This window comes from Salvia miltiorrhiza, chromosome 8 (genome assembly GCF_028751815.1).
Source record: "Salvia miltiorrhiza cultivar Shanhuang (shh) chromosome 8, IMPLAD_Smil_shh, whole genome shotgun sequence".
NCBI lineage: Eukaryota > Viridiplantae > Streptophyta > Magnoliopsida > Lamiales > Lamiaceae > Salvia > Salvia miltiorrhiza.
This window is the reverse complement of record NC_080394.1, coordinates 22291438-22361869: the sequence shown is the minus strand read 5'-3', so window position 1 is coordinate 22361869 and position 70432 is coordinate 22291438. Positions and strand designations below refer to the sequence as shown.

Sequence of the window (70432 nt, the reverse complement as noted above, 5' to 3'; positions counted from 1 at the left end):
AATAAGATGTGTTTTGTGTAAAGAATACAAAAAATAAAAATTTTAAAATTGCATACTACACGTCTTTTTCAAAAATAAATATAAATGCACATTTTAAAAAAATAAAATACTATGATTAAGAAAACAATAAAATTTGAAGATCATATTATCCTAATTCATTTCATTCATGAATGAAAATTTTCATTTGACAGATCATGCTAAATCATGTAGTTCCGAATTTTAATTTAATCATGTCTTTGATTTCATTATAAGTCAGTTTTTAAATGATAGCGAACAAATTGGGTAGAAATAAATTTTATTCAGTTTTTTTCCCCATTATTTTCGGCAGTTAGTATTAGATTTAGAGTAGTGGATGTATATTTTTCTAATTCCAATTATATCCTTGCAATTGTATTAAATTAAATTTACTTTGCTTTTTATATATATAAAAATTGTTAGTTAGATTAAACATTTCTTACATTTATGATTAATTAAATTGTTGTCTTTCTAAATTTTGTCTAAAATTTTAAACTTAAGAAATTTTATTTTAATTAATTGATTTCACTTTAATTTGTAGTTAAATAAGATAATAAAAAATACGGAAGAAAATATAAAAACATCAGGCAACAAAGGTTGAAAACTGAAATGATTCAAACAAGTCTCAAATTGATTGCATGTTTCAACAATTTGAAATCAAAATTTCAAATCTCATTAAATTTAAACTCACACCAAAACTAACTCTATAAAAGTAGAATTGGAGTCAGATTATAGCAAATTAAAACTCTCATTACACAAAAAGAATTCACCAGCCTTCCACCCCAGAAAAAGACAAAAAATAGTAAACAGGAATCTCTCCACCAAGGAAATGAACAACATTATTCAATTTCTTCTTGATTCAGCTGAAGTCTCAGGCTAACGGAAAAATCTCAATTTGAAGGATCAACAATGCGGCTGAGCTGGTCGTGATTCGTGCTCAGGCTACAGAGCACGAGGATTTTGATGCACTGAATGACAAGCTAATAAATGCACCAACTTGATCTAACAGACTGACTGAAGGACAACATGCTAACCCGTGCCCAGATTCACTCATGCCACCTTAGCTCTTTGGTCAAAAGGCTCAGAGCAAAGTCAGCCCCTAAAGTGTATACTCTCCTTAATATTAAATGTCTCTGAATATGCATTAAATGTGAACAAAATCGATCATCTACCCACCGTGGACAAGCATAATGTGTCCACCACTGATGTGGCAATTTTAATTTGGAAAGAGAATTAACATATCTTACTCTAATTAAAATTATCTTACTCTAATTAAGATTGTCATATCAATGGTGGGCACATTATGTCTGCCCACGGTGGGTAGGTGATCGGTTCTGATAACTTACAATTCATACAAAAGATTCATATAGAGCTTTGAAATAAATAATCTAATTAAAATTATAAGTCATGTTTTGTCAAAAAATTCAACAATCATTAAATCCACAGCAACCATAACATTATCTAGCCGTCGCTCCAAGTCAATATTATTTATAACCTATAAGGGTGCATTCATTCTCTTTAATTGTAATTTTATCATGGAAAAAGAAGGAATAAACAAATTTTTACCCTTTAAATTCTTCCTTTATTTTCCAGAGCTTTGAAATAAATAATCTAATTAAAATTATAAGTCATGTTTTGTCAAAAATTTCAAACCATAACATTATCTAGCTGCCGCTCCAAGTCAATATTATTTATAACCTATAATGGTGTGTTCTCTTTGGTTGTAATTTTATCATGAGAAAAAAAGGAATAAACAAAATTTTACCCTTTAAATTCTTCTTTTCTTTTCTCTCATTTCCTACTTGACCCTTACTCATTCCTCATTTTCACTACAAATGCGGGATAATATTATCCGCTGTTAAATAGGAAATTTCCGTTGTTGCGATCCCGTTACTTAGCAATTTACACGGCTGCAGTCCCGTTGACAATTTACACGGTTGTGATACTGTTACTTGGCAATTTTCGCGGTTGCAATCCTGTTGATTTGTCAACTTTCAGACTTCTCACTCGAAGCTTACTCGTCGACTTCTCCTTACTTCTTCACTTCGTCTTTACAACTTTGTGAGAGGTTACAGAGAGGGGGGGGGAGTATCCAACTAAGTGAACACACCGTTAAAATGAAGAAAATATCTGAAGTTCAATGTGTTCAATGTTAGGCTTATGATGTTTACATTAAAAACACCTAGTTTTGGAACTACAAATGTATTCGCAAGTTATTCACTTGAAATTTCAATGAAGAACTAGTTCCAAATCATGATAGTTTGATGGTTTCTAAGGATGTATCCTGAACCTACACATCAACTTCATGCATGTTTTCCATTACCGCCATCACACGTCTGTTTCTTCCGATGTATATATAGATCGAAGATTCAATCTAGTTGTTGGATATAGCCTTCTTCAAATTTCAATATGTTGTTCTCTTTGAATTCTTCCTGTTGTAGCAATGAATGACTGAATTGAAAGATCTGCACATTTGAACATGATTTTGATGTTCAACAGTCATCTTTATACTTTCTTCTGAAAAATTGCCACATCAATGGTGGGCATATTATGCTTGCCCACAGTGGGTAGGTGATCGGTTCTGTATAAGTTATATCGGAAGTGTTGAGCCACATAATTGAATTTGCTAGTTAGAAATAAGATTAATTACTAAATATTATTTCTTCCGTCCCACTCTAATAGTCCTGTTTTTATTTTCAGGACGTCCCACTAGAATAGTCTTGTTTCTATTTTTTATAATAATTTTACACTATAAACAATGTGGCCTCACACACCTTTACACAAGTTTACATTCAAAAACCAAGTTTCTTAATCTTTGTGTCAAAAATAAACAAGACTATTCTACTGGGACGGAGGGAGTACATCCTTAATATTTATAGTGAAAATAAATAGACATTTAACGTTATGTTTTATGCAATTAGGTTCCTAATATTTATAAATTGGGAAAATAGGTCCTTCTCATTCATAAATTGAGGCAAATAAATCTTTATGCCTAACGACTGTGAATGTTAGGGACCTATTTGCCACTGACTAGGTCAATCTTGATGAATTTTCTTCATTATAGGCATTTTGCTTCAATTTTTCACTACATAAATGAAGATTTAAGCCTTCTTCCCGACTTTCTAACCGAGAGAACATGGGAATCTTATTTCTTGTAGAACTCCCAACTACAACTATATTTAAAGGGTACTCTCCTCCCCAGTTCAATCTTCAATTTATGAAATATGAGCCTATTTGATTTTCAATGTAAGTGTTAGAAGTGTTTTATTCCTTTTAATTTCATATTATATATGTCTTTCTAAATTCTTAATTTATGTCTTCTTAATTTCATACAATGTTTTTAGTAATTTTATAAATAAATTATTGCATTAAACGTAATTTGTGCATTTATTTAAGATAATTTATGTATAAATTATTACATTACCATGTCAAATATATATGATTAGTGATTTGATCTCTCTCTTCATTCAGGGTCATACATGGCATCTCCTACATCATTTTTTAATATTCTCATTTTGTGCATTTCTAATTCATATATTTTTAAAAATATTGAATCTCACATCAATTTTTTTAGTTGTCATCACCGACTGAAGAAGCTATATAAAAATATTGTAATAATATTAAAATATAATTCAATCATCTATCCTACATGACATCCTCATATATTTTCATTAATTATCTAAATTATTTATTTGATCTCTCTATATTATAGACATTTAAATCAAAATTTTGATTAAGAAATTGTACTATAAATTATATGTTAGGAAAATTATACTCCCTCCGTCCCATTACAAATGTCTTATTACTTTTGGACATGAAGATTGAGAAATGTGTAATTAGTAAATAAAGTGGGCTGGTGGAAATTGTTTAAATATTAGGTATAGAGAGATTTATTATGTGTATATGTATCAATCTAAATAAATACTAAAGTTATACTCTTAAATACTACAGTAAAAAACAACTCTTAAAATAAAAACTACAAACCAACAAAAATGTATGAATTTTATGTAGAACACATATGAATTTACTATATAAATGTATAAATTGCGAAAAATATTTTTTTTGCTACCTATAGGATTCGAACTTAGGACCATGAATTCATCCAACAAGGTGATGAATCAACCGTAGATCTTGATGATCTAAGGGCTCAAAATGAATTCTATTTTATACAATAAAATGTGTTTTTATTATAGACCTCCCCTATATGTGTGTGTGTGTGTGTGTGTGTAAGAAGCAAAAATATCTCTAACTTTTACATTGAAAGTCAAAGGGGTTTTGGCAAATAAAATTAGGAACTATTTTGTAATTGTAATTTTAACGTGACTTTTGGAGTTTGGCAAATTAAATCACTACCTTTTCAATTTTTACAATTTTGTCTCTCCCATTTTTTCCAATCGTCGGAGTGCTGAAATGGAGCTTACATGGATTAGTAAAGACGACGTCTTTTTTGTGAGGCCTAAACGATGTCGTTTCGTACAATTTTAATTAAAAATTCCTCAAATTAAAAGAGAATGTATCATATATTTGCACCCTAATTTTCAATATTCAACAAATTTACTGCAAACAATGTCGTAATATGAATATTACGTGGCGAACTAATACATGTAAACTCTAATTCAATAATCTGGTGATCGGAAAAATTGGGGGAAGGAAATTATAAAAATTATAAAGGTGGTAATTTAATTCGCTACACTTAAAAAGCCACATTAAAATTATAATTTCAAAATAGTTCGTGATTTTATTTGCCAAAACCTTAAAATCAAATAGAACCCCAACGTTCACAAATTCAGACAAATAGGTCCCTAACGTTCACAATCATTAGACAAAAAAATTTATTTGCCCCAATTTGTAAATGTTAGGGACTTATTTTCCCCAATTTATGAACGTTAAGAATTTAATTGTATAAAATATAAATTAGAGAGCTATTTATTTTTTATTATAAATATTAAAAGTATATTTATTATTTAACCCTTAAAAATATAAAAGAATGTAATAGTGAGCATAATTGTTTCAAAAGAATAACAGTTTCATTCCGTTCGAGGTAAATAGTGGCACATTTTTTAGATTTTAATATGCGAAAGAATAACTTAATTAAAAATTCAGAAGATTAACTTAATCCAATAATTGAAAAACAAGACGAATACTACAAAAATACACAAAGCTGTGTAGCTCAATAAATTGTTAGAGATACAATGCTTGGAGGCCTATTACAATGAGACAGAAAAGTAGAAGATCAGAATTACAACGAACTAAACTATATTGAGATTACAAAAATGAAAAACCCGTAGAAAAGTGTAGCCGAGTCGAGGAGGATCCTCTATCCGCAAAACGAGATACGTCCCGGTAGTGCTCTCGATTTGGCGTGTCGTCTCCAAAGATAAAACGGCTTCGTCTCGTGGGTAGCAGCACCGCGGACCAACGAACTCCGGCGAACTGAAACGAGGCGATAACAGAACTCTGACGATGAGTGCAGTGAGTATGCGTGGATGCAGAGTGCTTGTATGCTCTATGTTCTGTATGTTGGATGCATGGAGGCTATCCTTATAGGCACAGACCACATCAATAGGGGAAGCCTGCAGTCTTAATAACCATTGATGGAATTCAAGTGTTGCTGGAGAGTTGTTACTCTTGTAACATCGCTGTTTGAAATCTGTTGGGTAACTCCCTCCCGTCCCATTATGACGGGAGTTACAGAGGTGTAGAAAGCTTCTAGGTGGGAGACCAACGGGTCCTCCCGTCGAGTCGAGCCTCGTGTGCACGTGTAGGCCCAAACGGATTGGGCCTCGTTCTTTGGACCGAAAAATCGTTGGTCCAAAAAAATAAGGTCCGTTGGGAGCTAAAGGTAGGCCCAAAGGCCAGTTCAAAGACCAATTGCCAAGATCCAAATCCACGGCCACGCGTCGAATGTCGGGTGACGGGGCCGGGCAGGCGGCGGCGCGCGCGTGGGCTTTACAACAAATGATAGTAATTATGAGATACAAGAGGGAAAGGAAAAAAAAAGATTAATGTGAAGTACATGTTAAGAGCATCTCCAATGCATGGTGTCTTAGGGGGTGTCTTAGATGGTGGTTCCCACCTAAGACACACCCCTCTCCAATGCATTGAGTCTTAGAGAGTGTCTTAGATCCTCATTTCCACAAAATACATATTTCTACACTTCTATTTTTAAATTCTCAATTTCATTAAAATTAAAATTAAACATTACAATAATTAAAATAAAATTAAGACATAATTAAAAAATTACATAATTTTAATAATAAAAAATTATAATAATTAAAATTAACAATAAATATTACTAATTTAAATACAATACAATGAATTAAATAACAATAATTAAAAATTGGGCTAAAAATTAAAAAGAATTAAAAAAGTCAAATCAATTTTACCTACCCACCCACCGCCCCACTCTTTCTTCTTCTTCCCCCATCTCTCCCCAGACTCCCCTCTGTAAATTTTTCGTTTTTTTTTTTTTAATTCTTCTTCCCCCATTTCTCATCTCTTCTTGTAATTTTTCGTTTTTAATTTTCGCGCGTCTCCCACACGCGACCATCCTTTCTCTTCTTCGCCCTGGGTCGCCCACTCGACACGGCCTTGCACCTGGCCGGCACTCCAACGCTGCTCGCCTCCCAGCACCCCGGATCGACACTCCCTTCGACCCCCCGACTGGAGATGCTCTAATGGTGCTCACAGGAAATGTGCATCATTCCTCCTTTTATATGCAAATCACATTCACTTATTTTCTTCACACAAACTAAACCACTTAATTCGCCAACAAAATTGTCAATTATCACTAAATCAAAACTAAACTACTAGATATTTTGCACTTCTTAATAAACCTTTTTCTCTCTCTTCTTAGATTGCTTCTTACAAACATCTAAATATTTTACTCCACCTCACAAAAATATAAACATTTCTATTTTTGTACATTACAATCCCTTTACTTTTTTTTTTTTTTTTTTTTTTTGGTCGATCAAAGTCATGTTAGATGTTAGTAGTTAGTTCCCCATCCACTCCAAGAACCACCTTATCTCTCCATTCACCAAACTCCAACCTTATATCTCCAATCACCAATTCGTTCCCAAGAGGGATCGAACCCGGGTCACTTCACTTAAGTGAGGACCCGGTGGCCAGTGGGCTAAGCCCCCTGGTTCCTTTACTTTTTTATTTATATTTTTCATAAAATGTGATCCCCAGTTTCCACTTACAATATATTTTTATTTAATATTTTTAAAATTCGTATATAATTTATTAATGTTCATGTAAGATCTTGTGTGTTTTATAATTTGGTCCCCTCCATTTATTTTCTATTAGTGCTTTGCTTTCTGAAAAAGTTGTCATGAAATTGACACGCCTTTCACGATATCTTGATATCTTTAACAATAAATTGTGCGCCCCCACTTCCCAAACTGTCTCTGAAAAACAATCTAACAGAAATAAATTTGTAGTTATTGTAAATTTGGTTTGCTTAAATATAACTGGTGCTTCTATTTATGATTCAATATGTAATGAAAAAAATCCTATCCTAAAGATCTGCATCTCTATCGTTATTTGTAAACACAACCGACCTAAAAGTATTTTTCATTATTGTGTTTTATTCTAATACCTCCGACTGCTAACAGTATCATCAAATTTACACTACATAAAAATCAAAATCTGATTTATTTCTTTATCTCTTTGAAGTCGAAGGAGAAAAGGAATAAATCAAACTTTTTCAATTTCTATGTGAAATATCTCGCACAAAATCCATCTTTCGAACCTCTGTCAAACATATCTATATTACTATATATATAGATAGCGAAATGGTGACATAACTTTGTACAATTCCCCTTCACACAAAAGAGACATCGGCAGACAACGTTTCCCATATTCTAATCTACAAAACTCCCCAAAGAATTGAGAAATCTTTAAATAATATTAAGAGCAAAAATCTAACAATCAGATACTGTATATGAATTAAATTCATGCACCACTTATTTTTGTCACTTAGGCTCAACTTTGGCTTGAATTGTGTAACCACTATAATCGAAAGCATCAACATAGGGGTGCCTACGCGCACCTTTGACACTCCCAAATTCTGTTGCAGATGATGAAGCTGATGTTGAGTTTGTGTTAACCCCATCACTCTGCAGTATCAACTCCAAGGCCTTGACCACCTCGGTCATCGCCGGCCGGTCCGATGCGGACTCCTCCACGCACTGCACTGCCAACTCCACGAACCTAGGAAAACCTAGCAGGGGTGCTGCTGTGTTTCTTAAGGCAGGATCCATCATGTCCCTCAATCCATAGTGTGCCTCATCACTCTTGTCTATGGCTACTCTCACCTCTCTCACAATGTACTTCCCCTTCTCGATGGGCTGCCTCGCGGTTATGAGTTCGAGCATCACCACACCAAAGCTGTAGACATCGCTCTTTTCTGTCAGCTGTTGCGTCATGTAGTATTCAGGATCTAGGTATCCCTGCAAAAACAGTTGTTTATGCTGGCTTTCCAATAGAGACAGGGACAGATGCAGAAGAATAGTCTTATCATACTTCTTTTTTTTACTTTTTTTATGCACGAGACTTGGATTATTGTCTTGTTAATTGAATAAAATAACTTATTAGAATTCACTTGATTAACTTAGTTGAGCCAAGTTGAGCTCGAGTTCACCACTGCTCAGCTCGATTACGCCCCTACTTACCAGAGTGCCTTTCACTTGAGTTGAAACATGCCCTTTCGAGCTGTCTGAAACGAGTTTCGACAAGCCGAAATCTGCAACCTTAGCTGTGAGATTGTCATCCAGTAAGATGTTGGTAGACTTGACATCCCTGTGGATTATGGGAGGGTTGGCTAGATCATGTAGGTAAGCTAGCCCTCTAGCTGATCCGAGCGCAACCCTTAGGCGTCTCTTCCAGTCTAGGTAAACTCCGCTCCTGCCTGTGCATCACACACACGCACATTAACCTAATCTCAGCATTGTCCGAACCTATACCATTTTCTAAGACATAAGTTATTTTTTTTTATAAATCCTAGTTTTGTACCTGACAAACTTTCCCTGAGTGTTCCATTAGACATGAATTCATACACCAGCATCTGGTGTCCTTGTTCAAAGCAGAATCCCACAAGGCCTAGCAGGTTCTTGTGATGGACTCTTGAAAGCAGCTCAATTTCAGTTTTGAATTCGAGCCCGCCTTGGTTAGAACCGTTTTGAGCCTTTTTTATGGCCACAACCTGCCCACTGGAGAGCACTCCTCTGTAGACCTGGATAGAAACATAGACAGGTTAAGTTTACAGAGAAACGGGGTTTTCCCAGAGCACACAGATACAAAAAATTGGCTTTGTCTAGGACCTTTCCGTAGCCTCCAGACCCGATCTGGTTGCTATCAGAGAAGTTGCTGGTGCATTTCTTGAGCTCGTCGTATGAGAACCATCTTGCTCCTTTTAGCTGTGGCGCTCCTCCACTGTCTTTGCCACTTGAAGCCCAAGAAGCTGGAGGGAAAGGAATCAAGAAAGTGAGAACCATAACTGAACTGGATAATATGCATATGCTTATAGCGCATTGACAATCTGCATAAGCAAATTACCAAATGGTTTGCTCAATGATATAGCTTGCTCTGCACGATGTTTCTGTCTGAGAGCATAGACGCCTAATCCTGCTAGTATCAGCACCAGAAAGGAGCATCCGGTTGCTACACCAGCAACCATGCCTCTGCTGATGTGAGATCCCTCATGTTCGTCTGAGGTCATGAAAAAACATTGTTTTAGAGCGTACACTTAATGAAATGAAACCAAAAATTCGGTTTCCCTACCTCCAAAAACATAAGGTGCAGCTATGAAATAGTACGGCCCAAACTCTTTAGGCGGCTTGTACGTCTGATTTGTGAGCGAAAATCCAATCCTCTGAACTTGTGATCTGTTGAAGTACTTTGCATCGGAGGGGAAGAGCCCGAGCTGCACCTGCAGGTAGTCATCAACGTTGAAGAACGCATTCTGCAGAGAAACTGAGCCCGGGTTTAGGCCTAGTTTGACCCATAGGCTCATTTCCAGAGTGTGGAACAAGCTTGCATTCGACAGATCTCTGAAGAAGGGTGCGCGGAAGTATAGTGTCCCTTCATAAGGGTAAGCACAGTCGCAGCTCTGTGGGTTGAGCTTTTGATCGGAGGTGCATATCTGGCTCCCGCAGTTGGCGAGGCTCGTGGAGTAAGGCTTGGCGGACTGCTGAATCTGGCAGTAAACCGTGTTTTCTAAGGAGGCCGTGCACACGGGATTCCCTATCAACCTGCAGGAAGTAGGTGTCTTTGAAACCATGAGGCCTAAAAAATTAGTGAGGAAGATTCTCTTACAATAATGTGCTTTTATATTCGGAGCCAATTGTTACTGATGATATGTCATTGTTCTCCAAATCGATGAGCTGAAGCTGCTGGCTGACGTTGCCGCTCATGTCTAGCTTGGCTCCAAATGCATTGTTCCTCAACTTCCTGTGTCAAGAAATTTGCAGAATTATGTTCATAAAATCAAGCAGATATTTTGTCATGTTTGTGGTTGGTTTTAGACTCACACTTGCTGTATCTGAGGTAAACTGAAGACTTCTTGTGGAACAGATCCTTCCAGAGGTCCATATTCAATCATCCTGTGCAGCAAAACACACAGTCACAACACGAAACCTCGTCTCTTAAGGCAAAAGACCAATGCTTTAAAGACTGTATTTTCGTGTTTTCAAGAACTCACAAAGTAGTTAGAGAAGGCAAACTAGAGAACCAGTCAGGTGCTGCTGTTTGCTTGAAAGAGTTGTTGCTCATATCCCTGCCAAACAACAAGGAAAAACAAACTCAGATTCACATTGTCTAGGGAGAGAGATGGAGAGAGAGAGAGAGAGCAGCTGTTTTACACATAGTTGAGGGTGTCCATCCCTGTTAGATTAGGCAAAGCTCCAGACAACATGTTATGAGCCAAATTCCTGCAATAAAACTCAGACTAGTGAGACCAAACCACCACCCACTCTCGCAATAATGCTTCGATTTTTTGAATGGAAGGACGAAGAAAACACCCACAATTCTATCATGTTTGTGAGGTTGTTGAGGTTTGGTGGCACACTCCCTTTCAAGAAATTCCGATCAAGACGACTGGAGTAAAAAGAAAAGTTATGAGAGAGATAGCCAGATAGGCACAGAGTAATTGCATTGCAGCAGAAGATGAAAGTTGGTGTTTGAATACTCACAGAACCTCGAGTGTTTCCACTAGTCCTATTGTAGATGGAATGCTCCCATCCAGTTGATTCCCATCAAACAGTCTGACAGTAATTCGCCATTATCAGACGAGAAAAAAAAAACAGCAAAAATAGATTCACTCAGTTCATCACTTACACATGGATCAAAGACATGTCAGAGTTGAATAGTTGGCTGGGAATCTCTCCCGAGAGCTGGTTCTTATTGAAATGGCTGCACAAACACAGCATCAGAGAAGAGTCTAACACGAAATACGAGCTGCATTGATGGAAAAAACCTAGTGAAACTCACAAGTGCTTCGCCTTTTTAAGCTGGTCGAGGCCTGGACCATAGGCTGAAGAAACTGGGATTTCGCCTCTCAGCTGGTTTTCAGCTAAGTCCAACCAATACAGCTTCGACAGATTGCCTAGAGAAGGCGGTATCTCCCCGGTTAAGTTGTTCGAGTTCAGGGCTCTGTGATTGTAAAAAGTTGATGCAAGAGTTAGACTGTCCTAATCAATATCCATCACAAGAAGGGGGAGAAAAAAAGATTGTGAAAAAGGAATTCTTACAGAAATGTTAGCTCAGACAGGTTTCCTAGTTCACTTGGAATGGTGTTGGTGAAGCTGCATCCAGCCAGAATCCTGCACAACATATACATCAATGCATAAGACACAAAATTGAGACAAACATAAAATAATGTTGTGAGGATTTCATGAGTTTTTTGCATTAGATCATACAATATGGTTAGCTTCTGCAGGTCCCCCAAACGAGGAGAAATCGAGCCTCTCAGGCCGGGGTTGAACGATAGATCTCTGCAACAACAAAACATTCAAAATCTTAGGCCAAAGCAACAATTACTCGGATCTCGATTAACTAAATGAGTCAAGCTTCATACTACTTAGCTCGTTAAGTGAACTGATTTCAAAGTATGAGATTATTAACTTGGTGCCACTTATTCTTTTATACTTAAATATCTGATTAACGTTAGTCGTAATATTAAAAGGAATTTAGTATATTTTTCAGAACTAAGTAATTGTTTAAATGAATACTACTTATTTAAGTTGGCAAGCCTCAAAGTGTCTAGACACTACTCGAGTCGTAAACGGAAATCTTGAAATGTAGAGAAGAACTGACACAGAAATGAGGTCGGTGAGGCCACCAATGTCACCGCTCATAGTGCCAGTCAATCCCATTGTCGATAAGCCTCTGCACAATTGAAAAATATCAGAAATACTATGAAATTACAAAGAGGATAATCGAATGAGAGTTTGGGTATGCTTACAGCGAGGTGACCCTGGAGTTGTTACAGGCAACTCCTTCCCAAGCAGCGCAAGGATCGTCGGATTTGTCCCAGCTGCGCGGTGTGCCGCCCCATTGATCTTTCAGCGATCGAAGCACCGCCGCTGCATTTCATCGAACACGTTACGTGCATGTTTTTCATAAACAACACACATAAGCAGTTGATCGTGGGGAAATTACCATCTTGAGGATTGGTGAGAGAATGAACGACGCATATCGAGGCGGCGAGCAACAGGAGCAGCCGGCGCATGGCTGGAGGAATTATCTCTCCTCCCAAAAATGGAGAAAAATGTTACTACTGCATGTTGTGATTGAACGCCTCGTCGTCTTAAAACGAGGTTATGAATCCTAGAGAGATGCTTCATCCGTCCTAGAAGACTAGTAATCATTGCTCAGAACCGAATCCAACCACTCCCACTCTTGTCTTGCTAGTAGTGCTCTGCACAGAACATGAGAGAGAGAGAGGGTGGAGTAAAGTGAAAAAAAGAGAGAATTGTGACAGAGCATGAGTAGTTTAGCTGGTTTTAATGATTAAGATTGTCGTAGAAGACAATCCAACTAAACTAATTCTGTCTCTAACTAAAAAGGGGGCTTAATCGTAAATTAATGCGCCTCTTTCATTTTGGCCAGTTTAAGGTGATCAACATTTTAATATATGGATCATCTACAATATTTGTCAACAGTTTAAGTTTAAATGCTTATTTAGTTATATTTTAAAAATTATATCGAAACTACAAATTGAATCAAGATACATGATTTTAATAGTGATTATTATCCCAAAAAACAAAATGGAAATTATGAAATTTGTTTGGCCACCTCCACTTCCACCAATATGGAATTCATGATTGAATTGCTTGGCACTCTATAATCATGACAATATCAACTCGGACAAACCCATTATCAGTGTAAGTTTGATTATTGTAGAATTTGCAATTACTATTCAAAAGTGCAAGCCGGTTCAAACCGAAGAGCTTAAAAAGATAAATCTGGTTGAGCCGAGTTGGTTTGGAAACTCGAGGCTTATAAAAGTATTGCATAACTCAATTCGGTTGAAAATAAAGTGTTTCAGTGTGCTCGAGGGTTGAAGGCATGAGATGAGAAATTCAGACCAGCTTGATGACGTCCAAAAATAATCTACATCTATATCACTAGCCGTTGATAATCCTTAGCCGCCGAAAAATTATCCCCGCGACTAATGACGGCGACTAAGAGTTATCGACGGCTAGTTAAGCCATAAGCTTCAAAAAAAAAAAAAATCACAATATACATAAGTTTGTATTTTTTCGCCTTCGTATTAATATTTTTTTATAATACAAATGTGTCCTATTTTTTAAAATTTTCAAACCTACAATATATTAGGATTTCAAAGTGACGTGAGTTAGCAATAAATGTCTCTTTCTCAGATTTTGTATAATTTTCAACTAACAATCTTACACTTTTCTTACACAAGTACAATTGTGTAATAACTTTTACAAAAAATAATGCAAGCTCATCAACATCACTTTACGTTTGGGTAGATTGAGTATATTTATTATATGAGTGGATAGTTTTGATAAATAAGTTATAAATGTGGGTACTTTCGCCCATTAACACATAATGAAAAAGTGAAAAATAAATTATAAAAATAATAATTAATATATCCGAATTGAATGGAATAAACCCTGGTTAATTGTTAGAATAATAGGGTATACTCTTAGCTAGGATGATTGTCATTATGTAAACAGAGTTCTTGATATTATTTCAGTTACTAATATCAACGGATGTACCAGTTTGACAAAAGACGATAGATTCCTTATCTATATGTGAGTTTTTAGGAGATATACAACATCAAAATTATCTTTGTGAGTTTTCAGAAGCTTTTTGACGTTTAATCTCTTGTTTGTTTGTTCTTTTTAGACTTACAAGATGTATCTATTGTATAATCAAATAAGCAACTCGCACGCAGGCGGGACCTCTATACCACACAAAGATGGAAAAATAATCGCATGCAAGTGGAATCACTACCCACACGAAGGTGGAAAAACCAATCACACGTAGGCGAGATTGAACCTCAAGACCTCTCACAAAGGAGAGTCTTTAATATGCTAAGATTGTGAATAGGTTAATTTGTGCTTATTTTGAAGAGGATAGATGTGTTTGTACTTATCTTCAAGGAGTTGATATCATTCACACTAGAAAAGGTATTAACTTGGGCTACAAGAGAAGATCCATAGGCTTGAAGTTTATTTAAGAAGACACACTTCGTTCACAAATATGGGGGAGTTTGTGCTAAATTGATCTCGCATGTTGAGAATTCTTTTATTCCTGCTTGGTGTGCCCCGGAGTTGCTGCTAGCGGTATTGTTTTTGGTACTAGTTCTTTTCTTTGTTCTAGCAGAAGAGTGGTTGTGAGGTAAACACTATTGAGCATACTTTGTAAAATAATTGTATACTCTTATTTATTTGATTCTTGTTTATCAAGAGATTATATGGTGAATATGTTGAGTTCACGCCTAGGGAGTAAGTCGTAGATTTTTTTTTTTGAAGAAGAAGAAGATTGAGTCGTAGTCTTATTTTCAAATGTCCATTGCGGGTGAAGTTTGGGAAAAGTATAGGGGTGTAGTAAGAGGAAGTCTTATTGTGTAAATCTATTTGTATCTTAACTTCAGTTAGTGGAATGTTTTTTCTGGGCGAGGTCTTCCAGATGTAGGTGGTTCACTGAACTGAATTACCAAGTTATTGTGTTGATTTACTGCTTTAATGTTTTTGTTTACATGAATGTTCCTCCTCAGCGTAGAACATGTTATGATACACGCCTCACCACATGTTCCACGGATTAGTCAATCTTTCATTTGATATCAGAGTATATGTACACTGAAATTGTAATTGAGGAGAAAAATATAAATGAAAAATGAAAAAATTGAAAGTTGAACACAATGTAGGACACCAAGTGTGGCACATTGAATCTCAATGCTTATTTTTGACATTTCTATACATAAATATAAATTTGGGTTAATTGTTGCTAAAACTATGAAGATTGGTCTAATTTTGATTAGTCATGTGATCTTTGAAATTTGAACTAAAATACATGATGTTTTGATTTTCTCCCAACAAACTATTCCGGCCAAATCAAAGTTGAGGTGGCGGTTATGTGTACTATTATTGCTAGTGTATCTTAATTACTGATGGTGTGACAAAAACTAATTAGAACATCAATTATGGTGCTACCCCATAGCGGTGTCATATCAACATCTCCCCTTATTTCAAACTACCTCACAATTTCTCCATTAGGATACTACTTCACATTTATATTAATTATTCTTTTTATTTATATTTAATTTCAAAATAATTAATACTCCCTCCGTCCCTGAAATAAGTTCCTCTTTTTCCTTTTTGGGACGTACCCCAAATAAGTTCCTCTTTCTTTCTTTCCATTTTTGGACAACTACCCCACCGCTAATAATACTTTATTTATTCTTACTTTTCACTTTTTCACCACTCCGAATACTAATTATAACACTTTTTCACCTTTTCACCACTCCCAATACTAATTATAACATATTTTTCTCCACTATCAATACACTTTACTACTTTTCCTTAAAACTTGTGCCGTCCCTAAAGAGGAACTTATTTTGAGGACGGAGGGAGTATAATTATTCCAATATTTTTAAATAAAAATAACACGATTAATAAAAATTTTAATTCAATCGCTGATAATATTGAAAAGGAAATTGCTAGAGCATACAACTAAATTTGAAATAATAAAAATACACAATTTGTTAATTTAAATATGAAACCAAAACACACATAAAACTTAAATAAATCACTAATCACATCTGAATCGTGCCCACACATGCTCAACTAAGTCGGATCGAAATTGGTGATGTGTTTTCTTGTTATGTACTCTAGCACCTCTCATGAGATACTCGTTGAATACTCTCACCAAACTGTGATTTATTTTTCCTTCAATGTTGTTGCTCACCGCGCTCATTTCGTCTTCAACCCATTCGCTTGTAATTTTTTCTCATTCTCAATTATCATATTATGTAAAATAATGCAAACAAATATAATATTGTGATCTTTTCTTTGTACCAGGAGCGACTTAAACCTCTAAGCATTGCGCAACGAGCTTGGAGAACCCAAATGCTCATTCCACATCATTTTCTTGCAGCCTCTTGCATTAATTTCCTTAAACTTCTTTCTATTTGGATATTGATGACACCACTAGCCTTTACGAAAATTGCTCATTCAGGATATCTATTGTCTCTTAGATAGTGATCACTAAATTATTAGCAACAAATTACCGCAACTAACACGGTGCAATTGTAGCACAAATTGGTAACCAAGTATCGTATCCACAGGGATTGACACAACGAAATCACTCTAGCTATCTCCTAAACAGACTAAAACAGTAGACAGGCGAACGAAAGTAGAGATTGATTGACTTGAACTAAAACGCAAATATAACACAAATAAAAAATAAAAGTACGTAGGAGAAAATCAAATATTAAAAGCAACTGATCCTAGGGTAGTAAATTCATTAATTAAATCTATGCAATAAATCTATTAATCCTATGTACCAATTTAATCCAGTTATGATGAGAGATCACTTAATTAATCAATCACTCTCGCTAGAGCAGCAACGATCGTAGATTAGTAAATTATCTATCTCCGTTAGGTCTCAAGAAAATCTACTAACTCCCAAAAGTTCCCAAGAATAGCTCCCTATGATCCACCTATCTCCGCTAGGTCTCAAGGTTAAAATCATATCATACATTCCTGAATCCACTAAACAGTTATCTCCGCTAGGTCTCAAACCGAATAGCTAAACATGCAAACTATTGATCAGATAATTCACAAGAAATTAAGCACCAGGAATTATGAATCATAAACTGGAAGGCACAAAAGTATTAACAAATAAATCACATAAATTCAATCAACTATTTACAAACCCTAGAATCAGCTAAAGGAAACTAGCCAGACATGCTTAAATAAAACATAAACATAATTAAATAGAATGCAATTGTAAAAACTGAATTATATAAAAACCGAATGAAAAACGATTGTAGCGCTTGAATCTTCAATCTTGATCCAAGCCTTGAAAACTAGAAAACAATAAAAATCTAAAGCTAAAAACTAAAGTATGAATGCTTGGGTTTGGGGGGTTGGTGCTCTCCTCGAATAGGTCAAAAGAGAACCTATTTATAGATTTCAGATTTCCTTCGGATCACCATAGAAGTTGCCATGCAAAGTGGAATTCTAAAGGTAATAGAATCGTGTGAAATAAGGCAACTCTCCAGCTGGATGTGCGCTTCTGGAAAATACTCCCACTCGTGCTAAATTCGCAGTTCTCGCCAGAGGAATGGATGTCACCAGAGTAACGGGTCACGCCAGAGGATTAGATGATTTCTCTGACCTCGCCAGAGAAATGGTTTGCCAGCGGAATGATGATCTCTCTGGCATTCGCCAGAGGAATGGGTGATATCTCTGGTACTTCGTCAGCGGAATGGGTCACCAGCGGAATGTCTTCCGCTCTGGTCTTCTTCAGCTCTGGCCTTCCTCCGCTCTGGCTTTCTTCAGAGGAATGGTGACTCCTCTGAAATTGAGGACTTGACTTCTCTGACTAGCGACTTCTCTGACATGTTGATTTCTCTGGCGAAGTGATTTCTCTGGCGATTCCTCTGCACTGGAGACTTGATTCCTCTGACTCCAGTGCAATGGTGATTTCTCTGCTCTGGAGATGTCGGTTCCTCTGGAAAACCTCAGATTCATCCAAATTCATCCAAAACTGCATTCTTCCATCTCGAGAGCCTAAATCTCCTGCAAAGCATAAAATACACCATAAACGCACCAAATTCCAGAAGATTATCTTTAAACACGCACGTATAAACCCTCAAAAATAGAGTAAATTAAGCATAAATCAACTCCCCCACACTTAGCCTTTTGCTTGTCCTCAAGCAAAATCTATATGAATCCTAGGAAGAAATTGATTTCAACAATGTAAATTTCCAATCAAACATTCACAAAGTCAATTCAAAACTTTACAGTCAACACACATCTCTCGATCATGTGAGTAACTCAAAGTTTAAGAAGCAACAAAATAGTAATGCAAGTAATTCGATCAGACCCAATTCTCCGCTAGAAGTGAATTCCCTAATGTGATCGCCTTTATAATCAATATCATCAATTTTTCACACTTTGTGTGCTTAGAATTTTCGACAGTTAAGCCATAATTCATGAAATAAAACCATTTGGATGTAATCCAAAGTCTTTTCACGTGGTTTCCCATGCTCATAGTTAGACTAGAGGAGCAGAGACTCAGAGCTATCACATTTCAGAACAGGCCAGATGTTTCAGAGCTGGCAATTTTTAAAGTTGGCAATTCGTCCAACATTTTCACATATAAGATACGATCGTAGGCAATCACAATGACAACACTCCTTCTAGCATCTACCGGACAAATCACGTTTTACTAACTTACAAAAGTGTTGCAACAAAACTCATAATTCTTTGCACAATCAAGAAACATATATTAAAAGTAAAATAAGAATAACCACCAAACAAACACAAACCCGAAATGCACATTGAAAACCATCTTCTCTTCCACAAATTCATAAAAATTAGCGAGATTCGAGACCAAAAACTAAGCATAGAAAAATCAATTTCGCCCAATTTTGAAAAATATAAGCTCCAAAACACCCCCCCACACTTAAAGCATGCCATGTCCTCAGGGCATAAAAGAAATATGAAGAGTGTAGAAAACGTCCCTGATTATCGGCATTGAAAAACTGAACCATCGTGAGAGGCGGTGAAAAGGTTTGTGAACTTGGGCAGAGTAGAGAGTGGCGGCGCTGGGTAGGGCAGCGAAGAGTGCGGCTCCTCTGGACAGGAAGACCTCCAGAAATCTGGCAGAGAAACACCTGTTCCTCTGGCGGTGGTAAAGCGCGAGTTCTCGCGACTTCCAAGCTCAACACCGCACTAAAAACCCAAACAAAACAAAGAAACAAAGAGAAACAAAACGAAACAAAAAGAAAGAAAAACAAAACAAAGAAAAAAAACAGTTGGGTTACCTCCCAACAAGTGCTTAATTTAACGTCTAGAGCTCGACGATACCTCAAAAACTCATGGAGGTCGGAAACAGCACTCTAACCATTGGAAAGCTTTTCTACTCTTGGGTGCTTTCTCCACCAAAACACTTCTCTTGGCTCGAACATCCTCCACAAGCATTGCCCCCTTCTCATTCTTGTTCCGAAAAATCAGGAATTTCACTTTCTTCTTCTTGGGGGTATTGGTTTTCAAAGAGCCCCCATCATGCTCCAAAAATAAACACTTCTCAAAAGTCAGAACTTCTTTTGGTTTTGGAGTTTTTTTCTTGGCTTCATACTTGGGCAGCTCATTCTTCCCAACCTCTTCATCCTCCGGATTTGCTAGAAAACTGTCAGCCAAATTAATCACTTCATTCTGGGGAACTTCCTTTGGTGGAGGTTTCTTGAAAATCACAGTTTCCCCATAGGCTCCCAATGTCATCTTTTCATCATTGACGCGGAAAGTCAGATCTCCCTCTTGCACGTCTATCAATGCACGGCCCGTAGCTAGAAACGGCCGCCCCAAGATCAATGGAGTATTCTTGTCCTCCGGCATGTCCAAGACTACGAAATCTGCAGGAAAAATAAACTGCTCCACCTGCACTAGGACATCCTCCACAATTCCCTTGGGATATGTGATGGAACGATCTGCCATCTGCAATGCAATAGAGGTAGGCTTGATATCTCCAATCTCCAATCGTTGGAAAATAGATAGAGGCATTAAATTGATGCTAGCCCCTAAATCACATAAAGCACGGGAGAAATTCTGTCCTCCAATCACACAAGCGATGGTAAAGCTACCGGGATCTTTCTGCTTCAACGGCAGTTTTTGCTGTAGTACCGCGCTGCACTCCTCTAATAAATTGATCGTCTCATATTTCTCCAACTTTTTCTTGTTGGAGACGGCATCCTTGAGGAACTTAGCATACCCTGGCATATCTCTCAGCGCATCAAGTAAAGGAATGTTGATGTGAAGCTTTGAAAACATCTCCATGAACTTGGCTAACTTCTGGTCCATCTTCGGCTTTGCCAGGCTATTCAGGAAGGGTGCTACAGGCTTGTACTCTGGCCTGGGAAATGTAGGAGTAGGAATAGGCTTCTTAACAGTAGAGGTATTCGACGATGCCTTAGAAGTAGGCGGCGAATCGCACACAATCGTCTCCAGGTCATCCTCCTCCATAATCTCTACAGTTTTCTCCTTTCCATTCTTGCCGTCCCGCTGCTTAGTATGATCCCGCTGCTCTGCAGAGGAATGGTGATTCCTCTGCTCAGTATGATCCCGCTGCTCTTCATCCTCAGCTGAATTATCAACCACCCGTATGGAATGACATTGCTGATTCTGCTGAGGCTGTTGATGTTGGCTCTTCAGATTGAACTGAGTGTTGCTAGGAAACTTTCCTGGTGTGTGTTGCGCAGCTGCTTGGTTGGCCATCTGACCAACTTGCGTCTCCAATATCTGCACTTGCTTGGAAAGTGCTGAGAAATTATTTTCTATGTTAGAAATTTTATTTCCCACATTTGTCTCCATTCCAGTCATCTTCATGAGCATCTGCTTCATCATGTCCTCCATTGAATCTTTCTTTGGCTCATTGATGACTCCCCCACTAGAAACAGAAAATCCTGGTGGAGGTTGCACAACATTGTTGGGATCGCTATAGGCTAGATTCGGGTGTGGGCGCCCTCCTGGCTGATATTGCTGCTGAAACTGCTGCCCTCTGTTGTACATTCCTGGCTGTACCTTCTGAAAATTTCCATAGTTTTTGCCATTGACAAAATTTACGTCTTCTATGCATGTGGGTTCTCTCGCAGCTTGCTCCTGATTTCCAATGGTCAAAGCATTAATTTTAGTAGTCAGCTTTGCTAGCTGCGTAGCAATCGCTGCCTGCTGTGTAACCATCGTTGGCATAGGATCAGAGCTGGAAGCAATTGCCACCCTTTTCAATTGTACTCTCTCTGATGGCCATTGAAAACTCGTAGCAGCCATACTCTCAATGATGCTCCACGCCTCGGAACTGCCTTTCTGAAGCAGGGAACCTCCTGCAGCTGTGTCCAAATGCATTCTTGTACGCTCTCCACAAGCATTGTAGAACATGATAATGAGCGTGCCTTCATCAAATCCGTGGCTCGGACACTTTCTCAACTTCTCTTGATACCTCTTCCATGTCTCTGCCAGCTTTTCTCCCTCAAACTGTTGGAACTGCACAATGTCCATCTTTAATTTCAGGGTCAGACCAGGAGGATGGAACTTGCGTAGGAAAGCTTGGGCTACATTTTCCCATGTAGTAGTTGCACTCAAATTCAATGTATGATACCATGACTTCGCTTTATCCCGCAGTGAGAAAGGGAAAAGACGAAGACGGATAATATCATCAGATACTCCATTCATCTTTACAGTGCTGCAAAGCTCTAGAAATTGCGCCAGATGCGCATTAGGATCCTCTATAGCGTGTCCTCCATACTGGTTCTGCTGGACCATCGTGATCAAACCAGTCTTTAGCTCAAAATTATTGGCATTAATACGGGGAGGTTCTTGATACTCATACTGAGGAACGAACATCTCTGCAATCGGAGGCTGATTCTGAGCTTCTCTAGCAGCTTGAGCGTCCAACAGTTGTTGCAGCTGCTCCTGTAGAGCACGAATCTGTTTATTAGTAGCCATCGTATGCAGTGCCTGAAAAAAAAACGAGAATTAGAAAAATAAAAATAAAAAGAAACAGTAAACGCCTGAAGTACTACTAAGTCCTATCGGAAATATTAAAGTAACTTCTAATCAGTCCCCGGCAACGGCGCCAAAAAGTTGATCACTAAATTATTAGCAACAAATTACCGCAACTAACACGGTGCAATTGTAGCACAAATTGGTAACCAAGTATCGTATCCACAGGGATTGACACAACGAAATCACTCTAGCTATCTCCTAAACAGACTAAAACAGTAGACAGGCGAACGAAAGTAGAGATTGATTGACTTGAACTAAAACGCAAATATAACACAAATAAAAAATAAAAGTATGTAGGAGAAAATCAAATATTAAAAGCAACTGATCCTGGGGTAGTAAATTCATTAATTAAATCTATGCAATAAATCTATTAATCCTATGTACCAATTTAATCCAGTTATGATGAGAGATCACTTAATTAATCAATCACTCTCGCTAGAGCAACAACGATCGTAGATTAGTAAATTATCTATCTCCGTTAGGTCTCAAGAAAATCTACTAACTCCCAAAAGTTCCCAAGAATAGCTCCCTATGATCCACCTATCTCCGCTAGGTCTCAAGGTTAAAATCATATCATACATTCCTGAATCCACTAAACAGTTATCTCCGCTAGGTCTCAAACCGAATAGCTAAACATGCAAACTATTGATCAGATAATTCACAAGAAATTAAGCACCAGGAATTATGAATCATAAACTGGAAGGCACAAAAGTATTAACAAATAAATCACATAAATTCAATCAACTATTTACAAACCCTAGAATCAGCTAAAGGAAACTAGCCAGACATGCTTAAATAAAACATAAACATAATTAAATAGAATGCAATTGTAAAAACTGAATTATATAAAAACCGAATGAAAAATGATTGTAGCGCTTGAATCTTCAATCTTGATCCAAGCCTTGAAAACTAGAAAACAATAAAAATCTAAAGCTAAAAACTAAAGTATGAATGCTTGGGTTCGGGGGGTTGGTGCTCTCCTCGAATAGGTCAAAAGAGAACCTATTTATAGATTTCAGATTTCCTTCGGATCACCATAGAAGTTGCCATGCAAAGTAGAATTCTAAAGGTAATAGAATCGTGTGAAATAAGGCAACTCTCCAGCTGGATGTGCGCTTCTGGAAAATACTCCCACTCGTGCTAAATTCGCAGTTCTCGCCAGAGGAATGGATGTCACCAGAGTAACGGGTCACGCCAGAGGATTAGATGATTTCTCTGACCTCGCCAGAGAAATGGTTTGCCAGCGGAATGATGATCTCTCTGGCATTCGCGAGAGGAATGGGTGATATCTCTGGTACTTCGTCAGCGGAATGGGTCACCAGCGGAATGTCTTCCGCTCTGGTCTTCTTCAGCTCTGGCCTTCCTCCGCTCTGGCTTTCTTCAGAGGAATGGTGACTCCTCTGAAATTGAGGACTTGACTTCTCTGACTAGCGACTTCTCTGACATGTTGATTTCTCTGGTGAAGTGATTTCTCTGGCGATTCCTCTGCACTGGAGACTTGATTCCTCTGACTCCAGTGCAATGGTGATTTCTCTGCTCTGGAGATGTCGGTTCCTCTGGAAAACGCCAGATTCATCCAAATTCATCAAAAACTGCATTCTTCCATCTCGAGAGCCTAAATCTCATGCAAAGCATAAAATACACCATAAACGCACCAAATTCCAGAAGATTATCTTTAAACACGCACGTATAAACCCTCAAAAATAGAGTAAAATAAGCATAAATCAGATAGTATTCATGAGAATATTGCGCGCCATTTACTGTGAATGGGATGCAAGATTTTTGTCCTTGTAGAACGTCGTTGAATAAGGGAGACTGATTAAACACATTGATATCATTGTTTGACCCTACAACTCTAAAAATAATCATGTCAGGTCCACAAATCTTGAGTCATAACCACCACAAACATCATTGTTGGGACTCCATGATCGTCGTTGGTGAATTGACCTTTCCATTCTACCAAACAATTTTTTCATGTCCAATGCATACAATCAAGACACCCGAGCATTTTAGAAAATTCAGCCTCTACTCATGTATTTCCATCAACCACTGTTAAATCATCAACGGTCGACATTGTCATGTAGTATGTGCTTAAAACTTAAATCACACCTCGGAGAAAGCGGCGCAAGCATTTATACCATGTTGTTTCAAAAATACGTAAGTACTCAACATAGTGATCGGCTGGGCCATCACCATATGCCAATTGTCTAATCGTATTCGTGTATTTTCGTAGTGGCGTGAAACCTTTCTTCCTTGTTGCATCGGCTCTCTGTTGAAACCGTAAGTTGTGGGCTTCTAAGGTATTCATTACGTGAGTGAATAACTATTACCACATCTGAAAATGTTGCCTAAATATATTGGAACTCATGTTGGACTATCATCGAAATAATCCCTCATGAGCCGTTGGCACCCATCCCGATCCTGTTGCACATATATTTTTTAGGGACATGTTTGTTGCGACAATGCTCAAAGCAAACGTTGATGGATGTTGTCATCCTCCATAAATTAATACATGTAGTCCATCATTGCAGTTTTAGTTTGTTGACGATCAGTACAAGATGAAAACATCACTGAAATTTCGTGAATGAAGAAAGAAATTGGATATTAAAAAATAATTTATAGTTGATCATGAGAAATGCAGTATCTTAGCTGATATATTTATAATATTTGAAAAAAGATCGTTTGATAATGCAACGACTATATTTGAAAACTGATCGTTGGATGATGCAATGACTATATTTTAAAAAAATGATCGTTTGAGAATGCAAGGGGTATATTTGAAAAAAATACTTATCTAATAACTACAAATTAACAATAATTTTTTTATTGAAAGATAAATTGGTACAACACATAACATAATTGAATAATTAAAAAAAAAAATAGGATACAACTGACAATATACAACCTTAAATTAAATTAGAGAAATGACTAATTTCAAGAATATCCATCTTTCAATATTTCTAGTATCTCTTCGCAAATCTTCTGGGTCCACTTTTTTCTGCAGCCTATCATGTTTGATGTGTCATTCATTATTATTACTCCCTCCGTCCGCCAAGATTATGGCAATTTGCTTGGGCACGAGATTTAATAAAATTGGTGATGATTTTGATGTAGTGGAGAAAGGGTACCACCACTTTATGAGATGAGTGGTTGAGATTGAATTTTGAGTGGTTTTTTTGTAAATAAAGAGTGTTAGTAAGGATAAAATATTAAAGAGGATGGTGGGACCATTGCCATAAAAGGAAAGTGACATAATCTTGGCGGACACCCGATATAGTAATTGTGACATAATCTTGACGGACGGAGGGAGTATAAACTTTCTTATGTGTATTTCAGACTCCTTTATACATATGTATGCGGTTGCATTGACTTCATATTATTTGGAGGCCTTTATTACGCAACGAGTTCATCTTCCTTTTTTCTTTTCCATTTGCCTTCCTTTTCATTGCCAATTGGACGACTCGTGATAGAATCTTTAACGTTGGAAGATGATGTGCAAACTCTTTCTTCTAATTTATTTATGTTATTTTTAATTACAACACACATATATAGTGTGCAGGGGTAAAATACCTCTGAACCGTCTGAAACTTGTTTCAATTAAGAAATTTGAGAAATATTGTTAATTTTTCAAGAAATTTGAGAAATATTGTCAATTTTTTCAAGAAATTTGAGAAATTTAGCAAGATGCACATTTTGTACGGTTTCTTTGTTAATTCAATGAGAGCTACTAACCTCTCTTTCATGTCCTTTATGAAGCATTTATTTCTCTAACTACAATTCAACTTCATGATATTCGAAGAAATAGAGAGAGAGAGAGAGAGAGAGAAAGAGAGATGGATATTGCTGTTGTTGAGATGAATATTGGAAGAGAGAGATATATTAGAAGAAAGAGAGATATTGTTTAATTTGTTTATTTGGTGGGACCATAAAGGATATTTCAGTCATTTCAAAATTTTTACCTATAAAACTACCCTTTTTATTATGTAGTCTATATACGAACCCAACTATCTCAAAGTGACTCTTTATGAGAATTGTCACATAAACTTCTATTGCAGATATTTTGCAATGTGTGATGTTGTGTTTTTGTTGCAATAATTTATTAAATATAGTATTTTATTTGTCATTCATTGTATATCAAATGTGATATACTCTTTCCATCCATCAAAAGTATGACATTTTGGTTGCACATAAATTTTAAAAAATGAACATAAGTTCCAATAAAGGGTCTCACCATATAGAAGTGCGTGGTTGATGCTAGGGCTGGCAAATCGTGCGGGTCGGATCATTATCGGGTTGACCTGATATCAACCTGACCTGATATGGCCAAATCCGAACACGACCTGTTAAGGGAATGCCAGAACCCGACACGAACCTAACACGATTTACCTAAACCCGAACCCGACACGAACCCGATAACAACACGATTCAAAGCGTGTTGACACGACACGATAGCGACACGATCTGATTATAACCTGATAACAACACGAATTTGGAGCTCATCTGATAACAACCTGATCTGATTTGCCCAAGTTCATTCACATCAATAATAATAATAAAAAATACAAGTAAATATTTAATAAAGACTAAACTAAAATGTAGAAAGAAATCATGAATAAAAAATTAAAAATAAATATTTAATAAAATTTTAATTCTAACGGGTTACCTGAACCCGACCCGAACCCGACACTAACCCGACACGAAATTATCAGGTCCTTATTAGGTCGACCCGATAAGGACCCGAACCTTATCGTGCGTGTCACTAACCCATTAATTTCGTGCGGTTTCGTATCGTGCTTTCGTGTCGTGTCGAAAATTGGCAGCCCTAGTTGACGCTAAACTAAGGGGGGTGTATTCGTTGTTGATTTCCACAGAATTTAAAAAGTCCATGGAATTTAAATTCCATGGAATTCACATAGATTACAGACGACTTTCAAAGAATCCGTGGTTGGATTTCACCTCGATTTTGACTGATTTTCGAAGACTTTACGGGATAATTTTGGAATTGAATTCCATGAAACCAGCGCTCGCGGAGTCCCAGCACCGCTGGAAACCCAACGAGCGCTGGAAACCCAGCGACCGCGGCAACCCAGCGGCCGCTGGAGTAGGCTTCTGCGGCCACAATCATCCCTCAACTTGCTGGTGCTTTTGTTTACAGAGAGAAGTACATTAACAGCATACACTCTCCACAATCATCCCTCGCACTATGCGTCTTGGAATTTGGAAACATATTACCTTGTGCCCAAGCCCTTCAACTATCTTCAACATTTGCTTTTCTGTATACTGCAAGCCCGAATGCCTCATCTTACATTCTCCAAATGTAAGATCTTGACATCAGCAAAGAAAAGAAGCATAGCATAAAGAATAATCAAAGATCCAAGCAATAATACTTGACTACAAATGAAATTACATCACTCAGTTTGCATTTCTAAGAGCCACACATCCTTAGAATCTGCATCCAGCAACAATCTTTTGCTAAAAATGTTCAATTTAATCAAAACAAAGCTCAGACATAGCTTGTCTGATAGTTTCACAAACAATTACCTCCATTGCTAGCCCATAGCTTGCTCCATTAGGTCTGAGACCATTCCTTCTCAACTGTTGAAAGACCCACGATACTCCCTTCCATTGGCAAGTCGGAACACAAGCATTTAAAACCTAGGGATCAGCCAGTTCAGCTACACAGTTATATACATAGAATCTCTTAGAAAGTGACAAACTCTCTTACAGCATTAAATATAACAATGTCTGGTTGAAGTTCAGGACTCCAATTTTTGCGCCTCATATTTTTGATGTTTTTTGGTTTCTCCTTCATGGATTCAATAACATTCAGCAGCTCTTTCAGTAAACCAGCTTGGCCCAGTATAACAGAAAAACAATGAAATGCTGCCATATCTGGATATATATGTGCATCTCCCTACAAAACAGCTCATGATTAATCTTCCATCAACACAGATTTCTATTGCAATCCAAACAGGAAGAAAAAAAAGAAGCAAGAAAACTAGTACACGCATCAGATTAAAGACTCGAAGAGCTTCACGAGGCTTCCTGGCTCTGCCTAGCACTGTCAATAACTTTGTATACACGAACCTAAAATTTCAATCAAACACAACAAATCAAAATTAAAGAAACTGCAGCAAGCAAGCACTTGGAGGGAAGCAAAGGCGAGATGCGAACCTGCTCTTGAAATGCTTGTGCTCCTTGGAGCTGTACAGCCACTCTACAACAGAGCAGGCGTGTCTCCATTGCCCCTTGTGCCCAAGCCCTTCAACTATCTTCAACATTTACTTTTCTGTATACTGCAAGCCCGAGTGCCTCATCGTCCTCGTAAACTTCCAATCCTTCACACTCAGCTCAGTTGCACTCAGTCTACCAAACACAAACTCATTCTAGTTCACAATCAGAAGTTTATTTTTTTATTCTTAAAAAAATTTAGGGTCGCAATTGAACCAACTGAAACGAGCAAAAAGCAGAGGAAGAGAAGCAGAAATCCAATACCTGTCAATGAGAAGCTTGATTGCTTCGGCTTCAGTCCGCTTCCGCGGCGCCCAATTCCTCTCCTGAAGCAATCCTTGTTCAACCTCAACATCGTCATCCAAGAGCCATGATAACCGGTCCCTCTCACACTCGATTATGTCACTCAGCTCCCTCAAATGCTCGGGATTCAGGTGAGCCCCGTCGTGCTCTGCGCCCTCTCCGACGAGCTCTCGCAATCGGAGCCGGTCCAACCTCTCCCACGGGCGGCCCACCAGCTTCGCGGTTTGTTCATTTCTGGTGATGGTGTTTAACGTAACCAACACCTAAATCTATGAAGGGAAAACATAAAATTCTACCTAGTCGAGAAGGCTGGAAAGAGTAAAAATAGCTGATCGGAAACCTTGCACGAGAAAGAAAACAACTATTGTATTCGAAAATATGAGAGAGCGTAAAATCACAGTACACGAGCTCGGGCCCTATTTATAGATTTACAAGCGGAGGGGTAAAATAGTAAAAACATCTTCGGTGCATGCATCTTGCGTGGTGGAAGGGTACGCTGGTAATTTCGATAATACGCGGGAGACCTTCCCGCGCGTTTATTGGCTCCTCTGATGGAAATGTCTTCTCTGGCGAAGGCGTCTTCTCTGGTGATGTTGACATCTCTGGCATGAAGGACTCCTCTGGTATACACGTCTTCTCTGGCAAGGGCGTCTCCTCTGGCGGTAATGACTTCTCTGGCATGAAGGACTCCTCTGACGTGGATGACTTCTCTGATGGAGTTGACTTCTCTGATGACGATGACTTCCCTGACGATGGTGACTTCTCTGGCGAGTGTATCTCCTCTGCTATATTCGTCCCGCCAATGGGGTCGATTTCTCTGATTCGTATTCCTTCCCTACTCTGCACGTATTACTCCTCATCAACCACTCCCCCCTCTGGTCTGGTTGAACCGGGTATTCTTCATGTTCAACCAGTGGGGTACTGTGAAAGCCCAAACTATGCTGTTTTCTTTGATCCCTGCAAATCATGAAGCCATAAGTACTCTAATTTCATAAGAAAGTAAAGATAAACCCTGTAAATTGCCCTCTGGTATTTTTATTATTCCCACCCTCCCTGGTCTGGCTAGTTCACTCTGGAGTATTGCCACTAGCCAGAGGACTCGCCCGCGTGGATGACGTCACCTGCATTAAATGCCTGCCCGATCTACAGTACTTTTCTCGTACCCCGAGGTTACTTTTTAACCTTTGCGTCCTTTCGTTTCTCCGTAGAAATCCTCATCCGTCGATTATTTCCCGTGTGCCACGCGTCGTTCATCCCGTATGCTGGTGGTTACCCGCGTACAATATTACTTAGTCGATTCGAACTCCCACTTTTCACTATTCTTCTTCTCCAAGCTTTCCGAACGATTTTTCTGCATTTTCCGGCGATTCCCTCACTGTTCCGGCATCCTCCCGCGACCCTTCCGCTCCAGGTTTTACCGTCCATCTTTCTCTGGCCTAGGTAACTCGCGCATCCTCTTCACTGCAATTTTGTGTTTAATCGTAGCGTAGTGGTATAACTGTTGGTGCTCTGATTGAGCGTGTTAGAAACCCTAGGATTGGCATTTCCCATCATGGCCTGCACCTCCACCCCTCAACCCTCTCGCTCGCCTTCTCCTTCTGCCCGAGACCCTTCATCTTCCTCCCCCTCGCAGCAAGATCTCGAAAATCTTCCTTCCCCCTCTGTTTCTAACGAATCTCAAACTGCGCCCTCTCCCCCTCCACCTAAGAAAAAGGGGAAAAAGACCCCCCAACCCCCCAAAAGTGTTCCTCCATCCCGTCTTAGTGTCGCGGAGGTGGAAAAATTGAGAAGCAAATGTAGGCGTCCTGATGGTTTAAAGTTCGAGGCCTTCTCTAAGGGTTCAACGCCTCCCGAGAACCTTCACCATCCCAAGATGATAGTTGTTTGGAAAGCCCAGATAGATGCTGGTTTAAGGCTCCCTCCTCCTACCTTGCTGGTCGATGTTTGTAATTATTTTCACATCCCTTTCTTCCAAGTCGCCCCTTCTGCTATCCGAAGGCTATATGCCTTCCATGTTTTGTGCCGGGCTCACGGTGTTGGGGACACCGCAAAACTGTTCTGTCAGACCCAGACCCTTCGCATGCAGGGCAGTCCCCTGTATAGCTTTGCAGCTCATCCAAAACATCCTACTACCTTTCTCTCCTCTTTGAATTCTTTCGATAAGGGCTTCCTGAAGCATTATTGTTATGTGCGCACCCTTTTCGGCACCTGGCGCGATTATCATGCTTTGGAGCTGGAATGGCATAAGCTTCGCACTACTTATAAACCAGCTTCTCCCGAGGTCCCTTCTACCCGTGACCAGAGTATTATAACCCACCTTAACGCTATGAACAAGGCCCAGCCCCTAGACTGTAGGTACCTTGCTGAGAATAATTCATCTCTGGCATACAATGGTCTATTTCCCCTGTACCCAGAGAAATCAATAGGTAAAAAATATACATTAAAAAACATATTAGCTTTTGTTACCCTGATTTTAATGTTGTGAAATTTTGGTTTGCAGATATGTCTTGGAGGCGCAAGTGTGGGGACAACTTGCCCGACATTCCCTCTCTTGCTGGCAGCGGGGAACGTGGCACAGGTGGTTCTGCTTCCGGGACAAATCCCTCGGAGCAGCCTATTCCTCCTGTAGTTGAAATCCCAGAGGGGAATGTGGAAGCCTCGCGTCCATTTGACGCGGAGGAAGTTGATGCGGGAGCCCTTGTTCATAGGGGTAGACGCTCCAGCGCTGGTGATGCCGCTGGCACCTGTGAAGAAGATATCCAAATCGTGGATATTACTGATGAGGTTCCTTCGCCCGATTCAGCTCCCGGTGCCCCCCTTGCTGAGCTTTCGAAGAAAAGGAAGAGGGGCTCCCTAATCTCTGTAGGTGAGAAGGAGAAACAGGAGGGCCTGAAAAAGGCCGGCAAATCTTCAGAGCCAGCGAGGAAGTCTGCTGGTGGTGTAAAGATTCTCCCCTCTGCTGGGGACAAGGGCAAGGGGCCAGCTAAGAAGTCAGCTGGTGGTTCTAAGGTTCTCCCCTCGACCGGTGGAAAGGGTAAGGGCAAAGCTGTGGTGCCCTCGGCTGATGAACCAGAGGATCTTGTTCCTGGGCCGATTTCGAGTTTATCGGGGCAGGAATTGATTGATGCCTTGATAGCTCGTGTCCACTCAAAGGACCAAGAGAAAATGGAGAAGCTGTCCCGACCGGCTTTAGCTACTCAGCTCTGCCGGTTGGCTCTTCAGGTATCCTGCATCTTATACTCTTTGTTAAAAATTTTAAATTACTAACCTTTTATTGTTTTGTTGGAACCCATTTTATTTTCTTGCAGGTGGAGTCGGGGATGTGGGGGGCTGTTAAATGCATCCATGACTACGAGGTGGCAGAGAAAGAGAGAGAGAAGGAACAAGCGGACGTTGCCAAGCGTGACGATGCTGTCGCTGGGGTGGTGGAACGCCTGAGTAAAGCTGAAGCGGAGATTATTGATTTGAAGGCCCGGCTAGCTCAAATAGAAGTAGAGAAGTCCTCTCTGGTTTCTGAATTGACCAGAGCAACTAAAGAAAGCCATGCGAGCCTTGCCAGGTTCAAGGCAGAGTATGAGCAGGCCTACAAAGGAGCCCGGCGCGACTGGAAAAAGACATCTGCTGAAGCTCAGAATCGCGCTTATATCCTGGGGGTACGAGATCAGCGCCTGGAGTATTTCCTGTCTCCGCAAGGTCAACACTTCCTGGGGGTGATGCTGGAGGGCACTCTGGAGGCTTTCAAAAAGACTCCCGAATACCTGGAGGATTTCGGACCCCTTTTTGCTTACGTGATAGAGCGTACTGCTACAAAGGCATTGGAGATGGCGGGAGCCACCCCAGAGCAACTTGCTACCCTGAACCTGCAAGCCTTGATGGACAACCTCAAGGATGAGGAGATAAATAAGCTAATGGGAATCCCTGCAAATTCTCCAGGGAAGCCAGAGTGGTGGTATCCAGTGCTGGAGAAAGCCATTCCCTATTTTACTCTTGGGATTGGATCTGACTCGTTGCCCTCTGCTCCCATGTATATGCCTGCTTTCTCCGCTTCCCTGGTGCGCTTTGTGAATCGGCTGCGGGATCCCTCTGGCCAGGTCACCCGGACGTTTTCTCAGTTCGGCATGGAGCCTCCCCTACCCTCTGACTTGACATCTTCTGCCTTCACCGACTCCGCCTCTTCCTCTGTTGCGGTGGATCAGCTGTTTGACCTGTACAGAGATGAGAATCTGTATGTGCAGGAGGCTGCGAAGCTGTTGGATCTGGGAGCTCGTCTTCCGAAAGTGAAGAAAGCTGGCATGCTGCCAGTATTTGCAGGGGGAGCCTCTGCTAGCCAGCCCTCCGCAAGTGGTGTCCCTCTTCTGGTCTCCTCTGCCTCTGTCCCTGCTTCCTTTACCTCCCCTGCGGATGCCCCCGTCCCTCCTGCCTAATTTGATGACAAATTTTGTAATTTCGCTAGTTTGTATAAATTGGATACTTACTTCTTGTTTTGGGGTGTATAGCTCTGCCTCACTGGCATATTTAAGTGAAGTTTTTTCCTTGCTTGTGCTGCTTTTCTCCCTTCATTCTTTACGTTGTTCTTACTGCTCGTTGATGTTTGAGTTTATATTCCCGTCTTTCCCCTGCTGTTTTGAATTGACTTGTTACGCTTGTTGTTGATGCTTCTCTGATCCCCTCCCTTGGGATTTCTTTTGATTTCTGCTATAAGGATTCCGTTGACTCTTCTAGCGAGAATTGTGATGACTCCTCTGGCGAGGATTGTGATGACTCCTCTGTCGAGGATTGTGATGACTCATCTGTCGAGGATTGTGATGACTCCTCTGTCGAGGATTGTGATGACTCCTCTGTCGAGGATGGTGATGACTCCTCTGGCGAGGGTGGTGATGACTCCTCTGGCGAGGGTTGTGATGACTCCTCTGGCGAGGATAGTGATGACTCCTCTGGCGAGGATAGTGATGACTCCTCTGGCGAGGATGGTGATGACTCCTCTGGCGAGGATAGTGATGACTCCTCTGGCGAGGATTTGGTTGATTCTTCTGGAAAGGATTTTACCGCCTCCTCTGCCGAGGATTTGGTTGATTCCTCTTGAAAGGATTTTACCGCCTCCTCTGCCGAGGATTTGGTTGATTTCTTTGTTGGCGATTTCGTGCTTCCCATCCAAGCTGCTTCCCATCCGTGCTGCTTCCCATCCAAGCTGCTTCCCATTCAAGCTTGAGCACTCTGCGCGGAGCATGGAAGACCTGGGGGGTGCAACCAACTTTCGCGGCTTACGATTAAATAGTAACCCTCTGCGTGGAGCATGGAAGGCCCGGGTGGCACGACCAACTTTCACGGCTTACGATTAAATAGTAACCCTCTGCGTGGAGCATGGAAGGCCCGGATGGCACGACCAACTTTCACGGCTTACGATTAAATAGTAACCCCCTGCACGGAGCATGGAAAACCCGGGGGGTGCGACCAGCTTTCGTGACTTACGGTTAAGGACAACCTCTGCGCGGAGCATGGAGGACCCGGGGGGCGTAACCAACTTTCGCGGCTTACGATTATGTGCCACCTCTGCGCGGAGCATGGAAGGCCCGGATGGCACGACCAACTTTCGCGGCTTACGATTGAAAGAACACCATGCACGGAGCGTGGAAAACCCGGGGGGTGCGACCAGCTTTCGTGGCTTACGGTTAAAGCAACCTCTGCGCGGAGCATGGAAAACCCGGGGGGTGCAACCAACTTTCGCGGCTTATGATTAAGTGCTATCTCTGCGCGGAGCATGGAGGGCCCGGGTGGCACAACCAACTTTCGCGGCTTACGATTGACAGGAACACCCTGCACGGAGCATGGAAAACCCGGGGGGTGTGACCAACTTTCGTGGCTTACGGTTAAAGCAACCTCTGCGCGGAGCATGGAAAACCCGGGGGGTGCAACCAACTTTCGCGGCTTACGATTAAGTGCTATCTCTGCACGGAGCATGGAAGGCCCGAATGGCACGACCAACTTTCGCGGCTTACGATTGACAGGAACACCCTGCACGGAGCATGGAAAACCCGGGGGGTGTGACCAACTTTCGTGGCTTACGGTTAAAGCAACCTCTGCGCGGAGCATGGAAAACCCGGGGGGTGCAACCAACTTTCGCGGCTTACGATTAAGTGCTATCTCTGCGCGGAGCATGGAAGGCCCGAATGGCACGACCAACTTTCGCGGCTTACGATTGACAGGAACACCCTGCACGGAGCATGGAAAACCCGGGGGGTGTGACCAACTTTCGTGGCTTACGGTTAAAGCAACCTCTGCGCGGAGCATGGAAAACCCGGGGGGTGCAACCAACTTTCGCGGCTTACGATTAAGTGCTATCTCTGCGCGGAGCATGGAAGGCCCGAATGGCACGACCAACTTTCGCGGCTTACGATTGTCAGGAACCTCTGCGCGGAGCATGGAGGGCCCGGATGGCACAACCAACTTTCGCGGCTTACGATTGTCAGGGACCTCTGCGCGGAGCATGGAGGGCCCGGATGGCACAACCAACTTTCGAGACTTACGATTGTCAGGGACATTCTCTGTTCTGGTTGGGTGTAACACCTCTGCTCTGGTGAAGCATGATCCCTCTGTTTTTCCCTTGGCTTGCTGAGAAGCAATTTTTGAATTTAAAAATTGGGACCTACGGGTATACACCCTACTCCCCCCTCTGGTGACATGTGCAATACTCCGTTATGAACATGTTGGCCCAAATACTTCTTACTCCCTTCTCCGGCCCATGCCTTCGCATAAGCCCATTACCTCTTGCCCCCTTTCTCAGGCCCAACACCGTCTCTATATATATCCCTCCATCCTTCATGACCTAGTTCATAGTCCCTTATTTTATTTCCGCCGCCCTAAGCTGCTCTCCTCTCAAACCCTAGATCTCCCGTCTTTTTGGCTCAAAATGCCTTCTTATCTTGGTTGTAATGCCCTCAGTCGGGGGAGCGAGTCCTTTTGAGAAAGTACGCCGGCGCCCGTTGGTGACTGAAAAAACAGGACTCCCCCCCGCCTGAGGGTTTTATCTCCAAGATTCTTAGAGAAAGCTCCCTCGTTATCCTTTTCCGACCTCCTCTCAAACCCTAGATCTGTTATTCCTTTTCTCCTACTTCCCTTATTTTTCCCATCTTGGTTGTAAAGCACTCAGGTAAGGGAAGTTCCCCTCTGAACACTCACATCCCTAAAGGCTCCGCCTTTTACTCTGTATTTCTGGTGCAGATCTCTAACTTTGTGGTTGTGATGAGCGGGCTTCCCTTGCTTGAGAGCGTTATTGCCGTGTTTCCCGGATCTGGCCGTCGTTTCTCCAGATCTGAGCGTTGATTCCCCGGATCTGGACATTGGTTTGTTCCTTTTCTGTATTCCTTCTCTGTAGCATTTTGACTTGTTATTTTTCTGGATATTCTGCAGGCATGTGGTGGAGCTGAAGTAGATCTGAGAGATGAGCATGTCCCGGCGGCGAAAGAGAACTCGAAGTGTTGGGTCGTGGAAGAAGAGACGTCCATCCCTGATACTTGCTTTCCCTTTGACCTGCTAAGAAGCAGTTTTTGTATTTGTTTCTCCCTTGTCCTGCTAAGAAGCAGTTTGCATTTTGAATTTAAAAATTGGGGACTACGGGTATACACCCTACTCCCCCCTCTGGTGACATGTGCAGTGCTCTGCACGAACATGTTAAGTAGCATATGTAATGTAAGAAAACAAGAATTGAAATAAACAAACACAACACCAGGGAATTCCCTAGAACCACATATCTGTTTTATTGATATTATGGCCCCGGACCTCGTTAAAACCCCTGTGGGGAAAAAGAGTATCCGGTCTACAAGTGATTACTCCTGCTAAGAAGCAGTTATACATAGAACTTTTTTAGTGTGTTTATATTCCATGGTCTGGGTAGAGCTCTGCCGTCTGAATCTGACAATATGTACGCACCGCCTCCCAAGACCTCTGTGACGATGTATGGCCCTTCACAATTGGCCTCGAACTTGCCCACCGCCTTTAACGCATCAGCTCGCTTGAGAACCAAATCGCCCTTTGACAATTTCCTCACTCTGACCCGTTTGTCATATCCCGCTTTGATGATGCCTTTGTATTTGGCCGCTCTGATGCGGGCTTCCTCCCGCTGTGCTTCCACCAAGTCCAGCTCTGCTCGGCGGAGCTCTTCATTGTGTTCAGTGTTATACGCGGTAATCCGGTATGATTCTAGTCGTGCCTCTGCTGGTATCACCGCGTTGGATCCATACACCAGCGTGAATGGTGCCTCCCCTGTCGCCGTTTTTGGACTGGTTCGGTGAGCCCAGAGAACGGTGTCCAGCTCTTCTACCCACTTCCCTCTGCTCTGAGTTAGCCTCTTCTTGATTCCTTCACATATGGTCCTGTTAGCTAATTCCACTTGTCCATTTGCCTGTGGATGAGCCACTGAGACAAACCGCTGTGTAATATCCATTCGATCACAGAAATCCGCGATCCTCTGCCCTGTAAATTGAGTCCCATTATCAGACACTATGATTCGCGGCACTCCGAATCTGCAACAGATATTCCTCCAGATGAAGCGTTCCACAGTAACTTCATCAATCTTGCTCACAGCCTCAGCTTCGACCCATTTAGAAAAATAATCTACTACCACAATGAGAAAGCATTTCCCGCCAGGTGCTGTAGGCAACTTCCCAACTATATCAATGCCCCATTTGTCAAACGGACAAGCAGCGTACATTACACCCATGGGCTCCCCTGGTATGTTGATTCTCCCGGCATGCCTCTGACAAGCTTCACACTTGCGGACGAACTCTCTGGCTTCCTGGTTGATATGAGGCCAATAGAACCCGGCCCGGATAATTTTGCGCACAAGATCCCGAAATCCCGTATGCCCACCACAGCAACCTGCATGAATTTCTTGCAAAGCAAAATTAGCTTCCTCTGGAGATAAACATTTTAGCAAAGGTTGAGTGAAAGATCGTTTGAAGAGTTGATCGTTGATTAGACAGTAATTCTCATAACGGGCCCTCTGGTTGGACTCTCTGCTTAGCCGCTCCCCTGTCTTTAGGAAGTGTATGATCGGAGCCCGCCAATCATCCCTGATCTCTACCGAGAACACCTGCGAAGTCTCCATCTCTCGGGTATCACATAGTAGAATAATCTCATCACTCCAAGTTTGCTCCACCGCGCTAGCCATTCGCGCCAGTAGATCCGCTTTTGTATTCTCCTCCCGTGAAATCTGCTCGAGCTTGAATTCCATGAACTTTTCTTTCATTCCGTTAATTTTGGTGTGGTACGCTTTCATCCTCTGATCTTTGATATTGTATCCTCCTGAGAACTGTTGAGCTACCAGTTGAGAATCTGTCCTGATGATGACACACTCGGCCTTAAGCTCTGACAAGATATGTGCCCCTCTGACCACTGCCTCATATTCTGCCTCATTGTTAGATAACCGGCAGGTGAATTTAATAGCGAACTGATATGTTCCGTATCCTGGCGAAGTGATATGTACCCCAATTCCGCACCCCTCTTTTGTCACTGACCCATCCACACAAGCCACCCAGAACTCTGGTATGGGACGACGAGTTGTTTCTTGTATGAAGCCTGCCAATGCCTGCGCCTTGATCGCCGTTCGTGGCTCGTACTCTACATCATATTCCCCTAGTTCCACAGCCCATTTAACCATTCTTCCCGACAAATCCGCGCGCCCCAAAACTTGTTTAAAAGGTAAAGACGTGCGTACCACCACTCGATGTGAAAGGAAATAAGGCCTCAGTTTTCTTGCCGTGATCATGACCGCCAGAGCAGCCTTTTCGATCTCTGTGTAGTTGAGCTCAGGGCCCTGAATAATTCTGCTGACAAAATAGATGGGTCTCTGATGACTTCCCTCCTCTCTGATTAGCACAGAGCTGATTGACTCCTCCCCCATAGCTATGTATAGATACAACGTTTCTCCCGGAACTGGCTTGGTCAGAGTTGGGAGTTTTGCTAGGTATACTTTAAGATCCTCAAACGCCGCTCGGCATTCCTCTGTCCATAGAAACTTGGTTCCCTTCCTCAACACTTTGAAAAACGGCATGCTTCGCTCTGCCGATCGCGATATAAACCTGCTCAAAGCAGTGATACGCCCATTCAGAGTCTGCACCTCCTTGATTCCTCTGGGCGGTGTCATTTCTAAAATAGCTTTGACCTTGTCGGCGTTGACCTCAATCCCTGCTGGCGTGACCTTATACCCCAAGAATTTCCCTGTTGTGACCCCAAAAGTGCACTTGGCTGGGTTCAACATGAGTCTGTGATCTCTGACTACTGTGAAGATCTCTTCCAGATCAGATACATGGTCCTCTGCCCTGTTACTCCGTACGAGCATATCGTCTACGTATACTGAGATATTCTTAGCAAGTTGTTCTTTGAAAATTTTCTCCATCATTCGCTGATACGTGGCTCCTGCATTCTTCAGACCAAACGGCATACTCTTCCACCCATATACTCCACAACAGACGGCAAAGGCCGTTTTGGCGATGTCTCCCCTGTTCATTTTTACCTGATGATACCCTTGGTACGCATCCATCATGGATAATAAGGCACATCCTGAAGTGGAGTCCACCAATTGATCAATCCGCGGCAGAGGATAGTGGTCCTTCGGGCAAGCAGCGTTTAAATCTCTGAAATCCACACACATCCTCCAGGTGTTTGTTTTCTTAGGTACCATTACCGCGTTTGAAATCCACTCCGGATATTGCACCTCCACAATATGCCCAGCTTTCAATAGTTCATAGACCTGCTCTCTGATGGCAGCGTCCTTTTCAGCCCCAAAATTCCTTGTCCGTTGCTTTACCGGCTTGACCTTAGGGTCCACGTTGAGGCAATGCTCTGCCAACCCTCTATCGATTCCCTTCAAATCTGCGGTGCTGAAAGCGAACACATCCGCATTTCGCCGAAGACAACCAATGAGCTCCTCTCTGACCTGATCGCTCATGGCCGATCCGATTTTAGTCTGGAAACCCTCTTTCCCTGGAAATAACTCTATCATATTGCAAACATCACTAGTGGACACCAGCGCGGTTTTCTCTGTGGAGTCTCTGTCTTTTAATAAATCTGCCAACTCTTGGCGCTCCTCTGCTGGGGCATGCACCTCGCCCACTTTCCCCTTCTTCCGGGCGTTCGACCCCTCTGTCCATCTTTCCCTTTTCTGCCCCGCGGACTGTGTGAGCATTTGTACGTGGCATGCTTTTGATGTCGTTTGATCGCCACAAACATCTCCCACTCTTCCTCCCTCGATTGGAAACTTCATTTTTAGGTGAAACAAAGAGATAACCGCCCTGAACGCCGTCAAGGCGGGACGGCCGAGTATGACATTGTACGAGGGTTTAGGCATATCTACCACTAAGAACCGTACCATCCTTATTTTGTTGCCTGCAGCTGTATTGCCGAGAATCAATGGCAGCTCTACATACCCCAGAGGCATGACCATCTCTCCTCCAAACCCAAACAGAGGAGCATTTGTCGGCTCAACATGAGCGTTAATTCCCATATTTTGGAGACATTCCTTATACAAGATGTTTACAGCGCTGCCCGAATCCACGAAAATACGGTGAATAATGCAGCCGGCAATGTCCGCCGTGATGACCAGCGCATCATCATGCGGATACATTAGTGTGCGTATATCCTCTGCTCCAAAAGTGATTGCCGGCTCCTCTGCCGCGCTGGTGACTTCCATGACCCTTTTAGGATAATACCCTGTTTTAACTGCTCTGACGACTTGTTTTTTAGCCCTATTTGATGTGGGCATCTCGTTCTCCCCACAAATCATGTGAACTTCCCTTCTATACGGGGGGGGGGAGGAAGAGCTTGTCTGTCTGCCCCCTCTCTGCGATTATCCTGGTTGTCATCAAGCCTGCGATCTCTGTTGTTGTTCCCCTGTTCTCGCCGCTGATCCCGGTTATTTCTTTGATCCCTCTGATCTCGCTGATCTCTCTGATCCCTCTGATCTCGCTGATCTCTCTGATCAGTCCTCCTCTGACCTTCATTTTCCCTATCAATGAGATGGTCGAGATATCCCTGACGCACCAGTAACTCCAATTGGTGCTTAAGGTGCCCACAATATTTCGTGTAATGCCCGAAGGAATTGTGATATTCACACAACTTATTGTTAGGCCCTTCCTGCGGCGGCCCAGTCCGGTAGGTCCCCGGTGCCCTAAAGAACGGCTGATCCTTTATCAGATGAAAAATTTCTTCTTGTGGTTTAATCAAGGGCGTGTATTCGGTAAACCGCGTTACTTCATTCACTGTGCGCTGTTGATTAGATGGCATTCCTCCCTGGGGTGGGAGTACCCTGGGAGGCAACCCTCTGAATGGGGCCCTATCTTGCTGTCTCTGTCTTTCGGGTGCTTCCTCAGCTTTCTTGACTCTGTGTTTCTCATTTTCCACCTTCCTCGCCATTTTGGCATCCTCCAACTGTAGATAACCCGGCAGCCTTGCCATGATGTCATCAAAATCCCTTGCCGGTCGAATTTGTAATTCGTCAAAAAAGATCCCTGGCCTGAGTCCTCTGACATAGGCGCAGTTTTTAATTTGCGATTCTGCCTCTGGCACCTCCAGAGCGGCAAGGTTAAACCTCGCTGTGTACTCCCGTAGCGTTTCTCCCTGCTCCTGCTTAATATCCATCAGCGAAAGGGCTGACTTCCCTACCCTTCGTGAACTCGCGAACTGCCGCAAAAAACGAGTCTGTAATTCTTCGAAAAAGTGAATGGAATTTGGGGGCAGCGTTCCAAACCATAACTGAGCTGGTCCAGTAAGAGTAGTGGAGAAGATTCGGCACTTAATGCCCTCCGTGTACATGTGCAGCGTAACCAACCCTTCAAACCGATTGAGGTGTACCTCCGGATCGGTAGTGCCATCGTAATCCAGTGAGATGGGCTTGTAACTTCTAGGTAAGGTATCTGCCAAGATATCGTCCGAGAAAGGACTGCGGTTGTTGATCGGGTGGAGCCTTGATGTCTTAGCTCTCTTGTCCCCCTTATGCCTCCCCTGCTCCCTTCTGTCTCTGGGCGCATCACGAGCGTGGCGCTTATGGACTCTGTATTCATGTCTGCCAGAGGAATACTCCAGCTCCCTCTCCTCTGACCTCTCTGTGTAGTGCGATTTTTTCGATCGATGGGACTTCTCCACCCGATGCGATTTTCCTGACCTTTGTTCCCTATCCTCCCTTCGGGATTTCTCCCTAAGTGATTCCTCCAGATCCTGGAGTTGATGTTTCAGCTGAGACACTTGGTTTTTTAACCGAGCCTTCTCCCTCGGTCTCTCTTCCTCCAACCAGGGGAGCTACAGTAGGAACCATAGACAACATGGGAGTTCCTAGTGCCTGACGCACAGCGGAGTAGTGAAGCAGCGCCATCATCTGTTCCATTGACCCAAACATAAGCTGTCCCGCTCCAGGCGCGGGAGTTAAGCATGGCATATCAGATCCTGGAGTCACCAGAGCAGATCTCTGGAGGCTTGCATTCAACCCTGTCAACGGAGTGGCGGAGATAGCCTGAAACCCTGGTGGGGCAGTGAAGGTAGCATTGCCCTGTAGGCCGGTGAACAATGAAGGAGGCACCTCAGTTTGCGGTGAGCATCTGATGATCCCATGGTACCTACACGTAAGCAAAGTGAGAAAAGTCCCAAGGACAAAAGAACAAACCCTCCGTTACCGATGGGAGTCCCAATATAAGAAATCCAATAAAGAATCCCGAGCACCGGTACAAAGACCGTTAAAAAGTTCCGAGTAATTCTACACTCTGGAAAATAAACCCAGAGTATAGATTGAGAAAAACAGAGCCCTCAGTAAAATCCAGCAGACGCGAGATACCCAGAGATAAGTACAAACAGAGCAACCACCAGAAGACATGTTAGCACGATTCATTAAACATGATAACAAAAAGAATTATGTAAAATACTACCATAATACGAAGATTAAACAAGGAAAACATGGAGAACATGAATAATAGTTTCCCATAAGTGAAGATCGTCCACAAAACAACAATACGAATTTCATCGCAACAAAGACAAAGTGCTAATTATCATATTATTGAGGTAAAGCCCTCGCATCAACGACAATAAATACCCTTGAAATCGAAGATGAGCCACAAAAATCCACATATCCATAGCAAAAAACCCCAATATATCAGGAACAGAGCATAACTTCCCAATTCAACCATCGAAATCGAAGATTAGCCACGAAAATCATGAGAAACACCCCTAAATACCCTTCCTTAAACGAAAATCATCTGTAAACTCACGGCACAGAACCAACATACCAGAAACAGATTATCACCCCGATTCAACGATACAAAGCGAGGATTAATCACCAAAACATAGGAAGTAACGGTAATTATCAATCGCAAACACAGGATACCCACGGATTAACAACGCGAACCCGAGCATAACAGAAGCAAAGTACTAATCGGCGTATTATCGATGCGAACCCATGAATTAACAGTAATAACCACACGCTTCACCGAAAACAAGATAAAACACGAAGATCGCCCACAATTATCGCATTAACACGCAAAACAACCACATACAAGCAACATAAACCCAAAATATCGGGGATCCGTAAGGAAACGTCGAACACAATCGTAACAGAGCACCCAAATACAATTTCCTCATGCAAAACATTAGATCGGTGAGGAAAACCTCAATTCTACAAGAGAACCCCTTATTCGCAGATAACTACCCCAAACAAGCGGTAAATAAACGTAAATTTCCCCTGATTCATGTTTTACGCCCGTCACCACCTTTCCCCATGCACCCAAAACACAAATCAACACAGAGCTCAGCAGATTAACCACATATTAAACCAGAAAACGCAATTAAACGATTAAACACAGCTGGATATCCGGATTATCGGACCAATCGGTGCCAACGCCCGCAAATCCGATTGAATTCACAGATCTGCGTACGCCGGCGACCGTAATCTCACGTCTTAATTCAGTAGCCTTCCCACAGACGGCGCCAGTTGGTGTTTAACGTAACCAACACCTAAATCTATGAAGGGAAAACATAAAATTCTACCTAGTCGAGAAGGCTGGAAAGAGTAAAAATAGCTGATCGGAAACCTTGCACGAGAAAGAAAACAACTATTGTATTCGAAAATATGAGAGAGCGTAAAATCACAGTACACGAGCTCGGGCCCTATTTATAGATTTACAAGCGGAGGGGTAAAATAGTAAAAACATCTTCGGTGCATGCGTCTTGCGTGGTGGAAGGGTACGCTGGTAATTTCGATAATACGCGGGAGACCTTCCCGCGCGTTTATTGGCTCCTCTGATGGAAATGTCTTCTCTGGCGAAGGCGTCTTCTCTGGTGATGTTGACATCTCTGGCATGAAGGACTCCTCTGGTAAACACGTCTTCTCTGGCAAGGGCGTCTCCTCTGGCGGTAATGACTTCTCTGGCATGAAGGACTCCTCTGACGTGGATGACTTCTCTGATGGAGTTGACTTCTCTGATGACGATGACTTCCCTGACGATGGTGACTTCTCTGGCGAGTGTATCTCCTCTGCTATATTTGTCCCGCCAATGGGGTCGATTTCTCTGATTCGTATTCCTTCCCTACTCTGCACGTATTACTCCTCATCAGGTGAATTTCTTGTACTCGGACTTGATAGTTTGGAAATGGGATTCTTCCAAAACTACGATAGTTGTTTCAGTTTAGAGCTTTCCTGATAAACTTGTATGAATTTCCTGTTGACATCAGAAGAGTAGTTGTGCTTCCATGGGTTTTGTAGCCAAACTTGATGTTCGAATGGTTGATTCTGCATAATAGAGAAGAAGATTATTGAGAAAACTTGTGCTTCTCAACGATTGCTGAGTTCCAGCGCTCGCTGGCTTCTTGGCCGCGGGCACTGGAACTCATCGCTCGCTTAAAACTTCATGGATTTCAATTCTCGTGGTTCTTGGCCGGATTTCGTCGTGTGTATTTTTTGGATGAAATCCATGAAAGTCATTCCGGATTTTAAGTTAATGGAATAACAAATACACCTAGATTTGTATGGATTTTAAAAAGTCTTGAACGAATACACTCAGATTTATATGGACTTTTAAAAGTCTTAAACGAATACACCCAGATTTCTGCAGACTTTTAAAAGTCTTGAACGAATACACCCAGACTTTTAAAATCCATAAAAATCCATCAAATTCCACAACGAATACACCCCCCTAAGTACGGGTCGAGGGTGATTTTTTTTTTAAATAATGGGTATTTCTAAGGGTGTGGTAGGGTCATGTCCTAAAAAAGAAAGTGGTACCTTTTGATGGATGCAAAAATGGCGAAAGTGTCATACTTTTGGGGAACAAATGGAGTATATAAATTTGTTTTAGTTTAGTAAATTTAGTTTCAAGAATGTTATTGACTCTGGCTTATCTGAGATGGTCATTCAAGTTTGAGCTCCCCTAACTATATCTTATGCAATAATGACCAAAGAAAGTCAACGACAATCAATTTTGTTAGTTTTTTCTTGGCAAGATAAGTTTTAACACATTACCACTTGCATGTTGCTAGGGGTGGTAATTTGGTGTCGGTTAACTGGTTATAACCGTAACCGAACAGGAAAACCGGTTATTAATCGGTTAATCGATAACCGATTTTCACTGGATCGGTTCGATTATCGGTTATTAGCTTTTAAATATACCAGTTATTTATTCGGTTTAATCAGTAACCAACCGGTTAAGTCGAATTAACCAGTGTTTGTAAGTAAGTAATTTGAAATACATGTTTTATTATTTAATTTTATTACAAGGAAAAAGGCAATATACCATATTTCCCTATAACAACGTGAACGAGGTATAGTAAGGAAATAAAAAAGTGTGGTATTTTCCTTTGTTTGGACTCTCACTTGTACCAAATAATAGTCACTCGATGGCCAAGTACCAGATTTGCAGTTACACGTCTTACTAATCTCCTTCCTCACTAGTATTATGTTTCAGTATTTCTGCCATTTTTAATACATCAATATACAAGTTTTCTTTTCCATTCTCACTAGCTAGAAGGAATTCTTCAACAGCTAAAAGCCTAAAATCAAACGAACTAATAGAGATAACCTCATATTCCATACTAGTGAAATCGAAAGGCTTCCTAACCTACAAAGTTTTTGTGATTAGGCGGTTGCTATTTCATTGATCGAAATAGTATAAACCAGGTTAGTAGAGGACAAAGTTAATATCTTCCTTTGCGTAGCCTCAAATGAATAGGAAAGATAGGTCCACACAAGATTCATAGACTTTTCTTAATTGATGTTCGAATTTAACAAATTCAGTGATTCATTCAATAGTAATAAAATATATTCCTTCTCGAACATAAGTATGTTCATCCCTAGCTAAGTTCTTAATCACTCCAAGTGGAAACTATAAATATAATCAAAATCACCCAACATCAAGAATTAACCGGTGTTTCAGACTGATCTGCTCTGCCATGCAATTAACTGGTTGATCGGTCAATCGTTTGATTTTCGGTTAGCATTTCGTTGTTAACCGGAACTCCGGTTCCGGTTAACCAAAAAATTGGTTCAGTTATAACTGAACTGGACCGATTACCACCCCTACATGTTGGTATATCAAGAGTATGAGACTGCAACTCACTGAAAAGTTTAGTTTTTCTTTTCGATGAATTGTTGATAATTTAATTTTTAACTTATAGATTTTGTTTAATATTTATTTAGTAAAAATATCACTTTAACTTTGATGATTGTCATACATTGCATTAATTAGTGTACTAGTAAAATTGATACTTGAGTTTTAATGATATCAAAATAATTTTTTTGGCAATTGTAAACACAACTTTTATATTTAAACTAACAAATACGAAATTGTCTGCAACTTTAATATTTGTTCATCAAATATATTTTTGCGGGTTGCTATATCTATTTGATCATTTGATTCTTTTTTTTAAGTTGATTCACAAACGAGCTTTGAGTAGTCATTTATATTTTTGGTCTTCTTGGACTTGGTCTTCGAGCTTTATGATATTGATGTAGAGGGCCTTCACATTGTTTCTAGATCCGACGTTGGGTTTGACTTGAGCTCTGGACTTAACTTAAGCTTTGAGCTTTAATTTTAGATCGAATGTTAGACTTGATTTGAGCTTTGGGCTTGACTTAAGCCTTAAGCTTTATAAAGTTTATGTGGAATGCATTTGCATTGTTTCTGGATCGAATGTTGGGCTTCATTTGAGATTCGGGTTTAACTTGAACCTTGGGCTTTATAATGGTGATGCAAAAGGCGTTCACCTTATTTCTAAATTGAACGTTGAACTTGGTTTGAGCTTTGGGCTACTTCCACGAAGAATGCCTTAAACCTCGATGGGTCAACTTAAATAGTAGAGATAATTTCGTTATAGAGAAATTCTCTTCTAATTCTCAAACTCTTCAATTATAATTTGGTGTGTTTTGAACCTGAAGCAGGCCCTTATTTATGTAGGGAGAGCCAAACTTTGAGCTCGATCTTATATATTCTTGGGCGTCGGAGTGACTTGACGCAATTTCATTAGCTCTTGAAGATTGATACCTATGAATATCAAGATTTGACTTGCTGCCAAACAAAATTGATCTATATCTTTGAGATATGACAGTTCTTTATTAATAATGTATCTTACTTAAGGGTGTCAATTCGAGTTGCGGGTATCAGGTTTTCCCGATTGGCACCTGATACCTGATACTTGCACATCTATCAAGTATACGAAACTCGATAAAATTGGGTTGCGGGGCGGGATCGGGTATGTGGTCTGCCAATTTTTCAGGTATCGGATATACCTAATAGGTTTGCGGGTATACCTGAATACTCACAAGTGTTATTTTTATATTACAAAATATTTTTATTAATAATAGGGATTTAGGGGTCTCAAAATTTCAAACCAAGATAAAGAAAAAAACCCTAAAGGCTGAAACAATGAAACGCTAACACATAAGACACCAGAACTTGTCCCAACGTCCGTCACCCTCAGCTGCCCTACGGCTACACTTGCCCTTACCCTAGCTAGTCGTTGTAGCCCTCGTCGTCGTCGGTGGCTTCGCCGTTAGGCAGCACTACAACAGTTCAAACTTTGCCTTGACCTCTCGCACCCACTCTCAGCATCTCGTTGTGTTCCCATCGGCAGTCGACCACGAAGCAGAACCAGCCACCTCTTCTGACCAGGTATCGTAGCCATAGCTTAAGAATTCGAAAAAAGATAATTGAGATTTGAGATGGTTATTGATTTAGTCTTTTAGAATTAGAGAATTGAGATGGTTATTGATTTCAAGTATTATAATTGAGAAAACTATGAACAAGTTACGGTGGATGCAGATCAATGAATAGAAAGAATATTTGTTTTTTTATTCGTTAAACAAGAAACATCGTAATGTGTGAACAATGATTTGCTATTTTTTTTATTGACGGGTCTTTCGGGTATCTGAATATCCAGGTCGGGTACCCTCATCGGGTATTGGGATACTCGAGATGAAATTGTTGGAGGGGTTCAAGTATGATTTTGAGAGGATTTTTGGGGTCGGGTACCCACATATTTTGGATAGGGTACCCGATCTGACCCGTTTTGGTGTGCGATTTAACACATAAAAAATTTGATGCACCATAGCTTCCTTAGGCGGAGGACTGTCGGGCTAGTTTGGAGGCATATCGTGCAGTGAAACCCACTTACACGGTCGAAGATTTGATGGGCATGAGGTTGAGGAAAAGGAAATAGTTTTCGCCTAGGAGAGGTAGATACAGATGTGATGTTAATGCTCACGAAGGCGTATGGTGTTGGTGCCGTGGGGCAAGATCATCTTGGCCAAATTCATTTGGTTGCGGCGAAAGCTTCATCGCCAACCTCAAGCTCCTTACTAATGGAGATCATGGTGGTAATTGTTGGGATCATGTGGTGTATAGAATATAAGCTGGAACCCATTGATATATACACTAACTCTATGTTAGCAGCCCGTGTGATGGTGTATCCAGCGGAGGAGGGACAGTTCTTACCAGCGAATATTCTAGACATTCTTCAAGTGGCTCGTTCGTCTATTCTTACTAGTGTTAATCATGTTTATAAAGAAGCGAATAGAATATCACTTAGTTTAGCGCAATTTTCGCGCTCATATCGGCAACCAATTTGTTAGATTGTCGATTTTTCTTGTTGGATTTGCGAGATTTCTTCGAAGGATATCTCCTCATATATTGGTTCTTATTTCGTTTCAAAAAAAAAAAGAACAACCGATATAAAATTATAGATTCTCTAGAGGTCCACAAAAGAATAACTACCACACAAAAAAAATTTGTATAGATTAAACCAGTTAGAGCATCCGCAGCGGCCGGTGCTGAGGAGGGATCGACCCGGGGCGAGAGAGGAGGCCGCGCACTGGAGAATCGGCCAAGTGCGAGGCCGAGGCGAAGCCTAGCGCCGGGTTGAAGAGGAGGCGTGTGTGGCGCGTCCGCGCGCCTTTTTAAAAAAAAATCTAAATTCGTTAATTTTTTCAAAAAATGACCGTTTAAATTTTTGTTTTTGTTTTTTTTTTTAAATGGACCGTTGGAGGCAACGGCCGAATTTCAGTTTTTTTCCTTTTTTTTTATTTCCCTTTTATCTATATATATCACCACTCTTTTTCATTCATTTCACATCTCCACATCAAAAAATCATCTCCACATCAAAACAATTTCTAAAAAATGACTTGAAGGAGCACATTTGGTCTCGTTTTGGTCCGATTGAGTCCTAGAAAATTAGTGTAATTTTTATTTTTTTTATTGTATTTAAATTATGTCTTTAAATTATTGTAATGTTTAATTTTATTTTTAATGAAATTAGAAATTTAAAAATAAAAGTGTAGAAATATGAATTTTGTGGAAATGGGGATTTAAGCACCCACCTAAGACACAATGCATTGGAGAGGGGCGTGTCTTAGGTGGGGCCCACTCCTAAGACACCCCTCTAAGACACCACCATTGTGGATGCTCTTATTACATTTAAGTAGGTTAATTTAATTGGGTCCTAAAAGGCCCAATCTAATAATTAGGCCCAAAGAATAATGTGACCCGCCAAAATCGACCCGATTCGATCCAAATTTTGTTTTATTTTTATTTGTCCTTTTTATTTTCCCCGACCATGATCTGTATAATTTTTGGTTTCTGCTGATCACGCTCTATCTCTCTCCTCTCCTCTCTCTCTAGATTTCGATCTCTGCAACCATTTGACCTGAATACGCAGTGTTCATCCTCCGAAATGCCAACAGATCAAGGCGACCTCACCACCGAACAGGTACGCCAGTTTGCTGGCACATAAAATTGATGTGAAGCAAGAGTTTGTGAGATTTTGTTTCCTATTGCGTCTTATTTTCCTGTTTTAGTGCTGATACTATGATCCGGATGAGTAGTTTGTTGTTTTAGAGGGGAAAGATTGATTTTTTGGGTGGCGGTTTTGGAACTGGGGAGGTGAACTATTTGATTCTGAGTTGTGATGTTCTGTTCGTTTTGTTGTGAAGGTTTTGAGGAGGGATATTCCATGGGAGACTTACATGACTACTAAGCTGATATCAGGGACTGGGCTTCAGCTGCTGCGGCGTTACGATAAGAAACCCGAGAATTACAAAGCTCAATTGCTTGATGATGTAAATGTCCAATCGCTGCATTCTTTATTTTGTTGGAGTTTTTTGAGTTATTGCACTGAAGAACGTAGATGTTACATATTGTTACTTATAGTTTTATGCTTAAATTTTAAAAATTATGTACCTTCACTGGATTTCGAGATTTCCTGGCTGTCTACTCTACTTTTTTTTTTTACGATTTGTGCTTATTATTCTAAAAACTATGCTTGTTATTCTCGATTTCCTCACTCAGTTGACTCTACTGTTTAAGAAATCTATTAGCTGCATTGCTGAATGTGATGTCTGTTGTTGTATATTTTTAGTGCTTGGTAGCATATTTCATGTGGTAGTGCATTCAGATGCCTTGCTATAGTTGCAAAAAAGTATATAATGTTGGATTCTGTTGAAGGATTTCACTAAAGTGGTCAATTGTTTCAGGATGGTCCGGCCTACATACGTGTTTTCGTTAGCATTTTGCGTGACATATTCAAGGAAGAAACTGTAGAGTATGTTTTAGCTCTGTTTGATGAAATGCTTTCAGGTAAGTGACAAAATGTAGGGCTATCTGCCTAAAGTTTACCCCGCCTGCAGCCTGCCTAACATTTACCATTACAAGTAGCTGACTCTTCTTGTTGTGTTGTTATTTTGCATGGCAGCAAACCCCAAAAGAGCAAGGTTATTTCATGATAAATCTCTGACTGAGGAAGACACATACGAGCCTTTCCTTAGGTAATGGCTTGGAGTTGCTAAATTTTTTGCTAGTCATATACTCATATTCGTGTAGGCTTCTCAGAGGAAGCTGATCACTATGCAACCAACAGTCTTGCCCACTCATGATTAACTTGTAATATAGTACTCCCTCCGTCCCGCACCAAATGTCTCCTTTCTTTTGGGCACGGAGATTAAGAAATATGTATAAAGTAGATAAAGTGGGTTGGTGGAAATTGTTTAAATATTAAGTATAGAGAGAGAGTGTATTGCCAAAAAAGGAAATGAGACATTTGGAGTGGGACAACCCAAAATAGAAAATGAGACATTTGGAGTGGGAAGGAGGGAGTATAAAATAAGGGAACTTTGTAAATATCAGAGAGTACCATCTGATGCTGAAACTTAAGTAGAGCTGTATGTTCCAATATCATATACCCGAAGTATTCTCTGAGTACTGTCTGAATATAGATCTCCTTTCTTTTGCAAGATTGCTTTGGAAAGGCAGCTGGTTTACTCAGGAGAAAAGCTGTAAGATACTGTCTTTGATAGTAAGGTGCGAAACACTTCCATCTCCTGAAATATGGCTGGGTTATTTTTCTTCTATATAATGTTCCTACCTTTCTTTAATTCCAGTGGGCGGTCAAAATCTCAGGGGGCGTCTAAGTCAAAGAAGGATATCACTACTGTAGATGATGTTTTGAAGGGACTGGTGGAGTGGTTGTGTGCACAGGTTCATATTTCCATCCATTTTGTCATTTGGTTTCTTCTAGGATAACTAAATAACTAAGTTCTTGTAAGCTTAGTCTGTTTCCAGGACAGAAGTTCCTCTGACAATAGGAATTTGTAATTTTTTATACTATGAGCTTTCTTGTCAAGGCTGCAGAGAGACAAATATAATAGTCCTATAGAGGATAAAATACTAATTAGTGAAATCTTTCTTTATCTAAATTTTAAATAAAGGAAATCATTTCTTTCTTGTCGAGGCTGCCAATTTCTTTCTTGCGATAAAGAAAACACGGGGTCATTGTCACTATCTATTTAGCAGCACTTGTACTTATACTTGTCTATTTGTACAGCTGAAGAAGCCATCTCATCCTAGCCGTGGCATCCCCACGGCTATTAACTGCCTTGCGACTTTGCTGAAAGAACCTCTAGTGCGATCTTCATTTGTTCAAGCAGGTGGAGTGAAGTTTCTCATTCCTCTAATTATTCCAGCTTCCAGTCAACAATCCATCCAGGTAATTCCAAATTCAAGATAACAGCAGGAAACCATCTACTTTGTAAATCCAAATTACACCAGTTCTGAATCTCAACATATATGCTGTATCCATTCAAAGTTTACTTTTGTCTTGTAATTGTAATATATATCGTTTATCAGTCTAGCTTGATAACTTTTAACTTTCGAAACAGCTCCTATATGAAACCTGCCTTTGTGTATGGCTCCTCTCGTACTATGAGCCTGCAATTGAGCACTTGGCCACGTCTAGGTCCTTGCCACGGTTAATTGATGTTGTTAAAGGGACCACCAAGGAAAAAGTAAGTTCCTTCTTTCTTGTATATGATGAGATAAACTCGTTTTACTTTAAGATGTTTTCCAATTTCTACTGTAGTTATATCAATGCTTGCATTCACCCTTAATTTTGACCCATTACTTTTTGCATCTGCAGTTTACATATTGATGTGCTTCACCTGTAGCTTCTAAAGCCTTGACTCCTTTTGAGAATTTGTTTCTATCTACTTATGTAGGTTGTAAGGGTAGTCATCCTGACACTTAAGAATTTGATAAACAAAGGAACATTTGCAGCTGAGATGGTGGACTTGGAAGTTCCACAACTGCTCCAGAATCTAAAAGCACAGGCATGGAGTGATGAGGTTAGAGGATATTTTCACTGGATTCCTTATACTTAGAACGATTGTGGAAACACTGATATGGTTTATTTGAACATGGTAATTTTGTGTTTGAGTCAATATCAATAATAAGTATATGACTTATGTGCTAATCATAAATAAGATTGCAACAACATAGTTGCATTTCCTTGTAATAATACGTGCTTCATTCAAGACTTATCTAGTGTACAGTTGTAAGAATGTTTGCTCTGATTACGTGCGTTGTGGTAGATCATACGGGGCTTCACCCAGTTACTAGCAGTCTAGCACCTTCTGTCCAATTCTCCTTTCTGGTTGAATGAGTTCCCCCAATCTCATCATGGGTTCCATATATGTCAATGCTCCAGTAGTCATTCTTCTTATTTACAGGATCTACTGGAGGCTATGAATCAGCTGGAAGAAGGATTGAGAGATAACATCAAGAGGCTAAGTTCTTATGATAAATTTTATCAGGAAGTTATCCTCGGACGACTTGATTGGGCGCCTATGCATAAAGATCCTATTTTCTGGAAGGAGAACATTACACACTTTGAAGAACATGATTTCAAGGTTATTACATTTTCATCTTAGTGAAAAAAAGGAAATTTCATGTTATTGCCTAGTGTCTAGGTTGGATGTGTGGAAGTTTTCTGGATCTTCTAAATGTAGAAGTTTCTAGTGACGGGTGAAAAAATACTTTGTCACAATGAAAGTTTTTTCCAGAAGAAGATGATAAACTGTCAATTTTAGTAGAATGGAATGATTCCTCTCACAAATCTTTCATTCCTATTTTAGCAGAAACCTTGTAACGGAGAAGTTTTTTGTGAAAAGTATCATAAACATCTTTCTGCGCGAAACTGACAGTTTGATCCGTTGCTGCAGGTACTTAGAATCCTTTTGACAATCTTGGACACATCATCTGATCCTAGAACACTTGCTGTTGCTTGTTACGATCTGTCTCAGTTCATTCAGTACCATCCTGCTGGGCGTATCATCGTGACAGACCTGAAAGCAAAGGATCGTGTGATGAAGCTGATGAACCACGAGAATGCGGAGGTTACCAAAAATGCCCTACTCTGCATCCAAAGGTTACTTCTAGGTGCCAAATATGCAAGTTTTTTGCAGGCTTAAATATTGTTAATAGTCGTTTTGTGTCAGGCTTATATATATTTATGAGAACTTTTTGAACAAGAGACGGCTTAATTTGTGTGTATTATTTATTTATTTTTGTTGTTGTTGCTGCTGCTGTACTTGGGCTGCCCTGTTCATTGGGTGTTGGTAGCTATAAATATGTGAACAATTTCTTGTATTCTCTCACATCCATCCAATAAGTTACAGTATTTGTCTAAATACTGTTGGTATGTAATCACCACACCCTGTTATGTTATCTTTGTGCTCTAGTTGAAATTTACGTAGTTCTTTTGATTTATGTTATGTAAGGTGAAACGCTGAAGGTAATTTTGTATCAGTAAGTTGGTTTGAAGGAATGGAGTTATTACTAATTTAGGATTAGTTTTGCTCATAACAATTATTTAATTAAATTAATAAAAATATAGAAATAATTTATATTTTTTAAAGTTGAATGTTTTTAATATTATACAACTATAGTAAAATAGTAAAATTTTCATAATTTAAAAGATAAAATTCATAATTTTTTAATTTATATTTATAAAATAGATCTTACCAACTATAAGGGTTCAAATAAAAGATTTATTATAGTTGTATGTAAGTCAGTGACCAATATCTTAATAATAAATTTTTACCAACAATCATTTTAAGTTGGTTCAAATGTCCATTAAAATATTCATATACTTTATTCATCCCATTAAAAGTGGTCTGTATTCCATTTTGGATCGTCTCATTATAAGTGGCACGTCGAAAAGTTTTGAGCCATTTATAGTGGGACGGAGGGAGTATTTCTTTATTTCAGGTTTATACTAAGAAACATTTTCTAACGCATTTATTTCAGATTTCTACTAAGTAAGAAACATTTTCTAAAACATTTTTTATACATGTTAGCAAGAAAGATTTTTCCAGAATTTTTATTTTTTGATGCAAATTATACCTCTCAAACTTTTTTCAAATTACTTCATTCGTCCCAATTATTCAAGTTGGCTGGTTGAATTTTGCACAAGGGTTAAGAAAATCATTGAAAAATAAAATTATACAAGTAACTTCCTAATATGTCCACATTTATTATTTGATGGTACATTAATGATAGAGTTAATCAAAGAAAATTAAATAGAGATAAATCCGTAAATGATTTAAAAATGCATTACCTTTTATGAAAATCGGCCTATATTTTGGGACATTCGAAAAAGAAAAATAAATCTATTTAATTGAGACGAATAAAGTATATTTCATCAACGCGGATGATGACAATACAGATGAGAAGAAGTTGGATAATTGTTTTGAGCACACTAAAACATTTTTAGCATATAAAATAGGATCTATTTTCAGCTCTTAGATCATCAAGATCTACGGATGATTAATCAGCTTGTTGGATAAATTCATGGTCCCGAGTTGAATCCCATAGGTAGCAAAAAAATTATTTTTCGCAATTCATACATTTACACAACGAATTCATACGTGTTTTACACAGAATTCAAACATTTTAGGTAGTTCGTATTTTATATGTTACGGGGTGTTTATACCGTAGCCCTCTCCTATATATATATACCGTGTGGGGGCCCGGGGGCAGGAGAAGGAAAAATCCATCGCAGTAGAAACTCTATTTACAAAATAACTTTCATAAGTAAAATTTCATAATTTTGAATCTGGATCATTATACATACACATATCTTTTATGTATAAGGGTTTTTTTGGGAAGTACATTAGGATATGATAATGATAATTTTTTAAGTCAAGATATATATGGTAAATAATGAGAGATTAGTATTATATGTTTATCTTTGATAGAAAGAAATGGTGAAATAGAAACTGATCTCTTTTATTTCCAGACTTTTCTCTTACGTATTTAAGATTTATCATGCCTATCAAATATGCATTGGATAGGAATTAAAGAAAAAAAAAATAGAGAGGGAGAGAGAGAAAATAGTACTACCTCAGTCACATTACAAATGTCTCATTATTTTTAGATACGGAAATTAAAAAATATGTAATTACTAGATAAATTAAGTTGGTGGAGTCTAAGGGGTGAGCATTCGTGCGGTTCGGGTCAAAACCGAACCGTACCGAAAAAAATCGAACCCAAACCGTCCATAAAATTTGAAACCAAACCAAACCGTTTAGATGGCCGAATCCGAATCGAACCATAAATTTTCGATTATGTTTGGTTCGATTTGGCATAAACAGTTTTATTTTATTTATTTATTTAAAAATATATATTTAATAATTTATTAATAATATTTAATTCTAGATGATACAAATATAATCTAATATGTGTAAAGTACTAAAGTGTAAAACCCTAAAACATGAATTTAATTTTTTAATTATTTAATAATTATTTATTTTATGTATATATATTTAATAATTTATTAATAATATTTAATTCGGGCGGGTTTGGGTTGAAAACCGCACCGTTTTTTCAAACCGGAACTCGAACCGAAATGGTTCGATTTTTTTAATTTCAAACCGAACCGAACTGTTTCATACATAAAAATCGAACCAAATCGCTATTTTCAGTTCGATTTGGCGGTTCCAGTGCTCAGCCCTAGGTGGAGAGAGAGAGAAAAAAAACCAATTATGTTTCCATTATTATTTAAAGTTTTGAGCATGTTGCTAATCGAACCGCGAGGATCATTATTATTTTCTCCAGCCCACTTCAATTGACTTTTGACACCGATTATTTAGAAGGGTATAATTATAGTGTATACATTTATATTTATAATAATACTCCATTCGTCCCATAAGAGCATCTCCAGTGGGAGGCGCTATAAAGTGGTCCCCACCTTAGCGCCTCCCCTCCACAGTGCGTTGGCTCTATAAGAGGCGCTAAAATCTTCATTTACATTTAATCCTATTTTTACTCTACTATTCTAAAATTAAACATTTTATTAAAATTAAAAATTCAATATTACATTAGCTAAAATAAAATATAGGATTTTAAAATTAAAAACATTACAACAATTAAAAATTAGGTGAAAAAAGGGTTTTAAAAGAAAAAAAAAGAAAAATTAAAATCAAAAAACAAAATTTTAAAAACCTACTCACCTAACCCAGCCGCCATTTCTTTTCTTCCCCTCTTCCTTCCCCCAACCCACCGACTCTTCCATTTCTCCTCCTCTTTCCCCATTTTTCTCCTGCAATTGCTCTCATCTCCTCTCTCTTTCTCCTGCAAAACACTATCTATTTTTTCAAAAAAATTTGTGCGCGTTGAACGAACGTGTCTCCCTTTTCTCCCCAAAGTGCCCGACACTACGGAAACGACTCGGGTCGTGCCCGCGCGGCACACCAATTGCTCGGCCCCATTCGGCCCTCCAGCCTTGCGCTGGAGATGTTCTAATAAATGTCCTATTTTTCTTTTTGAATTGTCACACAACAAGTGTCCTTTTTTTAAAATAAAAAAGTGGGCTCCACCACTTTTTACATTTTTAACTTTTAATCATCTTCACTTTAATTTTATTCATCTCACAAAATAAAAATGGGCTCCATCACTTTTTATTTTTTTTACTCCCTCCATCCCACTAGAATAATCTTGTTTCTTTTCGGCACGAAGATTAAAAAACTTATTTTTTTAATGTAAAAGTGTGAAAGGTGTTTGAGGCCACATTGTAAAATCATTATCAAAAATAGAAATATAACTATTCTAATCGACGTCCCGAAAAAGTAAACATGATTATTAGAGTGGGACGGATCAAAAAAAAAATTAGAGTGGGACGGATGGAGTACTTTTTAATCATACTCACCTAAATTTTTGTGCCGAAACAAACTAGGACACTAAAAAAAAATAGGATAAAGTAATTACGGGATAATCTAAAAAAAATACATGCCAAGTCAAAAAAGAAATATAGGTAGTCAAATAGGATAGAGGGAGTATAATGTTTTAAATTTCAGATGGTTGAATTTTAGCTCAGAAGAGGAAAAATATAAAAATGAGTTGAGATGTTTATCTAAATGACTAGGTACAAAACACTTTATAGATATGCATTGTAGATTTATCTGAGATTTTCAATTTTTTTTGAGCCAGTATGATAGAATATCAACCGCAATATAACAATTTGATATTTCTCTAAGAGTTACAACTCACACTCTCACATTCATGCACACAAGATGACTCTAACCCCAAAGCTAGTAAGCTACTGGTTGGAGGAGAAGCTGCCATTGTTGATGTGATACAAATTGGCCGCAATTATCTCGAGAATAACATTATGGTAAAATATGTGGCAATTAATATATAACATGTGTTTACGATGTTCCATCATCCATGAATATGATACGATGGTAAAGCATGTGGCGAGTAACATAAAACATATTAATATACCTTAAAACAAAAAACATATCAATATGTTTCTGCAACGTCCCATGAAAATGACATAATGGTAAAATATTCTGTAAATAACGTAGAACCTCGGATTTCGAACTTCTATATCTGACTAAGTACTTAATCTCAACGTCAAATGTGAATAACTGCGACAACATCCACATTTAGTTGAAGAATCAAGGGAAAGACTGTCCTTACCCAAGATCAGTTGGTTGAAGCTCGGATATGACAGAGAGAGACAGATGCTACCATGTAAATGAGGGAAGCACATATGTCGGATAAGCCTCATACTTCACGGCAAGAGACTGAACAGATGATTCAGCAGCGGTCTCACCAAATGTAGTAAGTCCGAGTTCAGCTGCATGGATGCCGCCAGTGGTGAGAGCTGAAGATATACCAGCTATGTTTGCGCCTTTTATGTCGTGGTGGAGTGAGTCGCCAACAGCAATACAATCAGCAGCGTCCACACCAGCCATTGTCATGGCTGATTTATATATGATCTATTGGGAAGTAAAGATTAGTATGAGAGAATACGTGCACAAGTCACATGTTGAATGTGCACAATGCGAACGAGGTTCAAGCTACACTCATATTTCAAGAAATGTTTTTTTTTTTTTTTTAAAACATTATTATTAACCAAAGAAAGGAAAAACACACTCACACTCTAACCCTCTAGGTGACTCGAACCCCTGACCTATTGGTTACAACACCCTTTTTTTTTTGCAATTATAACATCCCCAATTCTTTCACTAATGCAACTATGTCGTTTCATAGGTAAAACAATGTCGAACAAATTCAGGGATGTTGTAATTGCAAAAAAAAAAAAAAAAGGAAGAAGAAGAATGGTGTTGTAATTAAAATTTAAAGCATTTCAAAAGTCATTTGAAAATTGCAAATATCAGTAAACATTATCTTATTTCTGGCAATTCACCCTTCAAAAAACAAGGTTCACACAAAAATTTAGCTGTAAAACTGGATATTTAGTTGCAGAAGCACAGCTATTAAAGAAAGCTTTGAATGGTTATACAAAAGAAACAATAGTGAAGAGATCCATGGGACCATGTCTAGTAGAATTACCTCGCCTGGCTTGCCCATCCACTTCACATCGCCACCAAGCTTCTCGTATGTGGCTGCCAATGTTCCTGTTGGAGTAAAAACAACTAACATCAATTCAATTCATACGAAGACGAGAGTCTTTCCAGTGACCAAGATGTTTGAACCATCAACAACTTCGGATGAGAAACAACACAGCATAGGTTTTTAGTCTCTACCAGGCATCACTCTTAAAGCTCTAGCTTCAACCGTAACAAAATCTGGATTCGCTACGACCATAGGAATCTTTTTTGCAGCACATTGCTCCAAAACTTTGTCCAGTTCTTCTAGTGTCATTGGAAGTGCGTCTCCAGATGGAAGCCCCAAAGCTTCAGTACCATGAGCCAGAATGAACTGAGCTTCTTCGACCTTTTCTACTACTTGGAGCCCTAAGCCCTGAAGCAAAGGATTATTTCAAAATTGTCAAAAAAAAAAAGAAAAAAAAAAAGAGAAGATTTAGGAAATTTGCAAGAGAAACTCAAACAACAACCAACATGGGTATGAAAAAAGCAAGCATAATCATCAACTTTCACAGAGTACTCAATGGGAGAAACATCTAGCATAGCATAGCATAGTTTTTTTTTTTTTTTTCTTGTTTCAGCAATTTGTAGCTTTTGACACCATACGTTCTAAATTCTCGTAGACATCCATTTTCCCCATGCTAAGATTTAATAAAAGAACCTCTAAAGTTTTGTCATATATTACAGACCAAGAGACTTTGAGAAAAGAAAACAAAATTACTTTTTGAAATAACTTAGTCAGGAAAACTCAAGCGTACCTCAAGGGATATAGCTCCTCGGTCACTCCAGGTCATGTGAATGCAGAAGTTTCCCAATGCAGCAAACCAAGGATCGTCTCTCCTAATCATAATTCATAAGTCATAACCAGAGGAATCCCAAAAGAAATTTTGAGTCTCGGATAAGGTAGCAAGTAAGGGCAATAAGGTAAGGGAAAATTGAACCTCAGAAGGTACTGGTGTGTTAACTCTCCGCTGGTAATGGCTCCCAAAAAGAGCGACGGGTTGAATCCAAGGCTACTTAATTTTTCCATGGTTGTTGATGCACGTCTCGAAGAATTGCTAATGATCACCATCTTAGCCCCACAAGTTGCCAACTTTTCTACTATTCCAATGCACAAGTGCAGACACCCATGCAAATCACATAGAGTTAGTCAATATTAACACTGAACTTACAGGAAAAATAGTTATTGACAAAAAACAATCAACCTTACCAAAATGCCAAAGCTAACAATTGAGAACATACATGTAGTAATGGCACCAGGGTATGGCTGCTTCCCGTCGTGTAGAACTCCAAACTGATCCAAGAACCATGCCTGATCCCACATGATTGTAAGTATACCGATGACAAGAAATAGCACGAACACGACTGAAGTCTAACTTATACATTTTTTCAGTTAATGTGGTGAAGAAACCCAAAAATTCAACAAATATCAAGGATCCATTGCAGGAAATACACAATCATTTCTAGTAGTTGATGGATTTGCTAAAAGCACGAAAACATTTAACCCTAACTGGGACGCAATAGCAGGTGAAGCAAATAAATACTATTTACAATTGCACTTCTTTCAGTATTCAATAAAATAGGATGTATACTTCTAATACAGATCAAACCATCAAAACGAGTTTAATATGCCTTTTATAGTTCTGAAGTTTTTATTTAAAACCTAATTTAATCATCTAGGACTCTAAATCCCAAGCGAACAAACCACAAATTGCTTCATTAACTTAATAATCTGCCCTCAATAATTGCTTCACTAACAAACCACTGTAACACATTGAGCTGGAGTGGATAATTGCAAGATTAATAATGAAAATTAAAAAATGTCAATATCCAAATTAGCAACATCATGAAAAATAATTACTGACAATTTGTAATTTTACAATAAATATTTTTTTTAAAAAAAAGTAACCTTGAAGCGGCGAGCTTCAGCTAGCTGCTGAAATCCATTGATGGTCTGAAATGGCTTCAATTCGCTGGGATTGGGCATCGAAATCGACGAACAGCATCTTCCCATCATCTCGGACTCCTCTGTGCAGTGACGTAGCCAGGATCTCACCTCAGTGGGGGCCAATTTATAATAATTTTACTATATTTCCTCTATTTTTAAATAAGTGTCATTTATGGAATTTTTCTTGTTCCTTTTTAAATGTCATATTGTGAAATTTTAAGAGTAGAAGTAAGTTAAACTTCCAATTTTACTCATGTCATTTTTTCTATACTTCATCTGAAAGCATGTAATTAAATTATACTTTTTCTTGGTGAGTATAATTTTATGTTATATGACACTTATATATATATATATATATATATATATATATATATTTAAAATTTATAATATTTTTTTTGAAATATTTATATATGACTATCACACATCCTAATGACTTACATGTTTAAAGTTATAAATATCTAGTATTAACTTTATTTCATTTGCCCAACACGTATTAATATTCACAAAAAAATATTCAATAATAAGTTATTACAAATAAAATTATCTAACAAAAATAAATGAAATATAATTCACTTGCATGTACAATGTCTGAGCTAACAATTAACATGAGTAAGAAATATCTAGTTAAATTATGTTAATAACTAATATTTTAATAATTTACATAATAATAAAAATTGAATGTGTGAAAAACCTAAAGAAATAAGCTATTACATAAAAATATCATAGAGAATCCAACATAAAAAGTAAATTACAAGTATGTTTGTAAAGAATTCTACATTTAAACTCAAATTTTAATTTTTTTGAGTCCAATACAAAAAATTACCCTATAAATTTTTTAAGGGTCAAAATTTAAAATACCCACCTTCATAACTTATCTATCAAAAATACCCACTTTCACAAAACACATATCAACCATATCCAACTCATTATTAATACCCAAACTACCCTTCAACCAATCCTCAACAAATCCATCATTAAACCATTTCATGTTCAAATTATCATAATTAAAACATAATCAGGCCCAACATGCTTCCGTACAACTTCTAAATAATTCAAATCATAAATCAACAGCATACCTCTTGTCGACTGGTCACCTTCCGGAGCTTTTATCGCGTTTTACGGACTTCTTGCCTCCTCGGCCTTCGTCCAACCACCCACTCGCAAGTGATGGTTGCAACCTTCTCCCTTCACTGTGTTCCAGCTTTAACCGAATGGTCACCTTCAGGAATCAGTTTCCCTCCTTCTCTGTGTGTCGACTCCAAATATTTTTGTTGAAAAATGAAAAGAAAATATTTATACTAAACCGGAATAGTTGGACAAAACTAAGTGTTTATAGAGGAATTATATAATAATTAATTTTATTTCATAAAAACTCCCCAATGGAGGAGACTAACTTGTTTTAGCTACTCATAGTAGCTAATCCTTGTGTACATAAAAATAAAAAGGAATTAAGACTAAAACAAAAAACTTCGAAAACAAAATTTAAAATTACAAAGATAATTCAAGAGAGAGGAAGTGGTGTGTGAAGAAGTTGTGAATTTTTCCCGATACCCTCTTCTCTCCAGCACTTGTGGTTATATAGAGGTTTGAACCCCTCTATTATTGCTTGGTTGTTGGCCTCGGATTCCTTCTTCGTGGCCAGCTTGCTTGAATATGACATCCACCTTCTTTTGTCGGCCTTGATTGCCGACACTTGTTAGTGGCATCACATGGTGCTGGACCCTCGCCTTATCGTCTTGTGATAATGCTGGTAGGGGCCGGCTACTTTTCTTTCCACTCACTTTTGTCCCGAAGCTTTTGGTGAGTGGTCCTCCTGTTCTTCCACCCACTTTTGTCGTTTCTTTTGTGGGTGCGATCCTTGCTGTGAATCACATGATTCACTCTGCTTTGTCGGCCACCTTACTTTTTTGGTGCCCGAGGTGTTCTTCCCTTTGGTGTCTGACGTTCGTCATGTTCATCAGACCGGAACCTTCTTCTATCAGGTTTCGGGAGGAAACCTTTGCCGAATTCTGGCTCCTTCTGCGACGAACATTGGTCGCAGATTCTCTCGATCCAATGGCTAACATGAGCCATATTGCAGAATTTGCGACGAGTCTCTTTGCTCCCCGCGATCTTGTTTCCCCAAATAGTTTGCCTCTTATTCTCGAAAGAATTTTCAGCAAACTGGGTTGTGGTTCCTGTCATTGTATTGACCAGGAACGTTCCCAGATCTGAGCTCTGAAAGAACTTAAATCTGGACTTCATTTTGTCCATCTCTGTAAGACAGACCCAAAGACCCCATGCTCGTCTCGTGGAGATTTGATCCTCCGTAAATGTTGAGACGATTGCGGCATTAAACTCAGGAACTTTGATCCGGTTCAAGGCTCCTGTATCTGGTCTCCGAAGCTTGATGAAATGGAAGGCTTCGTAGACTCCTTTGCCAACTGGCTCTGGAGCTGCACTGAAGAAGTACAATTCCAGAACGTCTCCCCTTTTGAGGGACTCGTTGTTCTCCCATGCGTCGAACACCGTTTTCTGGATCCATTTGGGTAGACCCTTGATTTCGGTGAATGCCGGGGAAGTGGTATAAACTGAAGCTAATGCCCCAAATTCATACCATTCTTTAACATCGTTTGGATTGGCTCCTGGCGTGAACCAAACCCTTGGATATTTTCCTGCAACATCAACCCGGCAATTTCCCGGATTAATGCCCCTTCTCGTAAGAAGTTTCTCCCACCTGTCTTGATAATTCTGCCAAGAAGGAGAAGAAATAATAAAATTAGTATCAACCTTAACTTGGCCTGTCATGGGCCTAAGGCTGATCTCTCCCTCTTTTACCCCAGAGGTGGAGGGTTGACATGTTGATTCAGGGAGTGACCCCTTAACAACATCTTTTCCTCGAGCGTCCGGCTGTGAAGCCATTCTCTCAGGACTTGGGCTAGGGGTACTTGAATCCCCTGCTACAGGTAATCCGCCCTGTACGGAAAGCATTGCTTTAGCCCGATTTTCACGGACTGCGCGCAAGAGCGGCTTTTCAGTTGCTTCCTGAAGATTGAACATCTTCATGAAACAGACATCAATTTGGCTAGATACTTTGGCTTCGTCAGCCGCTTGTATCTTTCCTGCTTGTTTAGTATGCAGCACACATCTGTGCCACTCTTGTTGTAGCAGCTCTAGACTTTCAAAGAGCTGCCCCTGTATTGCCTTGATGGCCTCCGCTTCAGGGAGCTCCATCCCTTGTAAGGAAATCATCGCACAGCCTCGTCGTCGGAGAAAAGACCGCTACAGTATCTGCAAGGTTCTTCTCCATATGGAGTAATTTTTGTGAGCACTGCTGCCCACCAGAAATCACTTGCGTCCGTGTAGAGGACCAAATCATCCTCGTCTTGTGGTATTGAAAGCTTTGGGAGATTCTTGCAAATCTCTTTCAACTTCTTCATACCCTCTCGATGTTCTTCCTTCCAGATGAATGGAACATCTTTCTTCAGTAATGGACTGAAGACCTTTCTATGTTCCGCAAGGTTTTTGATGAACATCCCTGCGAAGTTGACAACTCCTAGAAAGCTTTGGAGCTGTTTTTTCTCTTTGAGATCCTCCGGAAATCCCTGGACTTTTTCCACAATATGTTCTTGTAGAATTATCCCAGATTCATCGATCTCGATCCCCAGAAACTCCATTTTCTGAGTGGCTATGACTGCCTTCTTTTCAGACAGCACTAGTCCTTCTTGTTGACAAACATCCGCAAAGATCTCCAGATGCCTAATATGTTCATGAATGTTTTTTGATGCAATGAGGATGTCATCAATATAAACAAACATAAACGAAGAATAATCTTTAAAAAGATTATCCATTTTCCTTTGGAATATCTAAGGCGCGTTGGCTAACCCCATTGGCATGACATTCCAGACATAATGTCCTTGTGGAGTTGAGAAGGCTGTGAACTTCTTACTCCCTTCCTCCATGCGAATCTGGTAAAACCCTGACTTGCAATTGAACTTTGAGAATACCCTTGCACTTCTGATGCAGTTGATAAGGTGTTCTCTACTTGGGATGAAATACCCGTCAAACTCAAGAATATCATTAATTCCTTTGTAATTAATGACCAATCTTGGTTTTCCTCGCTTGATCTCCCCATGATTTCTCACCAGAAATCCTGGACTGCTGTAGGGTGATCTTCCATCTTCGATAAGTTTTAAATCAAGATGCTCCTTGATTATACTCATCATATCCTGTTGATCTTGAGGATTCATCAGGATAGGCTTGTATCTTACGAACTCATGCTCCTTTCCAGTTTTGACTCTCAAGGTTGCTCTGAGCTGGTTCTTGTCCCACCATGCCAAAGGATTCTCATGGTAACACTTCTGAATCCTCCTTTTGACGTCAGCAATGGACACCTGTTCATCTTCCTTAATATCTTCGTGTGATATCAGGGATACTTTGAGGATTTGAGTTTCTTCCTCAGAGAGATTTGGGAATCCCTCAGTTCTGCATTTGAGCAAAACCTCTCCGAATCTCCTTTGATCCTTCATTTGAGGTCTCCGGAGTCTGCCATCATCACCACGTTTGCTGCGGAATTTGATTGGCATGGAACGATGAAAAGCTCCTTGGAGCCTTTGCACAATGATTTTGTGGTCACAGTTGGTTGTGAACACAAGCCTCCTGGCTTCATTGTCTTGTATAAATTTCTTGAAGCTTTGCAGAAAATTATTTCCCAATAATATATCCGCTCCGGTATCATGGAAATAAATAGGTGGAGTTTTGACCTTGTACCAAGGTGTCTGTCCTGCTCCGCCGATCAATATTTCCGTTTGCTTTACTCCCTTTGATAGGAGCAAAATCTTTTTGGAGAAATCCCTTCCTGCAATTCGAGGTAGATCTTCTTCTACTTCTGCTGGAAAGACTCCTCGTTTTGCTGTACAGATTCCTGCTCCCGAATCCACATAAGCAGCAAAATATTCTGCTTTGAATTTCTCGTATAACATCCCAACAGAGATGTATATTGAGAATGGACTTGTCATTAGATCATCAACCTTTGACGCCCGATTGTGATCTCCATTCTTCCTGATTTCCATGACCATGGTTTATATTTGTCAAGGAAATCTCGTCCTAAGATCAGGACATCTGCTTCTTGTCCGGCTTGGCCTTCGGTCTGGATTTCAAAACCTCCAACCTCCAGAATTTCGATGTATCGGTTGTCACCTGGATTTGCCAAATAATACAACGAACTACAAGGAAACTGATTTTCCCTGCTTGTTGTATCAAATTTTGTGGAAACTTGTCTCCATCCTTCGGGACATTTGAGTTTAACCCTCATGTCTGGAGCTGGTGTTTCCTGGATCGCCATTCTCTCATATGATTGAGAGAAACTTCTTGTAATAGACCCTGAAGTCAGTCTATTTCCCTGGAATGATAGCCTCGGTGCTCCCAGTCTGAGACTTTGAGTATGGCTTATCACCGTCTTGTCTCCAATATCGATGTCGATTTCTCCGATCTGAGGAATCTCCACTCGGTTTGGTTTGACTGCCTTGGCTACCTCTCCAGTTTCCCGGTTGAGTTTTCTTACGAGCTTCTTCACCACTTCTTCCTGTGGAATCAGAAAATGGCTAGTAAATCCATTCTGATCCTCCTTCTGGGTGTGGTGGACCTCGTGTTCCTCTTTAGTCTGACTCGTCTCCGGTTGATCCATCGGACATTCCCGAATCTTCAGAACTAAAGACTTCTTCTTGCTCATATATACTCTCATCAGAGGATATATCTTCAAATTGATACACGGGTATCAATTTCTGTTGGTAGATTGCGTCTTCGATATCCGGTGTAGATTCGAATCTCCTTATCTGCCTTTTCTCGTTATCTGGGCAATTGGTTGAAATATGCCCCTGTGCACCGCACGACCAGCAGTTGCAATCCTTAAAACTTTCATTTGCTTTGGCTTGAGTGCGCCTGAAAGTTTTTCTCGTCGGGATTCTCTTTTGATTTGAGAATCGGTTTCTTGATGGTCCGCTCCGTTGGCCTGATTTGTAGGAGCGTGCCTTTTGTCTGGTCCACATAGTTCTTGGCTTCCAAGAACTCCTTCTGGTCTTTCTTTCATAGGGTTGATACCTATGTTTCTTTCGGCTCCTCCTTTGATACAGCAACTCAGCACCAATCTCTGTTGGAAGATCAATGTTGTCGCACATCAATGGGGACTTCTTGTTGAGTCTTCTCAATTTCTTGAGATTCCTTAAGTCTGCTGCCTTCTGGCACCATTCGGACAGCTTCTTGTGGACATAAGACATCCTTCTTGAGGCACTATCAAGGGGATATTCTCCCGGTGATACGTATTCGTTGATGAGCATCTCCCTCCATGGACTTGGAAACTTTGTGAAAAAGAGGTCCTTGGCGGTTGTATCATCAACTACCCCCATATGAACATATAGGGTATAAAGGCGTAGAAATTCATCAAGAGCTTTTGGCTCTAGCACCATTAATCGAAGATTGTAGAGTGCCTGATGATACTTCTTGCGCTTCTCTTCTGCAGATCCTTCGAAAAAACCCATTCCCAAGAAATGGATTTTGATCTGTTTAGTAGCCTCCTTAATGATTTCATAAGGTTTTGTGCTATTAAACAGTTCTTCCCTTGCTGAGATTTCAATTTTATCCCAGTATTGTTTTGCCATTCCTGCCAGACTTGCTTCGAAGATTTTGGCAAACTCCTTTTTATCGTACTCAATTGTGGTGACTACGATATTCAAAGCTGAAGCCCACTCATCGATGAGATCCTCCCAATCTTTGAAACTGGCTTCGTCGAGGTTGAGAATCAATCCATATGGATGGATTGGTTCAAGTGTGGCCTTCCCTACAGGAGTATCCCGCATCTGTGGCCTGCGTCTTTTGGTTCGTTGGTAGTGGCTTGCATCGTCTGAAGCTCCACCCCTTTTTGACGAACTTTCTTCTTGAGGCTCGTTTTTGGGCACCTCATCTCCTTGGTTCATCTTTAGATCAACCATATTGAGGTTAGCAAAAGATTCTGCTAACTCCTGTAGATCTTCTAATCCGATTCTGTCAAGGCTATTCATGATATTTGCCTTTCATGATTCGGATTATATCCTTTGGCTGCAACTCCTTGGGTGCTGCATCAAATATAGGGGGATTCGTCGGGTCGTTGGACCATTGCTTCCGGATTTTCCCGGAACATGGTTTTCGCCTTTCGATCTCCTTCATTCTTTTCTGGATATCCCACAAGAGGGTTAATATTTCCTCTTGTTTGAGTGATATTCTGCTCAGCTCCATCGGTAGATCGTATAGCTTGACGCCATAATATTCCACCGTCTTTTGGATCTCCCGCAAGTTGACGTTGTCGGAAGAACTTGGCTCGATCTTTTGGTAGCCTGGAAAAGCTACTCCCGCCTTGTCTTTTGGTTCCATCAATCGTGGGACTGATGGGCCTCATCTCTGGTTCGTTCAATCGCCGTTCTTATCCCGACGATTCCCATGAGAGTCTCATGGTATGATTGGATACCCGTGATGATATCACGAATAATTTCTGCATCTTCTCCTCGCCGAATATTCGTCACGAGGGCTCGATTATTCCAGTTGAGATCGTCTATAAGACGAGTCGTTTCTCTCTCCAAATCTTGAAGAGATTTTCTGTACACAATACATCTCGGACATTCGTCCGGATCCATATTTTCTAATGGAGTCTCCTCCCATATGGGTTAATCATAAAATAAATTAAAAATAATATAATTCCTCTATAAAAACCCGCTCTGATACCATTTTGAGAAGCGCGGGATCAATTTGAACAATTATCAATTTAAATCATTTTTGCTTAACAGTACGTGGCGTTGTCTCACAGTCCAGACCCAGTTTACCGAAGTAACCTATTGGGCACGAGGAAAGTTTCCAGCCGATATACTAGTCAAGCTTAATTTAGGCAAAAGATGGGAGATAAAGAGAATTTAAATATAAGGGTAGAAATGGTATTTCACTATGAAGTGGGTATTTTTCATAGATGTTTTATATAGGTGGGTAGATTTGATAGATGTATTATAAAAGTGGGTATTAAAAACTATCTGCCCATTTTTTAAAATGAAACTCACCTATTAGATAAAAAAAATAATGAAAATATAAAATAACAACAATGTTACATCATATAATCCTATGAGAATTTTGTTGTAAAAATAAAATGAATTTTCATTTAAATACTAAATAAAGAAATACATTATATATATACACTATTTTTTTGAAAAAATCCAGTGGGGCCCAGTGCCCCCACTGGACCCCCCTATCTACGTCACTGCCTCTGTGTGTGTATTTCAGCTGTGTATGTAATCATATCTCAGCAATTTATCGAAATATGTATTTTGAATTTTGGACAAATATTCACAATCATTTAATTAGACTATAGATAAAGTATATTTATTTTATGTTTCATATTATATAAAATACATTTCACGTATTGAGCCAATATAACATCTAAAAAAAAGTAAAAATAATTGATGAGTTTTGAAAAAGTAAATATTATTGAGTCCACAAAAAAATAATAATCTTTAGTAGTAAGTTTTAATAAAAAATTATTGCGTGTCATATACTTGTGTGCTGATATTATTTAGATGGGTACAATTATATGCCCATTTTGAACACTTCTCTATAGGGTTTAGATTATCCATTTATGGTTAGATTATCATTTAGGTTTAGATTCCTCGGGTTTAGATTATCCATTTATGGTTTCAATTCTCTATTTAGGGTGTTGCACGAATGATACTTATGATCATATTAGTGCCATTAATGCCATATACTCTATCTTATGTAGTATTACACGAATAATACCTATGGCCATATTAGTGTCATTAGTGTCATATACATAGATTTTTTTTTTTTTCGGTTGGCACATATGGCACTAATAATGTCATATGTGTCTAACCTGCGCGCAAACCCGAATCCGATCCAAATTCGGTCCACCCTAATTAAGGGCAAAACAGTCTTAACACGTAATAAATGACCAGATTTTATGTTTTTTTGAATTAG

At 39.8% G+C, this 70432-nt stretch overlaps 4 protein-coding genes across 5 annotated transcripts; 1 reads left to right on the top strand and 3 right to left on the bottom strand.

Moving 5' to 3' along the window:
- Positions 1 to 7763: 7763 nt before the first annotated feature.
- On the bottom strand, positions 7764 to 13117 carry LOC131001863 (leucine-rich repeat receptor protein kinase HPCA1). The gene is made up of 19 exons (XM_057928489.1): positions 12679 to 13117; positions 12482 to 12602; positions 12334 to 12405; positions 11937 to 12011; positions 11769 to 11840; positions 11509 to 11670; positions 11356 to 11430; positions 11211 to 11282; positions 11044 to 11115; positions 10881 to 10949; positions 10721 to 10795; positions 10551 to 10622; positions 10336 to 10470; positions 9802 to 10271; positions 9577 to 9729; positions 9342 to 9481; positions 9034 to 9253; positions 8694 to 8929; positions 7764 to 8471 (listed from the first exon to the last, which is right to left on the bottom strand). The coding sequence occupies exons 1-19, from the start codon at positions 12746 to 12748 to the stop codon at positions 7995 to 7997; spliced, it is 2838 nt and encodes a 945-aa protein (XP_057784472.1). The 5' UTR covers positions 12749 to 13117; the 3' UTR covers positions 7764 to 7994.
- Positions 13118 to 27591: 14474 nt separating this feature from the next.
- On the bottom strand, positions 27592 to 28926 carry LOC131001875 (pentatricopeptide repeat-containing protein At5g67570, chloroplastic-like). 2 transcript variants are annotated; one of them, XM_057928505.1, is made up of 5 exons: positions 28776 to 28926; positions 28455 to 28646; positions 28286 to 28367; positions 28006 to 28194; positions 27592 to 27935 (listed from the first exon to the last, which is right to left on the bottom strand). In XM_057928505.1, exons 2-5 carry the CDS (start codon positions 28559 to 28561, stop codon positions 27768 to 27770), a joined length of 546 nt encoding a protein of 181 aa, XP_057784488.1. In that variant the 5' UTR covers positions 28562 to 28646; positions 28776 to 28926; the 3' UTR covers positions 27592 to 27767. The 2 variants fall into 2 exon arrangements, with proteins under 2 accessions (XP_057784488.1, XP_057784489.1); XM_057928506.1 differs by having other exon boundaries at positions 28455 to 28666; positions 28776 to 28900.
- A 20959-nt stretch (positions 28927 to 49885) lies between these two features.
- Positions 49886 to 54331, top strand: LOC131001868 (V-type proton ATPase subunit H-like). The gene is made up of 11 exons (XM_057928497.1): positions 49886 to 50045; positions 50269 to 50394; positions 50809 to 50911; positions 51027 to 51099; positions 51566 to 51631; positions 51712 to 51808; positions 52155 to 52316; positions 52489 to 52614; positions 52825 to 52950; positions 53335 to 53514; positions 53827 to 54331. The coding sequence occupies exons 1-11, from the start codon at positions 50010 to 50012 to the stop codon at positions 54073 to 54075; spliced, it is 1344 nt and encodes a 447-aa protein (XP_057784480.1). The 5' UTR covers positions 49886 to 50009; the 3' UTR covers positions 54076 to 54331.
- A 4033-nt stretch (positions 54332 to 58364) lies between these two features.
- LOC131001872 (uncharacterized) lies at positions 58365 to 69828 on the bottom strand. The gene is made up of 8 exons (XM_057928503.1): positions 69703 to 69828; positions 61409 to 61522; positions 60742 to 60811; positions 60441 to 60600; positions 60258 to 60339; positions 59659 to 59875; positions 59465 to 59529; positions 58365 to 58887 (listed from the first exon to the last, which is right to left on the bottom strand). Exons 2-8 carry the CDS (start codon positions 61514 to 61516, stop codon positions 58633 to 58635), a joined length of 957 nt encoding a protein of 318 aa, XP_057784486.1. The 5' UTR covers positions 61517 to 61522; positions 69703 to 69828; the 3' UTR covers positions 58365 to 58632.
- Between the last annotated feature and the right edge of the window lie 604 nt (positions 69829 to 70432).

Excerpts from the sequence above, each read along its gene's own strand:
- LOC131001863 (XM_057928489.1), bottom strand. The coding sequence starts at position 12,748 with ATGCGCCGGCTGCTCCTGTTGCTCGCCGCCTCGATATGCGTCGTTCAT. Across the intron at positions 12,406-12,481 it reads AACTCCAGGGTCACCTCGCT|AGGCTTATCGACAATGGGAT; the intron begins GTAAGCATACCC and ends TCAATTGTGCAG. Across the intron at positions 8,472-8,693 it reads CTCAAGTGAAAGGCACTCTG|GGATACCTAGATCCTGAATA; the intron begins GTAAGTAGGGGC and ends CTGTTTTTGCAG.
- LOC131001875 (XM_057928505.1), bottom strand. The coding sequence starts at position 28,561 with ATGTTGAAGATAGTTGAAGGGCTTGGGCACAAGGGGCAATGGAGACAC. Across the intron at positions 28,368-28,454 it reads CACAAGCATTTCAAGAGCAG|GTTCGTGTATACAAAGTTAT; the intron begins GTTCGCATCTCG and ends TTGAAATTTTAG. Across the intron at positions 27,936-28,005 it reads ACATTGTTATATTTAATGCT|GTTTTAAATGCTTGTGTTCC; the intron begins GTAAGAGAGTTT and ends GCTGATCCCTAG.
- LOC131001868 (XM_057928497.1), top strand. The coding sequence starts at position 50,010 with ATGCCAACAGATCAAGGCGACCTCACCACCGAACAG. Across the intron at positions 50,046-50,268 it reads GCGACCTCACCACCGAACAG|GTTTTGAGGAGGGATATTCC; the intron begins GTACGCCAGTTT and ends TTTGTTGTGAAG. Across the intron at positions 52,615-52,824 it reads AAGGGACCACCAAGGAAAAA|GTTGTAAGGGTAGTCATCCT; the intron begins GTAAGTTCCTTC and ends CTACTTATGTAG.
- LOC131001872 (XM_057928503.1), bottom strand. The coding sequence starts at position 61,516 with ATGATGGGAAGATGCTGTTCGTCGATTTCGATGCCCAATCCCAGCGAA. Across the intron at positions 60,340-60,440 it reads ACACACCAGTACCTTCTGAG|GAGAGACGATCCTTGGTTTG; the intron begins GTTCAATTTTCC and ends AATTATGATTAG. Across the intron at positions 59,876-60,257 it reads GAGGAGCTATATCCCTTGAG|GGCTTAGGGCTCCAAGTAGT; the intron begins GTACGCTTGAGT and ends CCTTTGCTTCAG.